The sequence below is a fragment of the Pseudophryne corroboree genome, chromosome 1 (assembly GCF_028390025.1).
Source record: "Pseudophryne corroboree isolate aPseCor3 chromosome 1, aPseCor3.hap2, whole genome shotgun sequence".
In the NCBI taxonomy this organism is placed as follows: domain Eukaryota; kingdom Metazoa; phylum Chordata; class Amphibia; order Anura; family Myobatrachidae; genus Pseudophryne; species Pseudophryne corroboree.
Window position 1 is genome coordinate 1,121,390,516 of NC_086444.1, and position 72,089 is coordinate 1,121,462,604.

At 48.1% G+C, this 72,089-nt stretch overlaps 1 long non-coding RNA gene across 1 annotated transcript; it reads left to right on the plus strand.

Annotated features, from left to right (window-relative positions):
- Positions 1-3,735: 3,735 nt before the first annotated feature.
- On the plus strand, positions 3,736-45,371 carry LOC134997352 (uncharacterized). Its single transcript, XR_010199926.1, has 4 exons — positions 3,736-3,842; positions 4,692-4,833; positions 21,273-21,414; positions 44,942-45,371. It is a non-coding gene; the product is annotated as an uncharacterized LOC134997352 (long non-coding RNA).
- Positions 45,372-72,089: the final 26,718 nt, after the last annotated feature.

Consider the following 72,089-nt stretch of genomic DNA (forward strand, 5'->3'; position numbering starts at 1 on the left):
TGGACAGAGACGGGGTCTGTTTGTTTTGGTCTTCCAAACATTTCAATTTAGCTTCCAAGTCGCTTTGCAATTGAGCTGATTGACGCTTTAGTAATGCACCTGCTTGGACAGCCGTTCCCCTAACTACAGCTTTTAAGGCACACCAGTGATTACATGTGGACGTGTCAGAGGGGGCATTAGACAATAGATAACCTGATATACTATCCTCAATCATCTTTTTAGATACCTGATTGGAGAGCAGGTGAGGGGATAGTCGCCAAGGGTGGGGGGGCAGGTACTGTCTATCAAGATCCCACCGGCAAAGTATCGGGGCATGATCTGACCATGTTATGGGAAGGATGTCCACTGAGCGAATGTGCTGTAGAGTCCATTTGTCACAGAAAGTGATATCAATGCGTGAGTATGTGTTATGTACCGGTGAATAAAAGGTGTAATCCCTTGCTGAAGGATTCTGGACTCTCCAAATGTCGTACAGATCAAATTCGTTCACCAATGTCCTAAACCCGGTGGAAGCTGGAGAGGGGGGGGGGGGGGGGGGGGGGGCGAGCGCAACGGAACACCTCTCGGGGATCTATCTAACGTTGGGTCCAATACCAGGTTAAAATCTCCCAGAACCATCAAGGAACCTTTACGAAGTGCTTGAATTTTAGCGAATAATTTACGCAAAAAGGGAAGCTGGTTGGCATTAGGAGCATACACCGATACTATAGTCACCAGTTTGTCAGCTAAGAGGCCTTGCACAATCAGGTATCTGCCATTCTTATCAGACGCTTGTGCTTGTAACACAAAGGGTGTCTTCGCACCAATTAGAATCGCCACCCCATTACGCTTAAACGGACCATTTGCAAAAAAACGCTGGGGATATCTCTGGTCTCCAAAGACCGGAGGTTTCAAGGATGAGAAGTGGGTTTCTTGTACCGCAGCAATATCCACCTTCTGTTTAAAAAAGTATGTAAGGGCCAATCTCCTCTTATTAGGGGAGTTTAACCCCTTAACATTTAGCGACAGAATCCGGACCATGTCTTATGTAAATGAAATGCATGTCAGCAGAGTCCACCAGCCGCACAGTGAACCACCAGCTTAACGCAGTACCAAATATTAGATGTTTCCCAGAAAAAAATAACTGACAAAACAGAAAAAGGGGGAGAAAGTTACATGGGTATAAACTAAATTTGGGCATAGAAAAAAGGGGGATAAACCAAGAAGGCCCTGTACATCGGGCCTGCATAGCTACTGCAAGGGGGAGAACAGGTGCAGTAGAGTAACAGGAGGAAGGGGGTGATGTGGCCTAACGCCACCACTCATGCTGCTCATCTATAAACTATCCGACCAGTTCCGATTTAGCACACTCGGGACAATTAATCAACCTAGGCACCTAAGATTAATAAGTAACATAACCTAAACAGCAATGTAACAAAACATTTAGGCAGAGAGAGAACATAAAAACTCAACACATAAATCACAGTGGCATCCAAAAAATTACTGTGTGCACGTTTGGGTCTTCATATAACTCACAGAGTCCCAGGAGATAGTCCCAATCGGAAGGTAGAGACCTAAACAGGAAACAACTAATAACCCAGTGTAATCAAGATATTGTAGCCATCAGAAGGGACCTAGAGATTCAATGAGCAGACCACTCAGCTCGTATTCCAGGTCGACTGCCAAGGCCCTGGGACTGTTTAACGGAGATGTCCCAGTCCGACAGCAGCTTGATCCCGGCTTCCAGAGAGGTAACGGCATATGAGGATCCATCGCAAGTGATGATCAGCTTCACCGGAAAACCCCATCTGTAGGGTATGTCGTTAGCACGGAGGGCCGTTGTTATCGGAGCTAGGTTCCTTCTTTTCGCCATTGTCACAGCTGAGAAGTCTTGGAAGATTTGGAGCCCTCCCAGGACATCAGGATCTCCTACATTCCTTGCCGCTTTGAGAATCTTTTCCTTAGTAGAGAAAAAATGGACGCGTAGAAGAGTGTCCCTGGGAAGGTCATTAGAGACCGTACGCGGACGGGGCAAACGGTGTATACGGTCAATAAGTAAATCACGGGTGTCAGCGTCCGGCAACAGCTTGCGAAAGACGGTCATGGTGTAGCCTTCCAATTCCGAGTTAGCCACCGAGTCCGGAATTCCTCTTATCTTAACGTTATTCCATCGTGAACGGTCCTCCATATCCGCCATTTTATCTCGTAGCGTGTCCAGATCGTCCCTCTGCTGATCATGTGCAGTGATGAGATCGTTGTGGGACGACACAAGTTCCTCCATCTTCTGCTCCAAATGATCCGTACGGTTTCCAACCTCAGTCAGGTCTGTCTTAACTTCTCTAATAGCTGCTGTGAGATCGGCAGCTAAATCAGATTTAAACGCCACCAGAATCTGACATAGGGATTTCACCGTCAGGGGCGCCTCAGAGTCCACATCTATGCCAGCAATCGACATGGTGCCCAGTGAGTTACTTGATTTCAGAGGGGTCGAGGCAGTAGCCGGGCGTTCCCCCCGAGGGGATGATGAGGTCAGAGGTGATTTCTGTTTAGGAAAAGACACTTTAGGTGGCAGTGCTCCTTTTACCTTTTTAGGGGCCATGATAAAGGAGCTCGGAGGTAGTTGTAAAGGACCAGGACAGGCGTAGCGGTAGGTAAATTTATTCACAGAGATGCGGAACACGGAGGACCGTCAGGTGTCGGACACATTAAACATGAGTGGTGGAGGGAGGTGAGAGAGGGTCACATCAGATGTTCACTGCAGCATCCCACTAGGCTGCCTGTAACAGAACCAGGGTGTATCAATTGGTGACAAAATATGCACTCACCCTGCACCTGAACCCAGGGATGTTGGAGATGCAGGAGATACTAGCTCCAGAAGCAGCACAGGTTTTCCAAGATGGCCGCCAATGCCTCTAAGTGCCAGATCTGCTGCTGATGTTGGAGCTCCTTGTGTGGGTCGCTCAGGGCAGGCTTCCACCCCCAGCTCCGTGCCCTGGGGTCCGGAGGTGTTTGCAGGCACTGCAGGAGGCTGGGGAGGCGTTCGCGGCCGCTTACTTCCGGTGCGCGACTCGCGCGACCTCTGGAGCTCAATTCCCGGGTGCGGCGCGCACTCGAGCCCCCGGCTTCCGGACCCGACTAGGCCGCAACCTGCAGGGACTTGCAGGGACGTCCCCCGGCTCCTCGGATCAGGTACAGGGGGGCCCCAGGGGGGATAGTAGGGAGCTGTGAAGGTTGAATAAGGGGCTAGGGCAGGTATATATTTGGTAATTAACCCTCTGAAGTGGGAGCCCAGTGCAAGGACGTCTGGTCACCACGCAGGCCACGCCCCGTTCCCCAGATCTAGGATTTTTGAGCAGTGTATTATATATTAATTTGGCTTATGTTTATGGGCCTAATTCAAAGTTGATTGCAAAACAACATTTTCCTCTAATGGGCAAAACCATGTGCACTGCAGGTGGGCAGATGTAACATGTGCAGAACGAGTTAGATTTGGGAGGGGTGTGTTCAAACTGAAATCTAAATTGCTGTTTAAAAATAAAGCAGCCAGTATTTACCCTGCACAGAAACAAAATAACCCACCCAAATCTAACTCTCTCTGCACATGTTATATCTACCCCACCTGCAGTGCACATGGTTTTGCCCATTAGAGAACAATTTTGTTTTGTAATCGACCATAATTAGGACCTCTGTTCTCTGTAAAAAAAGAAAATAATAATTGCTAAACTGAAAGTTACCCTATATCATTCAGGTGCAGAGAAACAATGCTTCACTCCATTGTCAACAATGTGTTAACCAATATAAGTCCTGAAAAGTGTGTTTAACAAAAGGCTTCTTGTCATGCAAACCACATTCTGAAGTAGAAGGTAATTTCCCGTACAGAATGTATGAAGAAGAATGTAAGGTGAATTACGTGTCTATCTTTCCTGATTCTTTTCTCTGGGCTTGTTAGGGATTTCCCTGGGTAAACAAAATAACATTTTCAAGTTTAAGATAAGGATTAGGTTAGAGAAACCTTTATTGGGAAACTCTGTCAAAGATAAATCCTAATCGTACACTGACAATAATTGTACATTGCAAATCTACATGAGTATAGCAAAATGAAAGTACAGTATAGTAAAAGGCCGTAACTAGGGTGCCACGGGATAGGGGGCACTGTTGGGCCGTAACAAATAGTACCACAGGGTAGGGGGCGCTGTTGGTGGCACTTGTAAATTATCTGTTTTAATTACTTTCACTCATAGCTACCACCCCTCGTTGAAGCCCGACATCTCCTGCCTGCCCGCGTCTCCTTCCCCCACCCCATCTTTAACCAATACCTACACAACATTCATGAACTTAACTTGAGATTTCATTGTATTTCAATCACACTGTCCTTTATTACATTTCAAGCATTTCAAGATACTGACATACCCGGTATTCAAACCCATCGCAGACACTCTATTCACTGAGCTATCTGCCCTTGCATAGAAAGCTAGAGAATGCTAACTATTCGAAGTTCACCTTGTACTTTGTGAAAAAATTATCAGCATTGCGGCTGAGCAGATCTGTGTAGTTGTGGCTGCAAGGAATTGGATGTGTAGCTGCACACTACATAGATCTGCTCGTTTGACAAATGTGTGTGTGTGTGCGTGTGTGAGTTTGTGTGTATATATATCGCCAGATGTGCAAATAGCTTGTAACATTGATTCCTGATCCTTTCATATGTTTTGTAGATGTTTCTATGGTGATGGTGTACACAGTAACCGGGTAGCGTCATCAGCTGGGCAGGCTTGTCAGTGTGAGATGACGTAACCGGATATCCGTCCCCGGGGCTCCGGGGAGCTTGCACGTGTGGTGATTTTTTTGTGTATAAAGGTATGTTCACTTGTAAGATGTTTATTGCTTCTGATGACGGTTGAAATAAACCGAAACGTTAAGCGCTAGAAAACTCGTGTGATCCTTTAGCTTTTGAAAAGTCCGTGAGTGCCGCCAATCTGTGTCTGTTTATGCTGCGGATTCCCGCTGTGGAGAGCACCCGGCAAGTTGCTTCCTTAAGATAGTGAGTGCCGAATATCCTATGCATGTATTTAGCTTGATCCGGCTGGACAAGCTTATTTATTAAGGCACCTGTACATCACACTGCATCCATATTGCAGTCATTTAAGCATCAGTGCCATCATTGTCTTTTAAGTGTCTTGTCACTATTGTGGTAACATGGACACATTACACGAGGAGGTGACGGGATTTCGACATACAGTCTTGTTACAAGGTGAACAACTCATACTATCTGATGTGGATGCTGAGAGGATTTTATTCAAAGAAAAGATGAAATCCACCACTGCTGCTGACACGGTTGAGCAATTATATCTACAATTATTAAAGTTAAAGAACCGTTAAATGGACTTCTTTCTACACGGGGTATCCTTGTCCGATTATTACAGAGAGAGGATGTTGCCAAGGGGATTTCGGATTCGGAACAACCCCACCATCGGTAGGCACAACCCCGAGTTTTGCAGAAAATGGGCTGCAGTTCTAAACAAGGCTTCGTTTGACCTTATCTTGCTTGTGGTTGAAGAGGCAACCAGAGAACTTGAATCAGTGCGTCATAAAATCAAAATGTTTGAGGATGAATACTTACCTACTATTTCTGCCGACACTGCGGGTGATTGGTTGGTGAAACTTGCTCAGCAAGTAGATAAGTATAAAACTGACCTCATTAAGTTTAAAACCAAGAAACATGACACAGTAATAAAAGACTGTGGGGTAAATTTACTAACATTCGTATTTTCCCGTTTCAGGTCAAAGTTCAATCACGAATGACATTGAAAGTGTAAAACTGCAACTTTTTGAATTTATTACGACTAATTTACTAAGCTGCCGTATTTTGCCTTTTCGGGTTTTCCGATGTCGATGTCATTCGTTTTTTTTTTCCAGTTTTTTACGGCAGTGATTAGCAAAACACTGCCGACTTTTTAAAAATGAATCTCGGCCGGATCTGTGTGATCCGTGCTGGGGTTCATTTTTTTTTTTTTTTTAAATTAAACAGTGTAAAATAAAATAAAAAATTGCGTGGGGTCCCCCCTCCTAAGCATAACCAGCCTCGGGCTCTTTGAGCCGATCCTGGTTGCAGAAATATGGGGAAAAAAATGACAGGGGTTCCCCCATATTTAAGCAACCAGCATCGGGCTCTGCGCCTGGTCCTGGTTCCAAAAATACGGGGGACAAAAAGAGTAGGGGTCCCCCGTATTTTTAAAACCAGCACCGGGCTCCACTAGCTGGACAGATAATGCCACAGCCGGGGGTCACTTTTATATAGTGCCCTGCGGCCGTGGCATCAAAAATCCAACTAGTCACCCCTGGCCGGGGTACCCTGGGGGAGTGGGGACCCCTTCAATCAAGGGGTCCCCCTCCCCCAGCCACCCAAGGGCCAGGGGTGAAGCCCGAGGCTGTCCCCCCCCATCCAATGGGCTGCGGATGGGGGGGCTGATAGCCTTTTGTGATAATGAAAAGATATTGTTTTTAGTAGCAGTACTACAAGGCCCAGCAAGCCTCCCCCGCATGCTGGTACTTGGAGAACCACAAGTACCAGCATGCGGCGGAAAAACGGGCCCGCTGGTACCTGTAGTACTATTACTAAAAAAATACCCAAAAAAAGACAAGACACACACACCGTGAAAGTAAAGATTTATTACATACATGCACACAAACATACATACATACTTACCTTATGTTCACACGAGGGTCTGTCCTCTTCTCCAGTAGAATCCAAGGGGTACCTGTTGAATAAATTCTACTCACCAGATCCCGGGTCCCAGGGTCCTCGGGGCAACCATTTGTAATCCAGGTACTTGAATAAAATAACAAAACGGAGAGCCGAGCCACGAACTGAAAGGGGCCCCATGTTTTCACATGGGACTCCTTTCCCCGAATGCCAGAAACCCACTCTGACTGATGTCTAAGTGGGTTTCTTCAGCCAATCAGGGAGCGCTACGTTGTAGCACCCTCCTGATCGGCTGTGTGCTCCTGTACTGTCTGACAGGCGGCACACGGCAGTGTTACAATGTAGCGCCTATGCGCTACATTGTAACCAATGGTGGGAACTTTCTGCCCTGCGGTTGACCTAAAGTGACGTCACCGCTGAGCAGAAAGTTCTTCAGGCAATTGCAGGGCTGCGCAATGGGTTCTTGCGCAGCTCCGGCATACGCAAATGCCTTCATGTTTAGTGTTGAGCAAAATATGTTCTTCGCTGACAATCGATTTAGCCCCCACATTGCGATGTACACACGCTACATCGATGACGTGTTTATGCTATGGACTGGTTCTAAAGATGAGTTTATCTTAATGATGCTAATACTGTTGATGATTCTATAAAATTTACCTTTGACATACAACTTGAAAGTATACATTTTTTAGATGTGAACATCGCTAAAAATAAAGGTAAATTTGTCACCTCGATCTTTACCAAACCTACCGATGTTAACTGTTTGTTACTATCGTCTAGTCATCACCCGAGTCCGTTAAAGAACGGTCTTCCGTACTCACAATATCTCCGCATCCACCGCATTTGCAGTGATGGGAAAAAGGTGTGTACCTGCGCTGGCTGAATATATTAAATTAATAAATTAAATAAAAACAATAATAATAATAAATAATAAGAATAACAATAATAATAATGAAAATGGATGGTTTGTTCTATATAAAAAAGTAACAATTTAATAATAACATACCACATCAAGCAATTGTTAAAAATAATAAGAATTTACTTACCGATAATTCTATTTCTCGGAGTCCGTAGTGGATGCTGGGGTTCCTGAAAGGACCATGGGGAATAGCGGCTCCGCAGGAGACAGGGCACAAAAAGTAAAGCTTTAGGATCAGGTGGTGTGCACTGGCTCCTCCCCCTATGACCCTCCTCCAAGCCTCAGTTAGGTACTGTGCCCGGACGAGCGTACACAATAAGGAAGGATTTATGAATCCCGGGTAAGACTCATACCAGCCACACCAATCACACTGTACAACCTGTGATCTGAACCCAGTTAACAGTATGATAACAGCGGAGCCTCTGAAAAGATGGCTCACAACAATAATAACCCGATTTTTGTAACTATGTACAAGTAATGCAGATAATCCGCACTTGGGATGGGCGCCCAGCATCCACTACGGACTCCGAGAAATAGAATTATCGGTAAGTAAATTCTTATTTTCTCTATCGTCCTAGTGGATGCTGGGGTTCCTGAAAGGACCATGGGGATTATACCAAAGCTCCCAAACGGGCGGGAGAGTGCGGATGACTCTGCAGCACCGAATGAGAGAACTCCAGGTCCTCCTTAGCCAGGGTATCAAATTTGTAGGATTTTACAAACGTGTTTGCCCCTGACTAAATATCCGCTCGGCAAAGTTGTAAAGCCGAGACCCCTCGGGCAGCCGCCCAAGATGAGCCCACCTTCCTTGTGGAATGGGCATTTACATATTTTGGCTGTGGCAGGCCTGCCACAGAATGTGCAAGCTGAATTGTATTACACATCCAACTAGCAAAAGTCTGCTTAAAAGCAAGAGCACCCAGTTTGTTGGGTGCATACAGGATAACAGCAAGTCAGTTTTCCTGACTCCAGCCGTCCTGGAACCTATATTTTCAGGGCCCTGACCACATCTAGCAACTTGGAGTCCTCCAAGTCCCTAGTAGGCGCAAGACACCACAATAAGCTGGTTCAGGTGAAACACTGACACCACCTTAGGGAGAGAACTGGGGACGAGTCCGCAGCTCTGCCCTGTCCGAATGGACAAACAGATATGGGCTTTTTTGAGAAAAAAACCCACCAATTTGACACTCGCCTGGTCCAGGCCAGGTCCAAGAGCATGTTCACTTTTCATGTGAGATGCTTCAAATCCACAGATTTGACTGGTTTTAAACCAATGTGTTTTGAGGAATCCCAGAACTACGTTGAGATCCCACAGTGCCACTGGAGGCACAAAAGGGGGTTGTATATGCAATACTCCCTTGACAAACTTCTGGACTTCAGGAACTGAAGCCAATTCTTTCTGGAAGAAAAATCGACAGGGCCGAAATTTGAACCTTAATGGACCCCAATTTGAGGCCCATAGACACTCCTGTTTGCAAGAAATGCAGGAATCGACCGAGTTGAAATTTCTTCGTGGGGCCTTCCTGGCCTCACACCACGCAACATATTTTCGCCACATGTGGTGATAATGTTGTGCGGTCACCTCCTTTCTGGCTTTGACCAGGGTAGGAATGACCTCTTCCTGAATGCCTTTTCCCTTAGGATCCGGCGTTCCACCGCCATGCCGTCAAACGCAGCTGCGGTAAGTCTTGGAACAGACATGGTACTTGCTGAAACAAGTCCCTTCTTAGCGGCAGAGGCCATAAGTCCTCTGTGAGCATCTCTTGAAGTTCCGGGTACCAAGTCCTTCTTGGCCAATCCGGAGCCATGAGTATAGTTCTTACTCCTCTACGTCTTATAATTCTCAGTACCTTAGGTATGAAAAGCAGAGGATGGAACACATACACCGACTGGTACACCCACGGTGTTACCAGAATGTCCACAGCTATTGCCTGAGGGTCTCTTAACCTGGCGCAATACCTGTCCCGTTTTTTTGTTCAGACGGGACGCCATCATGTCCACCTTTGGTAATTCCCAACGGTTTACAATTATGTGGAAAACTTCCCCATGAAGTTCCCACTCTGCCGGGTGGAGGTCGTGCCTACTGAGGAAGTCTGCTTCCCAGTTTCCATTCCCGGAATGAAACACTGCTGACAGTGCTATCACATGATTTTCCGCCCAGCGAAAAGTCCTTGCAGTTTTTGCCACTGCCCTCCTGCTTCTTGTGCCGCCCTGTCTATTTACGTGGGCGACTGCCGTGATGTTTTATCCCACTGGATCAATACCGGCTGACCTTGAAGCAGAGGTCTTGCTAAGCTTAGAGCATTATAAATTTACCCTTAGCTATATTTATGTGGAGAAAAATCTCCAGACTTGATCACACTCCCTGGAAATTTTTTCCTTGTGTGACTGCTCCCCAGCCTCTCGGGCTGGCCTCCGTGGTCACCAACATCCAAAACTGAATGCCGAATCTGCGGCCCTCTAGAAGATGAGCACTCTGTAACCACCACAGGAGAGACACCCTTGTCCTTGGATATAGGGTTATCCGCTGATGCATCTGAAGATGCGATCCGGACCATTTGTCCAGCAGATCCCACTGAAAAGTTCTTGCATGAAATCTGCCGACTGGAATTGCTTCGAAGGAAGTCACCATTTTTTTACCATGGCCCTTGTGCAATGATGCACTGATTTTAGGAGGTTCCTGACTAGCTCGGATAACTCCCTGGCTTTCTCTTCCGGGAGAAACACCTTTTTCTGGACTGTGTCCAGAATCATCCCTAAGCACAGGAGACATGTTGTCGGGATCAGCTGCGATTTTGGAATATTTAGAATCCACCCCTGCTGTTGTAACAGTATCCGAGATAGTGCTACTCCGACCTCCAACTGTTCCCTGGACTTTGCCCTTATCAGGAGATCGTCCAAGTAAGGGATAATTAAGACGCCTTTTCTTCGAAGAAGAACCATCATTTCGGCCATTACCTTGGTAAAGACCCGGGGTGCCGTAGACAATCCAAACGGCAGCGTCTGAAACTGATAGTGACAGTTCTGTACCACGAACCTGAGGTACCCTTAGTGATAAGGGCAAATTTGGGACATGGAGGTAAGCATCCCTGATGTCTCGGGACACCAGATAGTCCCCTTCTTCCCGGTTCGTTATCACTGCTCTGAGTGACTCCATCTTGATTTGAACCTTTGTAAGTGTTCAAATTTTTTTAGATTTATAATAGGTCTCACCTAGCCTTCTGGCTTCAGTACCACAATATAGTGTGGAATAATACCCCCTTTTCTTGTTGTAGGAGGGGTAATTTAATTATCACCTGCTGGGAATACAGCTCGTGAATTTTTTCCCATACTGCCTCCTTGTCGGATGGAGACCTTGGTAAAGCAGACTTCAGGAGCCTGCGCAGGGGAAACGTCTCGACATTCCAAACTGTACCCCTGGGATACTACTTGTAGGATCCAGGGGTCCTGTACGGTCTCAGCGTCATGCTGAGAGCTTGTCAGAAGCGGTGGAACGCTTCTGTTCCTGGGAATGGGCTGCCTGCTGCAGTCTTCTTCCCTTTCCTCTATCCCTGGGCAGATATGACTCTTCTAGGGACGAAAGGACTGAAGCTGAAAAGACGGTGTCTTTTTCTGCAGAGATGTGACTTAGGGTAAAAACGGTGGATTTTCCAGCAGTTGCCGTGGCCACCAGGTCCGATGGACCGACCCCAAATAACTCCTCTTCCTTTATACGGCAATACACCTTTGTGCCATTTGGAATCTGCATCACCTGACCACTGTCGTGTCCATAAACATCTTCTGGCAGATATGGACATCGCACTTACTCTTGATGCCAGAGTGCAAATATCCCTCTGTGCATCTCGCATATATAGAAATACATCCTTTAAATGCTCTATAGTCAATAAAATACTGTCCCTGTCAAGGGTATCAATATTTTTAGTCAGGGAATCCGACCAAGCCACCCCAGCTCTGCACATCCAGGCTGAGGCGATCGCTGGTCGCAGTATAACACCAGTATGTGTGTATATACTTTTTATGATATTTTTCCAGCCTCCTGTCAGCTGGCTCCTTGAGGACGGCCCTATCTATAGACGGTACCGCCACTTGTTCTGATAAGCGTGTGAGCGCCTTATCCACACTAAGGGGTGTTTCCCAACGCGCCCTAACTTCTGGCGGGAAAGGGTATACCGCCCATATTTTCTATCGGGGGGAACCCACGCATCATCACACACTTCATTTTATTTATCTGATTCAGGAAAAACTACGGTAGTTTTTTCACATCCCACATAATACCCTCTTTTGTGGTACTTGTAGTATCAGAAATATGTAACACCTCCTTCATTGCCCTTAACGTGTGGCCCTAATAAGGAATACGTTTGTTTATTCACCGTCGACACTGGATTCAGTGTCCCTGTCTGTGTCTGTGTCGACCGACTAAAGTAAACGGGCGTTTTAAAACCCCTGACGGTGTTTTTGAGACGTCTGGACCGGTACTAATTGTTTGTCGGCCGTCTCATGTCGTCAACCGACCTTGGCGCGTGTTGACATTATCACGTAATTCCCTAAATAAGCCATCCATTCCGGTGTCGACTCCCTAGAGAGTGACATCACCATTACAGGCAATTGCTCCGCCTCCTCACCAACATCGTCCTCATACATGTCGACACACACGTACCGACACACAGCACACACACAGGGAATGCTCTGATAGAGGACAGGACCTACTAGCCCTTTGGAGAGACAGAGGGAGAGTTTGCCAGCACACACCAAAAACGCTATAATTATATAGGGACAACCTTATATAAGTGTTTTCCCTTATAGCATCTTTTTTATATATTTCTAACGCCAAATTAGTGCCCCCCCTCTCTGTTTTAACCCTGTTTCTGTAGTGCAGTGCAGGGGAGAGCCTGGGAGCCTTCCCTCCAGCCTTTCTGTGAGGGAAAATGGCGCTGTGTGCTGAGGAGATAGGCCCCGCCCCTTTTTCGGCGGCCTCGTCTCCCGCTCTTAACGGATTCTGGCAGGGGTTAAATATCTCCATATAGCCCCCGGAGGCTATATGTGAGGTATTTTTAGCCAAAAAAGGTTTTCATTTGCCTCCCAGGGCGCCCCCCTCCCAGCGCCCTGCACCCTCAGTGACTGCCGTGTGAAGTGTGCTGAGAGGAAAATGGCGCACAGCTGCAGTGCTGTGCGCTACCTTAAGAAGACTGAGGAGTCTTCTGCCGCCGATTCTGGACCTCTTCTCGTTTCAGCATCTGCAAGGGGGCCGGCGGCGAGGCTCCGGTGACCATCCAGGCTGTACCTGTGATCGTCCCTCTGGAGCTAATGTCCAGTAGCCAAGAAGCCAATCCATCCTGCACGCAGGTGAGTTCACTTCTTCTCCCCTAAGTCCCTCGTTGCAGTGATCCTGTTGCCAGCAGGACTCACTGTAAAATAAAAAACCTAAGCTAAACTTTTCTAAGCAGCTCTTTAGGAGAGCCACCTAGATTGCACCCTTCTCGGCCGGGCACAAAAATCTAACTGAGGCTTGGAGGAGGGTCATAGGGGGAGGAGCCAGTGCACACCACCTGATCCTAAAGCTTTACTTTTTGTGCCCTGTCTCCTGCGGAGCCGCTATTCCCCATGGTCCTTTCAGGAACCCCAGCATCCACTAGGACGATAGAGAAAAGGGAATTCCTCTTGCCACTAGGTGGCAGTAAAAACTTGGATTAGCTTATCTGGACAATAATGAGTAAATTTTATGGTCTCCAATGTTAGAATTGTCCATTCCTATAGGCTAGGACATCCTAGCTCCTGAGGAAGCTGGATCTTACCAGTGAAACGCGTTGAGCTTTCTTTCATTGGACTTGAGTACATTTGCTTTTTCTGGACTCCGTTCTCCACAGCGGCCTGCAAAAGCCGTGTCCTCCTTGGCACAATTTGGACGCATCTCCCACCACTGGATCTTATCTCTACCTGGCTTCACCCCTACAGCTATACAAAGGACTTGTTCCAAGGCTGATGCTTACCAACGAGGGGATCTGGTAAATACATATTGAGTACAGTGAATGCGCAGAGGGAGGCTGCTGCTGTTGGCCGCGCACCTGTATATTCCTTATTGCATTTGCAGTGATGCTGATGATAAGAAAATACAAATGTAGAAGTTAACTCAACATTTTTTGCAGAGAGGGTACTCTAACAAACTATTACAGCAGGCAATGCTACGTGCTTTGAAAGAACCTATTGTTCCAGTTTCTAAAAAATTGGATAAAAAAACGGATCAAGCTATGATTTGTGTTTCACTGCTAGCAATAAAATAATGGGCACAGCTAAACGCATTTGGCCCATTAATCAATCAGATCCTGACCTGTCTACCTTATCCACACGTAGATTGTTACCATGCTATAAACGCAGCCGCAATATCCGTGACATGGTAGTTCATACAGATATTTCACAGTTTCCCTCTAACACCAAGCCCACATTTCTAATGAAAAAAACAGGCAATTATAGATGTACAGGTTGTACAACTTGCCTGTATTTAGAAACCGGGGATTACATATTACATCCACAGTCAGGTCAACGCATTAAGATTTCACATGTTTTGACTTGCACAAGCAGATATGTGGTCTATTGTTTACGATGCCCTTGTGGGCTATATTATATTGGCAAAACTGCCTGCCAATTTAAAGAAAGAATGTCCCAACACAGGAGCGCCATTAAACAAATTTTGGAGGGTAAGCAGATAGATCAACCTGTAGCCAAGCATTTTAAGGAATACAGACATAATCTGTCATCCTTAAGATATAGTGTACAGAGGAAAAAGGTAGCAGGTGCACTAGCTCACACTAGCTCAACCTGTAGCAACCAGAGGCACTTAGCATATTCCTGGCCAGGGCTATGAGCTAACCCACCGCATCAAGGTAGCCTCTCATTGGGTAAGTCCCTAACACTAACTATAGGGGTTCAGGTCCGTGGGGCAGGACACCCCAGAGCCACCCAGCCAGACAACCCCAGGGCATCGCAGGAGTGATAAAAATACAGGGTTAAAGAGGTAGGAGCAGCTGCTGCTGCATGTGTGAATAATGTGAGGAGTAAAAGAAAATTATGTGAAGGTGTTACATATATATAAAACAAACTATAAGTGCCATGGAGTGATGAAATAGTGTTAAATTGTGATGCCCCAGGGACACCCAGCCACAGGGAGCCCCGCACCCCAAGGAATTCCCCCCATTGTGGACTGCCATATTAAACAAAATGTAGAAGTCTTACCTCAGTGTGCTCATTCCAAATGTAAAGGCTAGAGTGTTGGACTATTTAAAATCAGAGGGGTGGGTGGGGCAGGGTGCTAAATTAGGGTGAAGGTGTCTCCTACCTTCAAAAATGTATGAATACATCAGTTACAGAGGGAAAAGGGCCCTAATTTGCACACCTTAATTAGGTAGTGAGGTGCTACTCTGCTTGAGACTTAGTAAAGTGTACAGAGGGAAAAGGTAGCAAGTGCACTATCTCAAGTGCACCTGCTACCTTTTCCCTCTGTACACTTTACTAAGTCCCAAGCAGAGTAGCACCTCACTACCTAATTAAGGTGTGCAAATTAGGGCCCTTTTCCATCCTTAAGATATAAAATGTTGGATCATGTGCCATTGTCTAAACGGGGTGGTGATAGAGCCAGGCAGCTATTACAAAGGGAAGCTCGATGGATACACCGATTAAACACAGTGTCCCCTTTTGGCCTCAATGAAAATTTATCTTTTACCTGTTTTCTTTAATGTATATTTTGATTACAGATTCCATCAAATTATGCTCTTTTCAGCATATTGTATTATCTCACGTGAATTCATGTTTTCTCCTTCATCCACTAGGGGCCACTGGAGCGTAGTTACAATGGGGAAATAGTAGGCAGTAATTGGGAGCTGGCACTTTAAAATTCTTCACTCTGTGGCTAGCTCCTCCCCTACTATCTCCCCTCCAAGCCAGTCTTAGTTTAGTGCCCGAGGTAGCTGGTTCACTTGGGTTTAGCTGAAGAATTTTTCTTTTTTCTTTATTATTTTATTTTTTCTTACTTACACACACAGACTGGCAGCTCTGCCACTGCCAGTCTGCACCGCGGGAGCTGCCGGCGGGGTCCCATCGCAGCTGCGTGCGGCTCGGGATGGGCCCCGGCTGAGGGAGACACTGAGCTCTCCTGAGTTGGCGGACACCGCTGCGTGCGGCGCGTGTCGGGACCACTCCATCCAGCAGAAGATTCCGGCAGCATGGCAGCGGTAAGTAACAGTGGCCGGACACCGCTGCGTGCGGCGCGTGTTGGGGCCACTCCGTCAACAGAGGCCGGATACCGCTGCGTGCGGCGCGTGTTGGGGCCACTCCGTCAACAGAGGCCGGACACCGCTGCGTGCGGCGCGTGTCGGGGCCACTCCATCAGCTGCAAAGCAGTGGTGAGTATACACCCCCCCTTCACATGATGTATGATTTCTCTATGACATTACACATTTACTGGTGCAATGTGCTCTAAGTAATATGTTTATTCGTTCAGTGTGCCCACTGTATGGTCTCATGTGTCTGGAGTGGGTCAGATTATAACACAGAGGCGCCTTTTCTGATTCAAATTTGGTGCCTTTAAGGGGTGGGCGGAGCTTCAGTGCGCTATGCACAGCGTCCGCTCCGTACTGCGGCTCAGCGCTCCCTGCTCCCCGCCCGCGACACACATTGCCGGGGATGCAGGGCACTCACCGACGGGTTCGTTTAAATTTTGCGCCAGAGCAGGGGGCGGAGCTAACTCCTGCTCGTTACAGCGAGCGCTCCCCGCGACCCGGCCGCTGCACGCTCACCGCTCAGGGTAAGCTACAGGCTTCCGCGTTGTACAGCGGGACCAGCGCCCCGCTCCCCAGCCACTGCATTTCCCGCTCTGTACAGCGGGCTTCCTGCTTTCCGCACGCATTGCCGGAGGGGGATACAGGGCGCTCACCGCTTCGTGGAACTGAAGCGGGTTAGTAAAATTTTGGCCCTGCTTCATTTCACACATTGCTGGAGGGAGAGTCAGGGAGTTTACCGCTTCATTTAATGTTTGAGAGGAGCTTAATTCCGCTTTGCTCAGCGGGCTCCCCGCTCCCCAGCACACACACACATGGATTAGAGCCTGCTCTATATCAGGGGCTCATGAATGCATTGGTGGCCATAACAGTGGAGCAGATTATGCATAGGAACCCAGGTTCACATATCACCCTCTACCCAATTGGCTTAATTATATATATATATATATATGTAAATATGTGGGTATATATATAGGTATGGGGTTATGTATGGGTGTGTGTGTGTGTATATATATGTACATATATGTGTATACTGTTACACTACCATATATAGGCAATATTTTTATTATAAGACAGACCTGGTTTCACATTAGCTCCGCCTTGCCACATAACTCTTCCCCCCTGCTTTTCTCGCAGACTGCACGCCATTTTGGGAAACCAGCGGAGCCTCCGAGAAACATGTATTTCGTCTTCCTAATTTAGCAGTAATCTACATACAGGGCGGGTGTTACCTTCCCTTTATTATTCCTTTGTTTCACTTAATAATAATAATACTGGTAGTAATTTGGGGAATGTGTGTGGCATCAAACAGTCGCTGTAGCGGGTATCTGAAGAGACCAGGGTTTGAATCCAAAAAAAAAAAAAAAAAATACTTTAATGGAGCTCCTATAGTCTAGTGGCTAAGACTCCTGTCCCACAGCGCAGACCTACTGGTTCAGGTCTCCGCTGCTCCAGAAAGTTTATTTGAATCGTGTCGGTCACTACACATTATAGTGCAGACCTTACATAGGGCTGTGTTTATTTAACCCACCTTTTCTCCTTTCGTTTGTCTCACCTGGGATAGTCAAGAAATTCCCTCTTAGGTGTGAAGTATGCGGTGGAGCCATCTGCTTAGCCCTCCACGCACCTGCAGGACACTCCTGTTTGACAAGCTCAGATTATGCAGGTAATGTCGCTGTTAACCAGAGACCTTGTATGTCATTTCACCTCTCCAGGTTTCTAAAAGACCCTTGATAACCTTCCATGTTACACAACTCGGCAGTGGAAAGCCCTCTCCGGGAGGTGGAGAAAGATGTCCAGGATACTGATGAGGTCCGTTTTCTGTGGAGTCTGAACCAGTGTCTCAGAATATCCAGGTGCATTATACAGCAGTTCGTCTGAGACTGCAGGTAAAGGAGGCGGGCATGTCAAGTCCATCAGGGTTCGACGCCGATGACGAAATGACAGCGACTGGTCCAGTTTCGGATGAGCTGGGTAGGCTCCGGTGGGCGGCCGGCAGACACCCGAATACACAATTTCAGGTATCAAACAATGTCTGTTTTCCTATCCTTTCCCCGCAGACGGCAGGAATTGGTATCAGGACCTCTCCAGGGTATACCCCTCGATGTATCGCCGGTCCAACAAGCTGCCGTTTTCCTGAGGCAACCTTGCTCAGGGTTTCTTCGAAGACACATATGTGGCATCTGGGTTCTACCTTGTCCGGAGCAGGTAGGTTGTGGAACAATTGTCCTCTAGGTTACAGGATGTTTCGCATCAGGATCATTTGATACTGTGGTATAGGTCAGAATCACGATTCTGCTTTATGTTCTTTGGAGGTCTCCACGTCTGCAGACTCGGAACCTGCATTTTTGTTTGGGCTGTCTTAACCCGACGACCTCTGGGGCTGCGACAGTCCGACGACCTCTGGGGCTGCGACAGTGACAGGTGAACATGAAATCCTACGTGGCAGATGTTTCAGAGGAAGGAACTTTCTGCAGGATTTCTTGAGCCATTGGAGGTAAGTCCACTTTGCTTTATCCTACTACTGCCCCAGCTCCAAGACAGACCTTTACCGGTCTTTCCTTTAGATTTTTCCGTGCCCTTTCAAGCTTTCGACTCCACACGGGCGATATCTCCGTCGCCAGGGGATCTCAGGGTAAAAGGCTGAAGCAGAGGTTCAACAGCCTCGGTCCAGTCTGATTTTAGGTCATCCTATACACCCACTACAGGTCAGACCTTCCTACCACCTGGAGGGTCCCAGGATAGGCGCATGTCCGTGGGAGAAGGCTTGGGCGGTTACAGACTAGATTTTGGAGTACAACAGTCTCAGGAGTCCCTCGGCATGGGTCGGACGATTTACGATGACAGGAGTCATACTGCAGGAGGCGCTCCATATGCTCCTAACCGCAAAGGGTGTTGATCCCTGTTTTTCACATATCATTTGAATCGGGACAGTTCTCAGGTCTTTGTTTTCTTTTCACGTTCCGAAGCCAGTGGGCTTGGCCAGGCATATTCTGGACTTGGAATCCTTTCAGTCTGTGATTGCTAGTTTGAACAAGAAAGGGAGTTTTACGTGTCCCTTGTCTTCAGAGATGCCTGTTTACTGATTTCGGTTGGGTTTCCTCATTGGGCTTTTCTCAGATTCGCATTACAGGATTCTCAATTTCACGGTCAGTCCTTTCCTTTCGGTCTCTCTTCCGATCCCACAGGGTTCAGGAAGTTTGCAGAATAACTTTTTCAAAGGCAGGCGGTGACGTTGGTTCCCTAATGGGACAATCTACTGCTACTATCCCACTCTGTACATTACGTGGCTTCTGAAGATCCGGAGGATCCAGGAGCTTCTGGTTCGACACAGATCCAATTTATGCTCCTCGTAGACGTTTTCTCAACACGGTCCGTCAGAGGATTTTTCCTTCCTCGGCACGAGGTACTCTATTTCTTCAGTCAAGTTGTGACGAAATGAGTGGTCGCCTACATTCCCCTCTGAGCGGGGGACAACAATCTTCTTTCCAGGTCAGGCCACCAGGTCAGACTCCTGGGTGAGGGAACATTCCCCGGAGTTTTGTCAGCTGGTCTGCTGTGGGCGGAGATTCCGAATCGACCTCAGGACGTTCTGACTGACTCTTTAACCCTTTACTACTCAGGGACGTGAGCTCTGGTGGCAGTAGCCGAGGATGCCCTCAGGGCTCCTGGGAGTTTTCTGGTTATTCTATCTTGCCTCCTTTTCTATTTCTACCTCACTTTCGGTAACACAGGAGGAGAATATGCGTGCTAGTCCTCTCGGTGGCTTTGGTTGGGCCACCCATGACTTGAAGATCCAGCCTGCACCTGTTGTCAGTAGAGGAGCCTTGGCTCCTACCTAGACTGGACTGTCTACTTCAACAGGGTCCTTTTCCTTGTTCAATCTTACACTGGTTTCATTTAACCGTGTTACTGTTCACGAGACCTCAGAAGGGAGTAGTTCCCTAGTTCGGTTAGGCCTACTGGGCCCCGATTTCAGAAGTCTGTTACCTCTTCTCGCTTTTGCCACTTTTGGAAAACTTTAAGGGACATAATAAGGATAAAAAGGGGTTTTCCCCTTCTTTCAGTTACCATTCAGCCTTCATCTTGGGTTTCTCTGGGAGGTTTTGCATGGCTGCGCTTCAAACCACATTGACCTGAAATTTTGGGTCTCTTCCTTTTTCGGTTTTCTTCCAAAAGAGATTAGCCTGGCGGCCGTAAGTTCGGGCTCTCTTTCAGGGAGTACTCTATTGGCAACTCACCCGGCTGAGCTTCGGCCTCAGAGGTCGTTTCTTCCAAAGGGGATGTCCGTTTTTCATATAAATCTGACACTAGTGTTTTTCAGTTACTAGTTGACTGATTGTCAAGGCTCGCCGACTCTCTCTACAGAGGTCTTAGGCTATTCGACAAAGGGTTTTTCTTCTTTGTTCTGTACGATGCTCCCGTACTAAATAGCCGGGGGCCCAGCATAGGCTGGGCTGTTGGATACATCTGACCATCAGACAGGTTTCTTGGCGGTGGCTCGGGAGCCTCCGTTTTCCATTTCAGCGCAATTTACGCGCGTTATGGGACCTTAGTGGGCAGCTGCCAGTGGGATCTCCATGAATACTTTGTCGGGTGGCTACTTGGTTGGACCGACATTCGATTTGTCAAATTCTACAAGTTTGACACTTTTGCGGCCTCTGCATCACAGTTTGGCCGAGCGGTTTTACAGGACTCTCAGCGCTCTCCCACCCATTTTGGGAGCTCTGGGACGTCCCCATTGTAACTACGCTCCAGTGGCCCCTAGTGGATGAAGGAGAAATCAGGATTTTGGTACTTACCGATAAATCCCTTTCTCCGATTCCACAGGGGCCACTGGACGCCCGCCCAGCGCTGTTCCTCCTTGTTTTTTGCTTAACGGTTTGCAGATCACCATATGACTGCTTGTTGAGTTCGGGCTAGCCGGTTGTTTGTTAGGTTCTGTTCCAGGTTTGGTTTGTGTTATCCTGGTTTACAGGGCTTCATTAACCTCCTCTACCTTACGGTTTGGTTTTTTCCAGCTCTCCTCGGGCACAGTTTTTTACGTAGACTGGCTTGGAGGGGAGATAGTAGGGGAGGAGCTAGCCACAGAGTGAAGAATTTTAAAGTGCCAGCTTCCAATTACTGCCTACTATTTCCCCATTGTAACTACGCTCCAGTGGCCCCTGTGGAATCGGAGAAAGGGATTTATCGGTAAGTACCAAAATCCTGATTTCATTATTATATGGTGGACATAATGACATTATAAATGTTATACATTAATCAGAGGCATCTTGTCAATATAGCATCTAACAATATCTCATTTGTTGATATAACGGTTATTAAGCAGTTACTGTCATTATACAATATCGCTAGATGTGCAAATAGCTTGTAACATTGATTCCTGATCCTTTCATATGTTTTGTAGATGTTTCTATGGTGATGGTGTACACAGTAACCGGGTAGCGTCATCGGCTGGGCAGGCTTGTCAGTGTGAGATGACGTAACCGGATATCCGTCCCCGGGGCTCCGGGGAGCTTGCACATGTGGTGATTTGTTTGTGTATAAAGGTATGTTCACTTGTAAGATGTTTATTGCTTCTGATGACGGTTGAAATAAACCGAAACGTTAAGCGCTAGAAGACTCGTGTGGTCCTTTAGCTTTTAAAAAGTCCGTGAGTGCCGCCAATCTGTGTCTGTTTATGCTGTGGAATCCCGCTGTGGAGGGCACCCGGCAAGTTGCTTCCTTAAGATAGTGAGTGCCGAAAATCCTATGCATATATATATATATATATATATATATATATATATAAAAGCGACAATGTGTCCGGTGCCCTCGCAAATTAAAGGATGCAGGCAAGCGACGACGCGGCACTCAGGGCTTGGAGAAAGAAAACAACCAGCGACAACCAAGTCTGCAACAACGTTTCAATCAATACATTTTCTATTGATTGAAACGTTGTTGCAGACTTGGTTGTCGCTGGTTGTTTTCTTTCTTTCTCCAAGCCCTGAGTACCGCGCCGTCGCCTGCCTGTGTATATATATATATATATATATATATGAGAGAGAGAGCATTAAATGGGGCACTCACCAATATATTGAAAATACTTCTTTTATTCACATGATAATAGTCATACTTGTCTACGTTTCGGTCCTATCATGGACCTTTGTCAAGACTAGAAAAATCCAAGACCTGGGTGTAGCAGAACACCCACTGCTGCCCAAGGTGTCTTCTAAATAGCCGAAAGATCAGCCACATTGCATGTACAGTACATCCGGACGCGACAGGAAGTTCCATGCATTCTACTAACAGGAAGTGTGCATTCCACCGGCAGGAAGTGTGCGTCACAGTTGCACAGCCACATCGTACCGGTGGGGAGCTAACTACAATTAGGAGGTACTCAGACCCTCAAAGGACACTCCCCTCAGAAATTAAATATCCATATAGCATAGCTAAAAGCCTACAATCTAAAATAGGCACAAAGTAGTAGATACAGCACCAGGCCAACAAACGAAGCAGGCCAATTACATTATTACTTGAAATGGATTGACTAATAATGTACATACATTTTTCTTTAAGAATTCTAAACAGACCTAATCATCCTAATATAGAGTCTGTGATAGTACTACTACACCACCATAGACAACAGGGGAGAAAACCACAATCCATTATCCTTGTTTACATACAAATCCAAGAATAGGCAAAAGATAAAATCACCAAAATACACATTTAAAGAATTATGTTTGTTCAGTCCCCTTGGAGCCACTGTGTGCAAAGGATAGACCCAACGTGCACCCAGACGCTTGAGCATCAAACCATGGTTACCCCCTGTAGGAGGAAAAGGAACCCAATCAATTATTCGACATTTGAGTGTTGAAATTGTATGTCCAAGTCGTGCAAAATGTACAGCCACTGGTTTGACGCCAGGGTTCCCAAGACCTGTATGTTTTTTAACGCCAGCGTTCCTGCTGCAGATTCCAGCATCGGTATTTCGAGCGCCGGGATCCCATCCGTCAGTATCCTCCTATATATATATATATATATATATATATATATATATATATATATATATATATATACACTGCTCAAAAAAATAAAGGGAACACTAAAATAACACATCCTAGATCTGAATGAATGAATGAATTATTCTTATTAAATACTTTGTTCTTTACATAGTTGAATGTGCTGACAACAAAATCACACAAAAATTATCAATGGAAATCAAATTTATTAACCCATGGAGGTCTGGATTTGGAGTCACCCTCAAAATTAAAGTGGAAAAACACACTACAGGCTGATCCAACTTTGATGTAATGTCCTTAAAACAAGTCAAAATGAGGCTCAGTAGTGTGCGTGGACTCCATGTGCCTGTATGACCTCCCTACAACGCCTGGGCATGCTCCTGATGAGGTGGCGGATGGTTTCCTGAGGGATCTCCTCCCAGACCTGGACTAAAGCATCCACCAACTCCTGGACAGTCTGTGGTGCAACGTGGCATTGGTGGATAGAGCGAGACATGATGTCCCAGATGTGCTCAATTGGATTCAGGTCTGGGGAATGGACGGGCCAGTCCATAGCATCAATGCCTTCGTCTTGCAGGAACTGCTGACATACTCCAGCCACATGAGGTCTAGCATTGTCTTGCATTAGGAGGAACCCAGGGCCACCCGCACCAGCATATGGTCTCACAAGGGGTCAGAGGATCTCATCTCGGTACCTAATGGCAGTCAGGCTACCTCTGGTGAGCACATGGAGGGCTGTGCAGTCCCCCAAAGAAATGCCACCCCACACCATTACTGACCCACTGCCAAACCGGTCATGCTGGAGGATGTTGCAGGCAGCAGAATGTTCTCCTTGGCGTCTCCAGACTCTGTCACGTCTGTCACATGTGCTCAGTGAGAACCTGCTTTCATCTGTGAAGAGCACAGGGTGCTAGTGACGAATTTGCCAATCTTGGTGTTCTCTGGCAAATGCTAAACATCCTGCACGGTGTTGGGCTGTAAGCACAACCCCCACCTGTGGGCGTCGGGCCCTCATACCACCCTCATGGAGTCTGTTTCTGATGGTTTGAGTAGACACATGCACATTTGTGGCTTGCTGGAGGTCATTTTGCAGGGCTCTGGCAGTGCTCCTCCTGTTCCTCCTTGCACAAAGGCGGAGGTAGCGGTCCTGCTGCTAGGTAGTTGCCCTCCTATGACCTCCTCCACGTCTCCTGATGTACTGGCCTGTCTCCTGGTAGCGCCTCCATGCTCTGGACACTAAGCTGACAGACACAGCAAACCTTCTTGCCACAGCTCGCATTGATGTGCCATCCTGGATGAGCTGCACTACCTGAGCCACTTGTGTGGGTTGTAGGGAGATCATACAGGCACGTGGAGGCCACACACACTACTGAGCCTCATTTTGACTTGTTTTAAGGACATTACATCAAAGTTGGATCAGCCTGTAGTGTGTTTTTCCACTTTAATTTTGAGGGCGACTCCAAATCCAGACCTCCATGGGTTAATAAATTTGATTTCCATCGATAATTTTTGTGTGATTTTGTTGTCCGCACATTCAACTATGTAAAGAACAAAGTATTTAATAAGAATATTTCATTCATTCAGATCTAGGATGTGTTATTTTAGTGTTCCCTTTATTTTTTTGAGCAGTGTATATATATATATATATATATATATATATATATATAACCAGAAAATGGAGCACTCACCAGTCTTAGTCCTTAAATATGCACCAAATTTATTTCATTGACAGCATAATTCAGCTTATGCTGCAAGCTGCAGCTGAATTATGCTGTCAATGAAATAAATTTGGGGCATATTTAAGGACCTTGGGGTATATGCAATTGCGGTCGAATTCCCGAAAATGTCGAAAAACGGGACATTTTCGCAAAAAAAAATAAAAAAATCGACAATGCAATTCAGTACTTTTCGTCAAAAAAACGGCCATTCCAAATTCGACTTTTTGAAATTCGACATTTGTCAAATTCGACATTTCTGCAATGGTACAAATGCGGCATTTCGACAAAAGTATATTCAATTGAAGATTGTAAATTCGACAACAGTGCTTTTAGACAGTAAATTCGTCATTTTCAATCCGCCACACTTTGCTGGCGGAATCTAATAAAAAATTTTAAAAACATGTTTTTTTTATTGGTAATAGCATATCTATTTATATTAGAAGGGATTAGGTACTTGGTTTGTCTATTTAGGAGGCACAAGTATTATTTATATATTTTTAAAAAAATATATATATATATTTTTTAATGGAATGGGGTAAAAATCAGAAAAAAAAATGCGTGGGGTCCCCCCTCCTAAGCATAACCAGCCTCGGGTTCTTTGAGCCGGTCCTGGTTGCCAAAATACGGGGAAAAAAATTACAGGGGATCCCCCGTATTTTAACAACCAGCACCGGGCTCTGCGCCTGGTCCTGGTGCAAAAAATACGGGGGACAAAAAGAGTAGGGGTCCCCCGTATTTTTTGTACCAGCACCGGGCTCCACTAGCTGGACAGATAATGCCACAGCCAGGGGTCACTTTTAAAAAGCGCCCTGCGGCCGTGGCATTAAATACCCAACTAGTCACCCCTGGCCGGGGTACCATGGAGGAGTGGGGTCCCCTTCAATCAAGGGGTCCCCCCCCAGCCACCCAAGGGTGAAGCCAGAGGCTGTCCCCCCCATCCATGGGCTGCGGATGGGGGGCTGATAGCCTTGTTGAAAATGTAAGAATATTGTTTTTTTGCAGAAGAACTACAAGTCCCAGCAAGCCGGTACTTGGAGAACCACAAGTACCAGCATGCAGGGGGGGAAACGGGCCCGCTAATACCTGTAGTTCTACTGCAAAAAAAATACCCAAATAAAAACAGGACACAGACACCGTGAAAGTATAACTTTAATACATACATGCCAACACACATACTTACCTATGTTGACACGCCGACTCTGGCCACGTCTCCAATGTCGACGTCCGGGGTACCTGAAAATAAAATTATACTCACCTGATCCAGTGTCCAGTTCTTTTATTGTAATCCACGTACTTGGCAAAACAAAAAAAATGCATTTACCCGAACCAGACGGACTGAAAGGGGTCCCATGTTTACACATGGGACCCCTTTCCCCGAATGCAGAGACCCCCCGTGACTCCTGTCACAGAAGGTCCCTTCAGCCAATCAGGAAGCGACACTTTGTGGCACTTTCCTGATTGGCTTTGCGCGTCTGAGCTGGCAGACAGCGCATCGCACAGCTCCCTCCATTAGTTTCAATGGTGGGAACTTTGCGGTCAGCGGTGGGGTTACCCGCGGTCAGCATTTTTTCCACACCTCCGAAAACTTTTGTACAATACTGTACATCTTCACGAATTAGGTCTAGACACTTGCAGGTTACTATTTTTGCTGTTGCTGGTTTTGGAAAACTTTTTCTTGTCACTTTACCTTTGAACCAACTTACACATTTCATCATTTAGGAGCAGGGATAAATCTTTCTACATTTGTACGCAGTCCTTGGGCTTCTTATGGCTTCTGGATGTCTGTGCTTTAGACCAGTGGTTCTCAGCCGCGGTCCTCAAGTACCCCCAACAGCTCATGTTTTCCAGGTCTCACAGGATTGCAAGTGAAATAATTTGCTCCACCTGTGGGTCTTCTAAAATGTGCACCAGCTAGGTGACCTAGAAAACATGAACTGTTGGGGGTACTTGAGGACCGAGGTTGAGAACCACTGCTTTAGATGATGGTGCGATACATGAATACTGTAGATAATATCAGTGATGTGCTGTGAAGTGGGGCAGAGCCTTTCTTACACCGGTATAAGCCAGAGTTTTGACTATATAAGGTATATGAAAAATACAAAGAACATAATATAAATATCTTATTATTTTTGTCATTTTTATAGTAAAAACTCTAGCGGAAAAAGACTGACATGTGAGACACTCCCACACCTGCCTACCATTTCCACACATCTCTGATCAAAAGTACTCGCCAAATTTTCAGCAGTATATACTGCTGCACCTTTTTATAAAGCCCACATGAACCCTTGGGCTTATATACTGTGTGTAAATCTGGCTCTGGTACTAGCCAGTGCCTCCTCAGCCATTTAAATTTAACTTTCTCCTATGCCTCCTGAGATCAGCTCTGCCAGGCCCTGGTACTGAAAGAGAGCATGGCCAATCGGGAAGGTATGGCGTGCCCCTGCTGCTTGCAAAATATAAAAAAAATACAGTGTCTGTGCAGACACAAAGCAGCTACATGTTACATGGGGTGGGCACCGTTGTCAGAACCTGTGGGTGGTGGTGGGCCTGATCATTCTTCCTGATCATGCAGGGAGAGAGCACTGACTGCTGCTGCAGCCACCTCTCTCCCAGCACACAGAAGCATGTGCCCCGTGTGCTGGGCTGGGGACAGAGGCTGCTGCAGTAGCTGTCAATCCTTTCTTCCTGCCAGATGTGCGACTGTGAATCATGGGAAGAGGAGAGTAATGGGATAGGATACCACCCCTCTGGGCACCACTGATAATGACCACTATCTGTGGCTATTATTTCTGATTTACTTTGGTCTGAGTAAAAAAATTCTTAGAATTTGTCAAATGACTTGTAGCTCCTGAGTCAGTATCTGGATGAATGGTTGACAGTAAACATGTTGACATTCATAATGTCAACATCAGAATGTTGACATGGTTCAAACTGTCATCAGGTTCACAATGTCGACATTTGAAACTATGTCAAATGATGCCATTCTGAGGATGCCAATGGTTAGGGTAAGGCACTACCAGGAGGGTTATGGTTAAACTGCGGGTGGGGCGGAGATTAGGGTTAGACACCAGGGATAAGGTTGGGTATTAGTGATAGGGGAGAAAGAATCACCGGAATGCTGCATTATCACAGGTCTACACTGAAGTGACTCTCAAAGTAATGCTGGGCCCTGGAAGAGGACTCTGTACTGTTTCTGCTGTCAGGAGTAGAAAAGACCACTAGACCACCAAGGATGGTTTTCAAGTTTTTTATATTGACATAATGAGCATGCCAACATGCTGCAAGTTGACAGTACAACCCTTTTGAAAATCTCATGTTGACTTGATGATGGTCCACAAGTTATATCACACCCTCTGAGTCAATACACCAAACATTATCACTGTGCTTGTTTTTGTATTGAAAGCACATTCAGCATTTTACGTATTTCTAGCTCCTTTAGAGTACTCTGCTTTTTGCTTTGCATCTTGTTTCTTTAGCTGATTTATTCTGGCTTTCTAGACACTGCAATCTGTCTTTATAAGTGACCAGATTTCTTGCACACCAAGACCATGTTTCTAATCTCTGAGTAGTGCTTTATTAATACAGCATATCTCACAACTGTCCCGATTTTGGCAGGACAGTCCTGTTTTTCTGGGACTGTTCTACTGTCCCACCCACGGGTTGTAGTGTCCTGTGGTCGAGGAAGGCAGTTGGGAGACTCTCTCTCACTTGCTGCTCTGTTTAACAGAGAAGCAGTAAATAGACTGTGCGAATGGGCACAGCATCTGTTCACTGGGAGAGATGGCCAGGGGGCATACCAGCTGCCCACAGTGGCAAAAACTGGGGCAAGGCACTCAATCGCGGCACACTCCACGAGGCCATACTCCCTGATTTTGGGCACGCACCTCCATCTGAGGAGTCCCTCTTCCCAACTTTCTAAAGTTGGGAGTTATGATACAGTCCTGAATGCTAAATGCTGTCTCATGCGTATTTGTACTCTCTGTATTGTGATTGAATTCATCCTCAAGTTTCCAATGTCAGTTCATCATCTGGTCTTGCATCAAGTGCTGTATCATAGCTGGGGGACCACTGAGTAAAAGGGCTTTTATATGAAAGGCTTTATTTTGCCTCCTACATCGCTTAGATATTCTGCCATTTCTAGGGTACATTTTATATATTCATGCATGTGCTGGCCTTTAAGCAGTTTAGTCTGGTACAACTTTCTTATTAAATACAGCTTATTGCTTAAATTAGCTCTCTCATGCACAGCCTATATTTCTAATGCAGTGACACTGTTACATATATGTACTATCTGATCATCATCTACACGGAGAGATATTGTACTCTTGGCTTTCTGGTCTTTCGCAGTCCACTCCTCTGTGACTGGGTTAGGCTTAGCATCTTGTATACTTATCTACATCCATTCTCTTATTAGCAGCATCTTTGAATTTCCATGTCTGATAGCTCTGGTTAGTCAAAGTAATCACTTTGAATTTGGGTGAAGCATTGGCAGCAGCAGTGATTTCCTCTAGGCGCTGTGTTTTTATCTCATTGGGTTTCTGACTTTTATAACATTTCTTTCTGCAGTTCTGTGTCCATAAACTGTTAGCGGAAATTAAACAGTATAATTATGTATAAACTAGAGATGAGCGGGTTCGGTTCGTCGAGATCCGAACCCCCCCGAACTTCACGTGTTTTACACGGGTCCGAGGCAGCCTCGGATCTTCCCGCCTTTGCTCGGTTAACCCGAACGAGGCCGAACGTCATCATCCCGCTGTCGGATTCTCGCGAGATTCGTATTCCATATAAAGAACCGCGCGTTGCCGCCATTTTTACTCGTGCATTGTAGATTGAGCGGAGAGGACGTGGCTACGTTCTCTGCCTGAAAAGCTCAATATCTGTGCTCAGTGTGCTGCATTGTGGTGACCACCAGTATATTATAGTAGTACAGTACAGTAGGCCATTGCTGTATCTTGCAGCTCCGTGTCAGGCTCAGTTCTAGTATCCTGATCAGTGCTCAATATCTGCTGCATTGTTGTGTGACCAGTATATACTATACTATATAGTAGTACAGTGCAGCATTTTGGTGACCACTAGTATATATAGTAGTACAGTACAGTAGGCCATTGCTGTATCTTGCAGCTCTGTGTCACTTCTAGTATCCATATCTGTGCTGCATTGTTGTGAGCAGTATATAGTAGTACAGTGCAGCATTTTTGTGACCACCAGTATATATAGTAGTACAGTACAGTAGGCCATTGCTGTATCTTGCAGCTCTGTGTCACTTCTAGTATCCATATCTGTGCTGCATTGTTGTGAGCAGTATATAGTAGTACAGTGCAGCATTTTGGTGACCACCAGTATATATAGTAGTACAGTACAGTAGGCCATTGCTGTATCTTGCAGCTGTGTCACTTCTAGTATCCATATCTGTGCTGCATTGTTGTGAGCAGCATATAGTAGTACAGTGCAGCATTTTTGTGACCACCAGTATATATAGTAGTACAGTACAGTAGGCCATTGCTGTATCTTGCAGCTCTGTGTCACTTCTAGTATCCATATCTGTGCTGCATTGTTGTGAGCAGTATATAGTAGTACAGTGCAGCATTTTGGTGACCACCAGTATATATAGTAGTACAGTACAGTAGGCCATTGCTGTATCTTGCAGCTCTGTGTCACTTCTAGTATCCATATCTGTGCTGCATTTTTGTGAGCAGTATATAGTAGTACAGTGCAGCATTTTGGTGACCACCAGTATATATAGTAGTACAGTACAGTAGGCGATTGCTATTGATAAAATAATATTACTGGCATATAATTCCACACTTTAAAAAATGGAGAACAAAATGTGGAGGGTAAAATAGGGAAAGATCAAGATCCAATTCCACCTCGTGCTGAAGCTGCTGCCACTAGTTATAGCAGAGACGATTCAATGCCATCAACGCCGTCTGCCAAGGCCGATGCTCAATGTCATAGTAGAGAGCATGTAAAATCCAAAAAACAAAAGTTCAGTAAAATGACCCAAAAATCTAAATTAAAAGCGTCTGAGAAGCGTAAACTTGCCAATATGCCATTTACGATACGGAGTGGCAAGGAACGGCTGAGGCCCTGGCCTATGTTTATGGCTAGTGGTTCAGCTTCACATGAGGATGGAAGCACTCATCCTCCCACTAGAAAAAATGAAAAGAGTTAAGCTGGCAAAAGCACAACAAAGAACTGTGCGTTCTTCTAAATCACAAATCCCTAAGCAGAGTCCAATTGTGTCGGTTGCGATGCCTGACCTTCCCAACACTGGACGGGAAGAGGTGGCTCCTTCCACCATTTGCACGCCCCCTGCAAGTGCTGGAAGGAGCACCCACTGTCCAGTTCCTGATAGTCAAATTGAAGATGTCACTGTTGAAGTACACCAGGATGAGGATATGGGTGTTGCTGGCGCTGAGGAGGAAATTGACAAGGAGGATTCTGATGGTGAGGTGGTTTGTTTAAGTCAGGCACCCGGGGAGACACCTGTTGTCCGTGGGATGAATATGGCCATTGACATGCCTGGTCAAAATACAAAGAAAATCACCTCTTCGGTGTGGAATTATTTTAACAGAAATGCGGACAACAGGTGTCAAGCCGTGTGTTGCCTTTGTCAAGCTGTAATAAGTAGGGGTAAGGATGCTAACTACCTAGGAACATCCTCCCTTATACGTCACCTGGAGCGCATTCATCAGAAGTCATTGACAAGTTCAAAAACTTTGGGTGACAGCGGAAGCAGTCCACTAACAACTAAATCCCTTCTGCCTCTTGTACCCAAGCTCCTGCAAACCACACCACCAACTCCCTCAGTGTCAATTTCCTCCTTAGACAGGAGCGCCAATAGTCCTGCAGGCCATGTCATTGGCAAGTCTGACGAGTCCTCTCCTGACTGGGATTCCTCCGATGGATCCTTGAGTGTAACACCTACTGCTGCTGGCGCTGCTGTTGTTGCTGCTGGGAGTCGATTGTCATACCAGAGGGGAAGTCGGAAGACCACTTGTACTACTTCCAGTAAGCAATTGAGTGTCCAACAGTCCTTTGCGAGGAAGATGAAATATCACAGCAGTCATCCTGTTGCAAAGCGGATAACTCAGGCCTTGGCAGCTGTGTTGGTGTTAGGCGTGCGTCCGGTATCCACCGTTAGTTCACAGGGACTTTGAGAATTTCTTGAGATAGTGTGTCCACGGTACCAAATGCCATCTAGGTTTCACTTCTCAAGGCAGGCGATACCAAGAATGTACACAGACGTCAGAAAAAGAGTCACCAGTGTCCTAAAAAATGCAGTTGTACCCAATGTCCAGTTAACCACGGACATGTGGACAAGTGAAGCAGGGCACACTCAGGACTATATGACTGTGACAGCCCACTGGGTAGATGTATTGCCTCCCAGAGCAACAACAGCAGCGGCGGCAACCGTAGCAGCATCTCGCAAATGCCAACTCGTTCCTAGGCAGGCTACGCTTTGTATCACCGCTTTCCAGAAGAGGCACACAGCTGACAACCTTTTACAAAAACTGAGGAACATCATCCCAGATTGGCTTACCCCAATTGGACTCTCCTGGGGATTTGTGATATCGGACAATGCCACCAATATTGTGCGTGCATTACATGTGGGCAAATTCCAGCATGTCCCATGTTTTGCACATACAATGAATTTGGTGGTGCAGAATTTTTAAAAAAATTACAGGGGCGTGCAAGAGATGCTGTCGGTGGCCCGAAGAATTGCGGGTCACTTTCGGCATTCAGCCACCGCGTGCCGAAGACTGGAGCATCAACAGACACTCCTGAACCTGCCCCGCCATCAGCTGAAGCAAGAAGTGGTAATGAGGTGGAATTCAACCCTCTATATGCTTCAGAGGATGGAGGAGCAGCAAAAGGCCATTCAAGTCTACACATCTGCCTACGATATAGGCAAAGGAGGGGGAATGCACCTGACTCAAGCGCAGTGGAGAATGATTTCAACGTTGTGCAAGGTTCTGCAACCCTTTGAACTTGCCACACGTGAAGTCAGTTCAGACACTGCCAGCCTGAGCCAGGTCATTCCCCTCATCAGGCTTTTGCAGAAGCAGCTGGAGAGATTGAAGGAGGAGCTAAAACGGAGCGATTCCGCTAGGCATGTGGGACTTGTGGATGGAGCCCTTCATTCGCTTAACCAGGATTCATGGGTGGTCAATCTGTTGAAATCAGAGCACTACATTTTGGCCACCGTGCTCGATCCTAGGTTTAAAGCCTACGTTGTATCTCTCTTTCCGGCAGACACAAGTCTGCAGATGTTCAAAGACCTGCTGGTGAGACACTTGTTAAGTCAAGAGGAACGTGACCTGCCAACAGCTCCTCCTACATTTACTACCGCCACTGGAGCTGCCAGGAAAAGGATCAGATTTCCAAAACCACCCGCTGGCGGTGATGCAGGGCAGTCAGGGGCGAAAACTGACATCTGGGCCAGTATTTACTAAAAATCCGAGTTTGTCCGATTTGTGTTTTTTTTTCTAAGTCCCAACACGGGAATTCACTAAGCACAAATCTCGGCAGTGTTTGGGACATTCGTAATGGTTTGAACGGCAAAGTACACAAATACGAATGAATAGACCATCGGTCAAATGTGGCTGTTATTTCCTACAACACGGGTATTCACTATTTATTCGTATTTGGGTGTTAGTCTCTGAGTGCTCAAGTGCGGGTGTATTTTTTTGCGAATCTTTAAAAAAAGCAGCAAAAAAATAGACCTGCCTTTTCCAGTCGAGTTTGGATAACCATGCACGGATCAGTGAGATCTGTGCATGGTTATCTATGGCAAAGGGTCTGTTTATTGTAAAAACTGGGAAAAAAATTTGTGTGGGGTCCCCCCTTCTAAGCATAACCAGCCTCGGGCTCTTTGAGCCGGTCCTGGTTGCAAAAATATGGGGAAAAAATTGACAGGGGTTCCCCCATATTTTAACAACCAGCACCGGGCTCTGCGACTGGTCCTGGTGACAAAAAGCGTAGGGGTCCCCCGTATTTTTGGAACCAGCACCGGGCTCCACTAGTCAGAGAGATTAAGCCACAGCCGGGGGGACACTTTTATATAGGTCCCTGCGGCCCTGGCATTAAATCACTAACTAGTCACCCCTGGCCGGGGTACCCTGGAGGAGTAGGAACCCCTTAAATAAAGCCCCCCCCCTCCAGCCACCCAAGGGCCAGGGGTGAAGCCCGAGGCTGTCCCCCCCATCCAAGGGATGCGGATGGGGGGCTGATAGCCTTGTGAAAAAAATAGAATATTGTTTTTTTGTAGCAGTACTACAAGTCCCAGCATGCCTCCCCCGCAAGCTGGTACTTGGAGAACCACAAGTACCAGCATGCGGTGGAGAAACGGGCCCGCTGGTACCTGTATTACTACTACAAAAAAATACCCAAATAAAAACAGAACTCACACACCTTGAATGTACAAATTTATTACATACATGCACACCTACATTCACACATACTTACCTATGTTCACACGAGGGTCGGTCCACTTCTCCAAGTAGAATCCATGGGTTACCTGAAATTAAAATTATGCTCACAAAAATCCAGTGTAGATCTGTCCTCTTTTGAGCTTGTAATCCACGTACTTGGCAAAAAAAACAAACCGAAAAACCCGAACCACGCACTGAAAGGGGTCCCATGTTTACACATGGGACCTCTTTCCCCGACTGCCGGGACCCCCCGTGACTCCTTCAGCCAATCAAAGAGCGCCACGTCGTGGCACTCTCCTGATTAGCTGTGTGCTCCTGAGCTGTCAGTCAGGCTGAGCACGGCAGAGATACAATGTTGCGCCTATGCGCTCTATTGTATCCAATGGTGGGAACTTTGCGGTCAGCGGTTGACCGAAAGTAACCTCACCGCTGACCGCAAAGTTCCCACCATTGGATACAATGGAGCGCATAGGCGCAACATTGTATCTCTGCCGTGCGCAGCCTGACTGACACTACAGGAGCACACATCCAATCAGGAGAGTGCGACGACGTGGCGCTCACTGATTGGCTGAAGGGACCCTCTTTGACAGGAGTAAGGGGGGGTCCTGGCAGTCGGGGAAAGGGGTTCCATGTGTAAACATGGGACCCCTTTCAGTGCGTGGTTGGGTTTCCGGTTTGTTTTTTTGCCAAGTACGTGGATTACAAGCTCAGAAGAGGACAGATCTACACTGGATTTTTGTGAGTATAATTTTAATTTCAGGTAACCCATGGATTCTACTTGGAGAAGTGGACCGACCCTCGTGTGAACATAGGTAAGTATGTGTGAATGTAGGTGTGCATGTATGTAATAAAGTTGTACTTTCAAGGTGTGTGAGTTCTGTTTTTATTTGGGTATTTTTTTGTAGTAGTACTACAGGTACCAGCGGGCCCGTTTTTCCACCGCATGCTGGTACTTGTGGTTCTCCAAGTACCAGCTTGCAGGGGAGGCTTGCTGGGACTTGTAGTACTGCTTTATAAAACAATATTCTATTTTTTTCACAAGGCTATCAGCCCCTCATCCGCAGCCCTTGGATGGGGGGGACAGCCTCGGGCTTCACCCCTGGCCCTTGGGTGGCTGGAGGGGGGGACCCCTTGATTTAAGGGGTTCCCACTCCGCCAGGGTACCCCGGCCAGGGGTGACTAGTTAGTGATTTAATGCCAGGGCCGCAGGGACCTATATAAAAGTGTCCCCCGGCTGTAGCATTATCTCTCTGACTAGTGGAGCCCGGTGCTGGTTCCAAAAATACGAGGGACCCCTACGCTTTTTGTCCCCCGTATTTTTGGCACCAGGACCAGGCGCAGAGCCCGGTGCTGGTTGTTAAAATATGGGGGAACCCCTGTCAAGTTTTCCCCCATATTTTTGCAACCAGGACCGGCTGAAAGAGCCCGAGGCTGGTTGTGCTTAGGAGGGGGGACCCCACGCAATTTTTTTCTTGATTTTTAACACTTTAATTTTTTAAAAAAAGGTGCACAATGAAGCCCTGCACGGATCTCACAGATCCGGCCGGGATTCCTTGTGTTTTGTCAGGCAGTGTTTTACTCATCACTCCCGTAAAACACTGCCTGACATTACGAATCACATCGACATCGGAAAAAACGAATGTGGAAACTGGACAGCTTAGTAACTGACCGTATCAGGATTCAAAAAGTTGCAGTAAAATGCACCCGATACTATTCGAGTTCAAATACCCTTAAAAACGGCTAAAACACGAATATTAGTACATTTTGGCCCTGGTCCGGACTGAAGGACCTGCCAACGATTACTGACATGTCGTCTTCTGTCACTGCATATGATTCTGTCACCATTGAAAGAATTCCAACCGGAATCGGCCAATCTGCGTGTTCCCATTTATCACACCTACCATATTCCAAAATGGCAATAATGGGATTCGCGCAATAATTCTAGCCAGAAAAAGCCTAGATAAGTATAGGAAAAAGTGGGGAAATCGGCCTTTACCCCCCAAAATAGAAAATATAATATAAAAATTCTAATATAGAAAAACATTATAGAAGTCTATCAGTGGCCATAATAAAACTATTTGGTGTAATTAAATTAGTGTAATTAAATTAGGTCAAATGGCTGTTACATACATTTTTTTAAAAATGTTAGAAAGCTACTTTTTCATGCAAAAAAAATGCACTCATTGAATTTGGTGTACATAAAAATGGGTAAAAGTATATATTTGGGGGATTTTAGGGGACTTTTTAAAATAATGGTGGAAACGGACCGTTTACTCTCACCTGCAAGCCTAAAAACACTTGTACCACTCATAAAACACCCCAATATACCTGTTCCATACCTTATACCCCAATTTCCATCACTTATAATTTTTTGATCCCAAAAATGACATGTCATTATTGGCCAATTTAAAATAAATAAAAACTTCTATGAGAAGGCTTTCGATAGGATTAATTGGCAGATCATGGAGGGCCTTCTCCATCGTCTAGGGTTGAGTCCCTACTGTCTCCAAAGAATTCTAGCTCTATATAGCCTCCCCTCAGCATGAGTATAAGTCAATGGAGCTTTATCTGATCCCTTTATGATTAAAAATGGCACACGACAAGGATACCCTCTGTCCCCACTTATCTTTGTTTTGTGTATTGAGGAATTAGCGAGGGCAATTCAGTAAAACAACAATATTAAAGGCTTACAGTTGGGTGATCATGAGTATAAGCTAGCTTTATTTGCGGACTATCTTCTCTCTACTATAACTGCACCAGTGACCTCTTTCCCTGACCTCATGCACAAATTTAATAGATTTAGAGGTCTATTTACTAAGCCTTGGATGCAGATAAAGTCACTGGAGATAAAGTACCAGCCAATCAGCTCCTAACTGCCATGTCACAGGCTGTGTTTGAAAAATGACAGTTAGGAGCTGATTGGCTGGTACTTTATCTCCAGCAACTTTATCTCCATCCAAGGCTTAGTAAATCTTGGATGGATGTAAAGTCGCTGGAGATAAAGTACCAGCCAATTGGCTCCTAACCGCTATGCCACAGGCTGTGTTTGAAAAATGACAGTTAGTAGCCGATTGGCTGGAACTTTATCTCCAGCGACTTTATCTCCATCCAAGGCTTAGTAAATAGACCCCGAAGTCAAGTATCTGATTTCAAAATAAATTATTCAAAATCGTTAGCAATGAATATTTCGGCTTCTAACTCCATGGTGACTGGTCTTAAAAACTCATTCCCGTTCCTATGGAATCCTACCCAACTAAAATATTTAGGAATCCTCCTTTCCCCTAATAACACTGTCACAACTCGACGGCTAATTCTCGAGATATGTCAATCTGAGAATTGCCGCATTTCACACCCTTTAACAAGAAAGAAGGAAGTGCTCTCAAATAACACCACTTATTTTGGAGTTTTGGATTTCTGAAACAAAGAAAAAAAAACAATAGTGAAGTATCTTTAATAATACACAGTGTTAAGGACTGCATAGAACATAAATTGTTGTAGTGCTAAGGCACTGATATTGCCATGTGTTGGTCAATAGATGCAGAGAAGTGGAAATTATTGTAGGACCTATAGGTGTCAATATAGGTGTCAGTGGTGTGTGATGGATGTCAGTCCACACAATGAACAGCTTAACCAGGGATTGGTTTATTAATCGGGTAGAATATAGGATGCAAGTCAACAGAGGATTAATGCAGCAGGTACACAATGCAGGAATATAAGTGTAACATTCTATATCCAGCCAGGAATGGGTTAATGCAGGTAGTGTGAGGTAGCTGGAGCACATACCTGCAGTGAACATACTATACACTCAGTGGTGACAGTGGAATGTATGCAGTGCCTTGCAGTGGTGACACAATGGTAATAGCAGGCTCTATTACATGTTTGCACATTCTCCCTCAAAGAGACACCAAGGACACTTCCTTGTCTCATGGAGAATGGAGGCGAAAGATGGGCAGACATGCCATGCTTTGGGTCAGAGCCCTCTGTGACATCAGCACATCTCCGTCGCTATGGGACAGAGCCCTAGGAACCCTGTACTGGAAGAGAGAGCTCAGAGCACTCTCATAAACTCCCTCCCCCCTTGCTCAAGGGGTGTAGGCGATGACCTGCCTGGTTTGCAATCTCTCACCTTCAGGCCATATGGGTGAAGGATGGTCTTGGTATGCAGGCTGGAGTGGGCTCGGACATAAAGAAGGAGATCTAGATGGAAGAAAAAGATGTGGGCACTGTTCTTCAAAGTTGAACGTCATGCTTGAGATCTGAAAACTTGCCCCAAAAAAAATAAGATTTTACTTACCGATAAATCTATTTCTCGTAGTCCGTAGTGGATGCTGGGACTCCGTAAGGACCATGGGGATATAGCGGCTCCGCAGGAGACAGGGCACAATAATAAAAGCTTTAGGATCAGGTGGTGTGCACTGGCTCCTCCCCCTATGACCCTCCTCCAAGCCTCAGTTAGGATACTGTGCCCGGACGAGCGTGCATAATAAGGAAGGATATTGAATCCCGGGTAAGACTCATACCAGCCACACCAATCACACCGTACAACCTGTGATCTGAACCCAGTTAACAGTATGATGACAACGAAGGAGCCTCTGAAAAGACGGCTCACAACAAGAATAACCCGATTTTTGTAACAATAACTATGTACAAGTATTGCAGACAATCCGCACAAGGGATGGGCGCCCAGCATCCACTACGGACTACGAGAAATAGATTTATCGGTAAGTAAAATCTTATTTTCTCTGACGTCCTAGTGGATGCTGGGACTCCGTAAGGACCATGGGGATTATACCAAAGCTCCCAAACGGGCGGGAGAGTGCGGATGACCCTGCAGCACCGAATGAGAGAACTCCATGTCCTCCTCAGCCAGGGTATCAATTTTGTAGAATTTAGCAAACGTGTTTGCCCCTGACCAAGTAACTGCTCGGCAAAGTTGTAAAGCCGAGACCCCTCGGGCAGTCGCCCAAGATGAGCCCCCTTCCTTTTGGAATGGGCTTTTACAGATTTTGGCTGTGGAAGGCCTGCCACAGAATGTGTAAACTGAATTGTATTACAAATCCAGCGAGCAATCGTCTGCTTAGAAGCAGGAGCACCCATCTTGTTGGGTGTATACAGGCTAAACAGCGAGTCAGATTTTCTGACTCCAGCCGTCCTGGAAACATATTTTTCAGGGCCCTGACAACGTCAAGTAACTTGGAGTCCTCCAAGTCCCTAGTACCCGCAGGTACCACAATAGGTTGGTTCAGGTGAAAAACAGAAAACACCCTAAGGAGAAATTGAGGACGAGTCCTCAATTCTGCCCTGTCAGAATGAAAAATTAAGTAAGGGCTTTATATATGATAAAGCCGCCAATTCTGACACACGCCTGGCTGAAGCCAGGGCTAATAGCATCGTCACCTTCCATGTGAGATATTTTAAGTCCACAGTGGTGAGTGGTTCAAACCAATGTGACTTTAGGAAACTCAAAACAACATTGAGATCCCAAGGTGCCACTGGGGCACAAAAGGAGGCTGTATATGCAGTACCCCTTTTACAAACATCTGAACGTCAGGCACTAAAGCCAGTTCTTTCTGGAAGAAATTCGACAGGGCCGAAATTTGAACCTTAATGGACCCTAATTTTAGGCCCATAGACAGTCCTGTTTTCAGGAAATGTAGGAAACGACCCAGTTGGAATTCCTCTGTAGGGGCCTTCTTGGCCTCACACCACGCAACATATCTTCGCCAAATGCGGTGAAAATGTTTTGCGGTTACATCCTTCCTGTCTTCGACCAGGGTAGGGATGACTTCATCTGGAATGCCCTTTCAGGATCCGGCGTTCAACCGCCATGCCGTCAAACGCGGCCGCGGTAAGTCTTGGAACAGACAAGGCCCCTGCTGGAGCAGGTCCTTTCTTAAAGGTAGAGGCTACGGGTCTTCCGTGAACATCTCTTGAAGTTTCGGGTACCAAGTCCTTCTTGGCCAATCCGGAACCACCAGTATCGTTCTTACTCATCTCCCTCTTATGATTCTCAGTACTTTTGGTATGAGAGGCATAGGAGGGAACACATACTCTGACTGGTACACCCACAGTGTTACCAGAGCGTCCACCGCTATTGCCTGAGGGTCCCTTGACCTGGCGCAATATCTGTCTAGTTTTTTGTTCAGGCGGGACGCCATCATGTCCACCTTTGGTTTTTCCCAACGGTTTACAATCATGTGGAAGACTTCCCGATGAAGTCCCCACTCTCCCGGGTGGAGGTCATGCCTGCTGAGGAAGTCTGCTTCCCAGTTTTCCACTCCCGGAATGAACACTGCTGAGAGTGTTATCACATGATTTTTCGCCCAGCGAAGAATCCTTGCAGTTTCTGCCATTTCCCTCCTGCTTCTTGTGCCGCCCTGTCTGTTTACGTGGGCGACTGCCGTGATGTTGTCCCACTGGATCAATACCGGCTGACCTTGAAGCAGAGGTCTTGCTAAGCTTAGAGCATTGTAAATTGCCCTTAGCTCCAGTATATTTATGTGGAGAGAAGTCTCCAGACTTGATCACACTCTCTGGAAATTTTTTCCTTGTGTGACTGCTCCCCAGCCACTCAGGCTGGCATCCGTGGTCACCAGGACCCAGTCCTGAATGCCGAATCTGCGGCCCTTTCATAGATGAACACTCTGCAGCCACCGCAGAAGAAACACCCTTGTCCTTGGAGACAGGGTTATCCGCTGATGCATCTGAAGATGCGATCCGGACCATTTTTCCAGCAGATCCCACGGAAAGGTTCTTGCGTGAAATCTACCGAATGGGATCGCTTTGTAAGAAACCACCATTTTTCACAGGATCCTTGTGCAATGATGCACTGATACTTTTCCTGGTTTTAGGAGGTTCCTGACTAGCTCGGATAACTCCCTGGCTTTCTTCTCCGGGAGAAAACATCCTTTTCTGGACTGTGTCCAGAATCATCCCTAGGAACAGTAGACGTGTCGTCGGAAAAAACTGCGATTTTGGAATATTTAGAATCCACTCGTGCTGTCGTAGAACTACTTAAGATAGTGCTACTCCGACCTCCAACTGTTCTCTGGACCTTGCCCTTATCAGGAAAGCGTCCATATTTCTTTTAAGAAGAATCATCATTTCGGCCATTACCTTGGTAAAGACCCGGGGTGCCGTGGACAATCCAAACGGCAGCGTCTGAACTGATAGTGACAGTTCTGTACCACGAACCTGAGGTACCCTTGGTGAGAAGGGCAAATTTGGACATGTAGGTAAGCGTCCCTGATATCCAGTGACACCATATCGTCCCCTTCTTCCTGGTTCGCTATCACTGCTCTGAGTGACTCCATCTTGATTTGAACGCTTGTATGTAAGTGTTCAAAATATTTCAGATCTCACCGAGCCGTCTGGCTTCAGTACCACAATATAGTGTGGAATAATACCCCTTCCCTTGTTGTAGAAGGGGTACTTTGATTATCACCTGCTGGGAATACAGCCTGTGAATTGTTCCCCAATACTGCCTCCCTGTCGGAGGGAGACGTTGGTAAAGCAGACTTCAGGAACTTGTGAGGGGGAGACGTCTCGAATTTCCAATGTACACCAGGGATACTACGTGTAGGATCCAGGAGTCCACTTGTGAGTGAGCCCACTGCGTGCTGAAACTCTTGAGATGACCCCCTACCGCACCTGAGTCCGCTTGTACGGCCCCAGCGTCATGCTGCGGACTTGGCAGAAGCTGTGGAGGGCTTCTGTTCCTGGGAATGGGCTGCCTGCTGCAGTCTTCTTCCCTTTCCTCTACCCCTGGGCAGATATGACTGGCCCTTTTGCCCGCCTGCCCTTATGGGGACGAAAGGACTGAGACTGAAAAGACTGTGTCCTTTTCTGCTGAGATGTGACTTGGGGTAACAAAAGGTGGATTTTTCAGCTGTTGCCATGGCCACAAGGTCCGATGAACCGCCCCTTTATACGGCAATACTTCCATGTGCCGTCTGGAATCTGCATCACCTGACCACTGTCGTGTCTTCGTCTGGCAGATATGGACATCACATTTACTCTTGATGCCAGAATGCAAATATCCCTCTGCGCATCTCGCATATATAGAAATGCATCCTTAAAATGCTCTATAGTCAATAAAATCTTGTCCCTGTCAAGGGTATCAATATTTTCAGTCAGGAAATCCGACCAAGCCCCCTCAGCGCTGCACATCCAGGCTGAGGCGATTGCTGGTCGTAGTATAACACCAGTATGTGTGTATATACTTTCAGGATATTTTTCAGCTCCCTATCAGCTGGCTCCTTGAGGGCTGCCGTATCTGGAGACGGTAACGCCACTTGTTTTTATAAGCGTGTGAGCGCCTTATCCACCCTAAGGTGTGTTTCCCAACTCGCCCTAACTTCTGGCGGGAAAGGGTATACCGCCAATAATTTTCTATCGGAGGAAACCCACGTATCATCACACACTTCATTTAATTTATCTGATTCAGGAAAAACTACAAGTAGTTTATTCACACCCTACATAATACCCTTATTTGTGGTACTTGTAGTATCAGAAATATGTAACACCTCCTTCATTGCCCTTAACATGAAACGTGTGGCCCTAAAGGAAAATACGTTTGTTTCTTCACCGTCGACACTGGAGTCAGTGTCCGTGTCTGTGTCGACCGACTGAGGTAAATGGGCGTTTTTACAAGCCCCTGACGGTGTCTGAGACGCCTGGACAGGTACTAATTTGTTTGCCGGCCGTCTCATGTCGTCAACCGACCTTGCAGCGTGTTGACATTATCACGTAATTCCTAAATAAGCCATCCATTCCAGTGTCGACTCCCTAGAGAGTGACATCACCAATACAGGCAATTTGCTCCGCCTCCTCACCAACATCGTCCTCCTACATGTCGACACACACGTACCGACACACAGCACACACACAGGGAATGCTCTGATAGAGGACAGGACCCCACTAGCCCTTTGGGGAGACAGAGGGAGAGTTTGCCAGCACACACCAAAAACGCTATAATTATACAGGGACAACCCCTTATACAAGTGTTTTCCCTTATAGCATTTTTATATATGTAATCATATCGCCAAATAAGTGCCCCCCCTCTCTGTTTTAACCCTGTTTCTGTAGTGCAGTGCAGGGGAGAGCCTGGGAGCCTTCCTCACAGCAGAGCTGAGCAGGAAAATGGCGCCGTGTGCTGAGGAGAATAGGCCCCGCCCCCTTTTCGGCGGGCTCTTCTCCCGGAGTTTGTGAAATCTGGCAGGGGTTAAATACATCCATATAGCCTCAAGGGCTATATGTGATGTATTTTAGCCATAAAAAGGTATTATACATTGCTGCCCAGGGCGCCCCCCCCAGCGCCCTGCACCCTCAGTGACAGTTGGTGACTGTTGGTGAAGTGTGCTGACAACAATGGCGCACAGCTGCAGTGCTGTGCGCTACCTTATGAAGACTGAAAGTCTTCTGCCGCCTGTTTCTGGACCTCTTCAACTTCGGCATCTGCAAGGGGGGTCGGCGGCACGGCTCCGGGACCGGACTCCATGGCTGGGCCTGTGTTCGATCCCTCTGGAGCTAATGGTGTCCAGTAGCCTAAGAAGCAAATCCATCCTGCACGCAGGTGAGTTTACTTCTCTCCCCTAAGTCCCTCGTAGCAGTGAGCCTGTTGCCAGCAGGACTCACTGAAAATAAAAAACCTAACTTAAACTTTTATTCTAAGCAGCTCAGGAGAGCCACCTAGATTGCACCCTTCTCGTCGGGCACAAAAATCTAACTGAGGCTTGGAGGAGGGTCATAGGGGGAGGAGCCAGTGCACACCACCTGATCCTAAAGCTTTTATTATTGTGCCCTGTCTCCTGCGGAGCCGCTATATCCCCATGGTCCTTACGGAGTCCCAGCATCCACTAGGACGTCAGAGAAATAGTGATTTCAGGCTTAAATGAAGAACACCACTGGCGCTTTTGGGCTCAGACCCCTTATATGGGTGCTCACACCAGGTGAAGATTCAATCTTACACTAGAGCAGAGGTTCTCAAACCCAGTCCTCACGGCACCCCAATGGTCCAGATTTTAAGTAAATCCATGGCTCAGCACAGATGGTTAAATCAAATTGACTGAGGTACTAATTAAGTCACCTGTGGCCAAGCATGGATATACTTAAAACCTGGACCGTTGGGGTGAGTTGAGGACCACGTTTGAAAACCTATGCACTAGAGTGCAAGGTCCACTGTCCGATTAGTAAGAAGATAGACAGGAAGAGACAAACAGTCACAGATGGTTCTCACCATCATTATTCTTGTCCTTCATCCACTCACTCCCCTGTAGAAGGATGTAGTCAGGATCCCAGCAATCGGAATCCCAATGCTCACAATGCCGATGGATGCCCAAAGTGAGTATTAGCGTTAAGTTTGGTTTTAGGGTTAGGCACTAGGAGGAGGGTTAGGGTTAGGCTGCGGGAGGGGACGGTTAAAGGTTTGGCTGCGGGAGGGGACGGTTAAAGGTTTGGCTGCGGGAGAGGACGGTTAAAGGTTTGGCTGCGGGAGAGGACGGTTAAAGGTTTGGCTGCGGTAGGGATTGGTTACAGTTAAAATACTCACCGCAATTCACTGGCATTCCGAGTGTTGGGATTCCGCTCTCGGGATTCTGGTATTTTGATACCAACCCAAAGTAGATTCCTGTAAGGAGACAACAAATACCACAGTCATGCAGTATCACAAATAAGGCTCTAAACTTAAAGACCTAACATTGCCTAAATGTGAGTGTAGTGCATACAACCTATATTATACAAGTTATTCTAATAAAAGCTCCCTGCACGGACATAACAACCATAATGACAAAGTAATGTTCGACCTGGAGAAGGTTCCGCTTCATCCAGCTTTACGCAAGGTATGTAGTACCATGTAAGTGCTTTTTTAACCAATATACACAACTAATTATTGTATTAATTCAACATATTTCCACTTTATTGCAGACATTGTGGCAAAGGGAGTGCAACGTGCCGAGTCCTGGATGCAGCTCCCTTATATGGAATTCAAAACCTGCAAGATCCGACTGGAAATGAGTGGAAATGTTATTGAGGGTAATAATACTGCAGGAACAAAAACACCCCCAAATTCTGTGATTTTAGCTGTTTTTATGATTTTAAAACAAAAAATACAGATCCAAAAAGATCCAAAACATGAAGGAGATACAGATCCAAAACCAAAACACAAAGCCTGAGATTTGGGCTGGTGCACACCTCTAATAGCAGCACACATTTCTGTGGTGTTGTAGTACCCGTCTTGTCTTTAGTTGAAGCGGTTTCATAAAACACTACTTCTCTTGACCTTTGACTGTCAGTGTTGAATACTTGTGCCATCCTTGTACCATCTTCTATGAAAAATCCTAGTGAATAAATTAGCTGTAACCAAAAGGTGTGGTTAATTAGTTTGCTGGCTGGATTTAATTTACGGAGTACAGTTGTCAAATCGTTAGGGAGAAATCCCAATACAATTGCAACTGATTCACCAAGATACAGATTATTGTGGTTCACATAATATGTAACATCCAATGTATTCACGGTTCTATAGGCCACAGGTTCTCAGAATTGAATATCCACTCTAAAGCCAAATGCAGGTTCTGTGTAGCAGTGACAGTGATGCCCCAAGGATCCTGTGACCTGGGTGACAGTGCTGTTTGCACACCCTCAGTTACGGCCCTGGTAGAACTCCTATCGGAAAATGTGTTCCTCCTTCTGACTGAGTTACTGTATCTTGGTGCTTTATATGTATAATACCCAGTCTTCTCAAACATGTGTGCTCTGCCAACAGGTGGACTGGTAGTAGATGCATCATCGCTTGTAAAGTGATAAAATGGAGAGTGAAAAAGTACCAGCCAATCAGCTCCTAACTACCATTTTTCAAACAGCCTGTGACATGGCACTTAGGAGCTGATTGGCTGGTACTTTTTCACTCTCCATTTTATTACTTTACAAGCGATGATGCATCTAGCTCCTATATATGCTTTAACAGATGAATAGAAATGATTTGTTAAAAGATCTGTGCAGGTCTGTATCATCGCAGCCCACCATTTCCCCAGTGGCACTTGTTCCTGGTGCCTGGGTCTCTGCTCCACACAACAGTAAATACTCCCGCTTCAGTAAAACTTCCTTCAGATGTCATATGACTGCTGAGTAGTAACCAGGTGCCCCTAGGGCATTTATGGGGTTACATAGGGAAGACTTGTCCTTTAATGGAGATTGTCTAGCTCTTCACATTTTATTACACAGGACTGCAATTCTTTTTTAACTGAAGACCAGGAAGCTTATATGAAATCAATCTTTCTCAGTTTCTCGAAAACTTTTCTGCTGTCTCAGGGTGAAAAGTTAATGATGGTAGTAGGTGCTTCCCCACTAGCCCTCCCCATCTATGTACATCAGGACTGTGCATTCTAATGCTAGCCATACATCAGACCAACTTTTCTCCAACACTCCAAACTTCCAACTTGTCTGTTCAACTAAAACAGTGCCCCACACATCTAACCAACTTTTTACCAGTGCTCCACACATCTAACCAACTTTTCATCAGACCAACCAACCTACCAACTTCTGTCCAACTTGTGAAGTCACCGAAGTAGGCGGACAGTGCCTTCCTACAGTTCTTCAGTTTTGTTTTGTTTTTTTTCATTTCAAAACATGCAGAATTGTCTTTTTTTTCAGTGAAACTGGGCTTTTCTTTCACCACCATACATTTATTAGATTTACTTATTTTTATACTGAACTATGGATACCAGCATGATTGGGCTGCCAAGGCAAATTATATATATATATATATATATATATATATATATATATATATATATATATATATATATATACCAGATGTAGATATTCGGCACTCCCAATGTAGTAAAATGTACAGCTTGCCTGGTGCCCTCCTGAGCTTCAAAAAGCAAACATATCACAAACGATAGGCGGCACTCTAGGACTTTTCAAAAATCAAGAACATACGTGACCCTGTTCTGACAGCTTAACGTTTCGGTTTCGGTCATTTTCAATCCGCCACACTTTGCTGGCGGAATCTAATAAAAATTTTTAAAAACATGTTTTTTTTTGGTGTTTTTTTGGGTGGGTAATAGCATATCTATTTATATTAGAAGGGATTAGGTACTTGGTTTGTCTTTTTTGGAGGCACAAGTATTATTTATATATTTTTTAAAAAGATTATTATTATTATTTTTTTTAAATGGAATGGGAAAAACCTGAAAAAAAAATTGCGTGGGGTCCCCCCTCCAAAGCATAACCAGCCTCGGGCTCTTCGAGCCGGTCCTGGTTCTAAAAATGCGGGGGGAAAACGGACAGGGGATCCCCCGTATTTTTAAAACCAGCACCGGGCTCTGCGCCTGTTGCTGGTGCAAAAAATACGGGGGACAAAAAGAGTAGGGGTCCCCCGTATTTTTTACACCAGCATCGGGCTCCACTAGCTGGACAGATAATGCCACAGCCGGGGGTCACTTTTATACAGTGCCCTGCGGCCGTGGCATTAAATATCCAACTAGTCACCCCTGGCCGGGGTACCCTGGGGGAGTGGGGACCCCTTCAATCAAGGGGTCCCCCTCCTCGGCCACCCAAGGGCCAGGGGGTGAAGCCCGAGGCTGTCCCCCCCATCCAAAGGCTGCGGATGGGGGGCTGATAGCCTTGAGAAAATTAAAAGAATATTGTTTTTTCCAGTAGTACTACAAGTCCCAGCAAGCCTCCCCCGCAAGCTGGTACTTGGAGAACCACAAGTACCAGCATGCGGGAGAAAAACGGGCCCGCTGGTACCTGTAGTTCTAATGGGGAAAAAATACCCAAATAAAAACAGGAGACACACATCGTGACAGTAAAACTTTATTTCACACATGTCGACACACACATACTTACTTATGTTGACACGAAGCAGTCGGTCCTCTTCTCCAAGTAGAATCCACGGGTACCTGAAAATAAAAGATAATTATACTCACCTGATCCAGGGTCCAGATTATAATCCACGTACTTGGCAAAACAACAAACCGAACACCCGGACCAAACGGACTAAAAGGGGTCCCATGTTTACACATGGGAACCCTTTCCACGAATGCAGAGACACCCCGGTCACAGCTGTCACAGAAGTGTCTCTTCAGCCAATCAGGAAGCGCCACTCCGTGGCACTCACCTGATGTCTCCGTGCGCGTCTGAAGTGACAGAAGGCTGGCGGAGGGGGGCCGCGGGGGGGGGGGGGGGGGGTGAATTAGCGGTGCGGGAGCCGATGCGGGCTGGAGCTGGCCCTTGTGGTGGTGAGGGAGAAGGGGTGCCGCGATCTTGGGGGGCAGTGACTGCAGGAGGGGAGCAGAGGTCCCCCGATCGCTGGTGATATGCGGGGGGTGCCGCGATCATGGATGATATGCGGGGGGTGCCGAGATCGCGGGTGATATGCGGGGGTGCCGCGATCGTGGGTGATATGCGGGGGGTGACGCGATCGCGGGGGGGTGCCGCGATTGCGGGTAAGTTGCGGGGGGTGCCGCGATTGTGGGTAAACTGCAGGGGGTGCCATGATTGCGGGTAAGTTGCGGGGGGTGCCGCGATTGCGGGTAAGCTGCGGGGGGTGCCGCGATCGCGGGTGGGGTGCGGGGGTGCCGCAACCGCAGGTGGGGTGTCAGTGATCGGGGGTGGCGTGCGTGGGTGCAGCAATCATGGGTGGGGTGCGGGGGGTGCCGCGATCGTGGGGTATCGCGGGAGGGGTGCCACTGCTGGGTGTCCTGTGACAGCGGCAGCCCGGCAGCAGTGATGTGCTACCGTAGCGGGGGGGGGTGCAGCGAATTAGCGGTGCGGGGGGGGGGGGGGGCGGCAAATTAGCGGTGCGGGGGGGGGGGTGCGGCGTATTAGCGGTACGGGTGCGCGGGGGGGGGGGGGGGGAGTGCGGCTGATTAGCGGTGTGGGTGCGGGGGGGGGGGTGCGGCTGATTAGCGGTGCGGGTGCGGCGAATTGGCGGTGTTTGCGGCGAATTAGCGGTGCGGGTGCGGGGGGGGGGGGTTGCGGCTGATTAGCGGTGCGGGTGCGGGGGGGGGGGTGCGGCGAATTAGCGGTGCGGGTGGGGGGGTGCGGCGAATTAGCGGTGCGGGGGTGCGGCTGATTAGCGGTGCGGGGGTGGGAGGGTGGCTGGCGGGCGGTGAGTTACCAATGCGGGGGAGGGAGGCTGGCTGGCGGCCGGGCTGGCGGCCGGGCGGTGAATTACAGGTGTGGCAGCCGGTGCAGGCGGAGGGAGGCTGGCGGGCGGGGTGTAAATTTGCGGTGCGGGAGCCGGTGCGAAGGGAGGCTGGCGGCCGGGGGGGGGGGGGAATTACTGCTGGGCGGGCTGAGCAGGGCTGAGGGAGGCTGGCGGGATGGATGGGGCGGCCGGCGGAGGAAAGGGACTGGCGGGCGGAGGGGGGTTAATTTGCGGTGGGACTGGCGGCTGGGCAGTGGCGGGTCACTGCGGCTGGGGCGGTGAGGTGGCCGGAGGGGTATGGAGCACAGAGGGTCACCTGCAGCACGAGACAACAGTAGGCGGACACTAGCAGCCAGTGTCCGCCTACTTATCGTTCAGTTGGGGGGAAGTTTTCCCCTACACCTGAACGACTGGTTGGGAAAATCAAACAGGTTTGATTTTCCCAACTAGTTGGTCAGATCGTTTCTGACCGTTTTTTAGCGTGTGGGAGCAAACGGCTGATAATCGTTTGCTCCCACACACTGCCAGATTATCTTTCCAACCAGCCAACTAGTTGGCTGGTTGGAAATATATCGTCCTGGTGTATGGCTAGCTTAAGAAAACATAGAAAATATTCCCAGTGTCAAATTACGCAGACAGAAAAATTTAGCACAGTTCAGCTGCAGCTTGGGGGACTGATCGTCAGTCCTCCCTGACACGAGCTCCTTCACACTCTGCATGAGGAAAGGGGGGGAGGTGTATATGGCCACGGTCGTGGGGGTAGAAGGGGAGATCTATCCCTAGTGGGGGTGGGCGAGAGGCACAAAATAAAGTTAAATGGTGCTGGGGGGGGGGGGGGGTAAAATAATAATAATAATAATAATAATAATAATTATTATTATTATTAAAAAGTACATTGGTTACAGGGTGGGGGGATACAAAAAAGTGTCTTTTTACAGGGGGGGGGTTATTAAATATTGATTTTATTTTTACTTCTAAGTTGTTTAGTTAACAATTAGCATAAATATGTATTTTTTTACTGGAAAACTACAGATCCCAGCATGCCCTGTCATGTGAAATATGAATGGCTGCTAGGGCATGTTGGCACTTGGAGAACAACAAATACCAGTACGCTCTGGTATCCAGGGCCTGCTGACATTTGCCATTCACTATACAAATAAATACTTAAGACACCCACACAGTAGAAATAGTATTTTATTAAAGTAGATCATAGGTTCTCAAACTCGGTCCTCAGGACCCCACACGGTGCATGTTTTGCAGGTCTCCTCACAGAATCATAAGTGAAATAATTAGCTACACCTGTGGACCTTTTGAAATTTGTCAGTGAGTAATTAATACACCTGTGCACCGGGTGGTCTTCTGTTTGCCGGCGGTCGGGCTCCCGGCGCTCAGTATACCGGCGCCGGGAGCCCGACAGTCGGCATACCGACAATTATTTTCCCTCGTGGGGGTCCACGACCCCCATAGAGGGAGAATAAAATAGTGTGGCGCGCGTAGCGCGCCACCGTGCCCGTAGCGTGGCGAGCGCAGCGAGCCCGCAAGGGGCTCATTTGCGCTCGCCAAGCTGTCGGTAAGCCGGCGGTCGGGCTCCCGGCGCCGGGATGCTGGTCGCCGGGAGCCCGACCGCCGGCCAGCCGTAGTGAACCCCTGTGCACCAGCTGGCTTACCGGCAAAATATGCACTGTGTGGTGTCTTGAGGACCGAGTTTGAGAACCTGTGAAGTAGATACACCCTGACACATCCTCATTTACAGTTTGTTTACTACTCACCTATATTACCATGGTCCATGAAGAATACGCAATCCTGAAGCTTGGCAAAACATAAAACACTTGGCAAAACAAAAAACACGAGATTGCCTCGTGACTAGCACCATGAACTACCCGGGCCCAAACTACCCGGGCAACAAACTACCCGGGCCCAGGTCTGATGGAGGGGCCCAGTGAGGGTCTAGTGGGGGCCCAGGGTCCCCTCCTCCTTAACAGGCAGCAGCAGCTCTTCTCCTCGGCACGGCACATGCTGGTGTGTGCTGGGCTGCAGTGTTGCCAGGGAGGTACTTAAAGAAAAATGTTTTCACTATTTTCTTCAAAGGGTGCATGGCCACTCCTCCTGTGATTAGGCCACGCCCTGTGAAAAGTACCTGTCCTGGGCCCAGCAAGGCTCTCTTCTGCCCTGCTGTGAGGAGCACTTGTCACAAATGACTAGGTTAAGCCTGGTTAAGTCTAGTCATTGTATGCAGATACACTGGCTACTCTCTTATTGGTTAGAAGCATTGTATTATAACCAATCATAGTGAAGTCAGTGTATTTGTGGCTAGGGATGGCCATCGGTCTGTTTGCCATCGATGGCAAACTGTGAGTGGCTATCGATGATCACCAACTATGCTATGGGAGACCATCAATTATTTCACCAACCGATGGTTATCCCTGCTATTTCAGTGAATGACCCGCAGGCCATTCACAGCCCAGGGGTAGGGCTGCACGGATGATGGGGGTGGAGCTATGCTCCTTGTCCCAGCACTTTTCCAAAAAATATATATATATATATATATATCACCACATCATGAGGCTCCAGTTGGGGCTATGTTGTAGAGGAGCTCCCCTGACGACGGCGACAGCCGAAACAGCTGTTGGGAGACTTGGCTGGGTAGGATACGTATCCCCAGCATACACAGGATATGTGAGATACTCGATTACATCTAAATCATGTTTACAAACTGCTGAATTTGCACAGATAAACCCGCTTGTGATGGTATAAATTGCTGAATTTGCACAATAAATGGCATAAACTGTTTGACTGTTCCGGAGTGCTGGTCTCTTCTACAACATAGCCCCAACTGGAGCCTCATGATGTGGTGATATTTATATTGAAAAGTCTTTGACCGAGCACCCTCTTGGAGATTTCTTAGTGTTGTGCGGCCCATGCTGTCTACTATATATATATATATATATATATATATATATATATATATATTCACTTATGCTGTGCTGTGACGGTTGTCTCCCATCGATGGCAAAAGCATTCAACATCGGTCATAAATCATCGATGATTTGTGGCTTTCCACATCGTCAGCAACTTGGCTTCTCAGCCTCCAAATCATCATCTATTACATTCAAGGATATGGAGGCCAAAATCACTGGAAACTCGCTGAACCTGTAAATTTACAGCCTAAAAGTGGCCATATATTGTACAATTACTGCCCCGTTATCACTGACCTGGTTTGGGAGTGTTGTGGACTCGGGGTTTCTTCCGGTGACCGGGAAGAGGAACCGCAACTGGGCCGCAGCAGAGATGGACGAATGTAAGTTTTCCTCATGCAGGATCAGGTCGGCAAACAGGAGGCACACGTGGACGCTGAAGGTCTCCTGAAAGACAGAACTTGAAAGGTGCTGGTGAATCAGAGAAGAATACCAGGTGCTGGAGGCACAACTGCGCTTACGTGCGCTGGGGCTTGGAGACACTGAAATGTTTGTAGGCGCTGAAGTGCTTGGAGGCACTGAGGTGCAGGGAGGCGCTGAAGCGCTTGGAGACACCGAGGTGCTTGGAGGCGCTGAGGCGCGTGGAGACACTGAGGTGCTTGGAGGCGCTAAGGCGCTTGGAGGCACTGAGGTGCTTGGAGGCGCTAAGGCGCTTGGAGGCACTGAGGTGCTTGGAGGCACTGAGGCGCTTGGAGGCACTGAGGTGCTTGGAGGCGCTAAGGCGCTTGGAGGCACTGAGGTGCTTGGAGGCACGGAGGTGCTTGGAGGCTGAGGCACGGAGGTGCTTGAGGCACGGAGGTGCTTGGAGGCACAGAGATGCTCGGAGGCACGGAGGTGATTGGAGGCACGGAGATGCTCGGAGGCACGGGGGTGCTTGGAGGAACGGAGATGCTCGGAGGCACGGAGATGCTCGGAGACACGGAGATGCTCGGAGGCACGGAGGTGCTTGGAGGCACGGAGATGCTCGGAGGCACGGAGGTGCTGGGAGACACGGAAGTCTGGCGATCACCACTCCTGGGGAACTGATGATACTCAGGCACTGATGCAGTGCCTGGTGCCTGAATTTATACTTCCCGCCACCAGCTGGTTGGTGGGAAGTGCCTGATGACGTCACCCGCCCAGACGCCGGGCCGAGCGATGGGAGCCGGGAGCCGCCAGCGAGGACGGCCGCAGAGAGGACCAGCGCGCCCGGAGAAGTAAGTAAGGGGCCCGGGGCGGCGGCGTGACAGTACCCCCTCCTCTAGGGGTGGCCCCTGGACACTTCCCAGGTTACGTAGGGTGCTTGGCAGGGAAGATCCGGATTAGTCGAGGAGCTGAGACCTCAGAAGCTCCTATCCAACTTCTCTCCTCAGGACCATAACCTATCCATTCTACCAGATATTGCAGGTTCTTATGAAGATAACGAGAGTCCAGAATAGTTTTGATCTCGAAGTCTGTCCCAGTTTCAGTTTCTACCGTAGTGGGGCTTGAGGGCTTAGAATGAAAACGATTAAGGAAGAGAGGACGAAGGAGAGAAACATGAAAGGCATTTGGTATGCGTAGATGGGAAGGTAAACCCAACTTGCAGACCACAGGATTCAGGATTTGTAGCACAGGGTATGGACCGATGAACCTTGGGGCGAACTTCATGGTGGGTACCTTTAGCCGGAGGTTACGTGTGGAGAGCCATACCCTGTCTCCAACCTTGTATTGGAGGAGCGGCTCGCCGTTTCTTGTCCGCGAAGAACTTGTATCGGACAGAAACCTTTTTAAGACTAGCATGAACCTTACTCCAAATTTGTCTGAAGTGTAGTAGAGTGGAAGTCACAGCTGGAACCTCTCCTGTTGGAAGAATTGGTAATTCCGGAATTTGTGGGTGGAAGCCATAGTTGATGAAGAACGGAGATTCGCCAGTGGAGGAATGAAATGAATGGTTATGTGCAAACTTTGCCCAAGGCAATAACTCTACCCAGTTGTCCTGTGAAGGGGATAGATACAGGCGGAGGAAAGTCTCCAAGTCTTGATTGACTCGTTCCGTTTGCCCATTAGTTTGGGGGTGATGAGCGGATGAAAACTTAAGTTTAATTTGTAAGGCCAAGCAGAGAGCTTTCCAAAACCTTGCGGTGAACTGTACCCCTCGATCAGAGACTATTTCTTGAGGCAACCCATGCAACCGAAAATGTTCTCGGACAAATATTAGAGCTAATTTAGGAGCTGTCGGCAGACCAGTCAAAGGAACGAAATGCGCCATCTTCGAAAAACCGTCGACGATCACCCAAACAGTGTTGAAACCTTTGGAATAGGGCAAGTCGGTGACGAAGTCCATGGAAATGTGAGTCCACGGTTTCATAGGAATGGGCAGAGGACGAAGTAACCCAGCAGGAGGTAGATGGGGAGATTTATGCTGTGTACACTGTGGACAAAAATTAACGTAATCCTGTACATCCTTCCTCATGGAGTCCCACCAGTAAGATCTTTGCAGAAACTTGTACATCTTCTGGGCGCCGGGATGACTGGAAAACTTGGAGATATGGGCCCACTGTAGTATCCTCGACCGGAATTTAGCTGGTATGGACATTCTTCCAGGAGGAGGACCTGGAGTAGTTGAGGCAGTGGAGACAGAAATTGGATTCAGAATTAAACTCCGCTCAAAAGAATCCTCTTCGTCTGTGGGAGTTTGTGAACGGGACAGTGCATCCGCTTTAGTATTTAAAGTCCCGGCTCGGTACTTGATAACAAAAGAAAATCGAGTGAAGAAGAGTGCCCATCTAGCTTGGCGAGGATTCAAGCACTGTGCGGTTTTGATATACAACAAATTTTTGTGATCAGTGTAAATGGTAATCACATGTTTGGCCCCTTCTAAGAGATATCTCCACTCTTCCAAGGCAGATTTAATTGCCAAGAGTTCCTGGTCTCCAATAGTGTAATTTCGTTCAGCCGGAGAGAATTTACGAGAGTGAAAGCCACACGGATGTAATTTCTTATCTGAGGCGTACTGAGAGAGAACGGCCCCAACTCCGACCGAGGATGCGTCAACTTCTAGGAAGAAAGGTTCCTCGAAATTTGGTTGTTGGAGTACTGGAGCAGACATAAAAGCCGATTTCAAGTGGGAAAAGGCCTCTATGGCTTCGGGGGGCCACAAACCCGGGTTGGAACCCTTCCTCGTCAAGGCGGTAATGGGTGCAACAATGGTGGAGAAACTTCTAATGAACTTTCTATAATAGCTCGCAAAACCCAGGAATCTCTGTATTGCTTTCAAAGGAGAGTGGCTGTGCCCAGTCCCGAATGGCGGAAAGTTTCTCCGGGTCCATGCGAAGCTCCATCCCCGAGATGATATAACCGAGGAACGGTATTGATGTTACTTCGAAGGTACACTTGGATAACTTGGCATAGAGATGATTCTCACGTAGACGGCGGAGTACCTCTTTGACCTGTATCCTGTGTTCAGCAAGGTCTTTGGAAAAAATCAGTATGTCATCCAAATACACCACGACACTTAGGTATAACATGTCTCGGAAGATTTCGTTGACGAATCCCTGGAAGACAGCGGGAGCATTGCTAAGACCGAACGGCATAACCAGATACTCATAATGCCCATCCCGGGTATTGAAGGCGGTCTTCCATTCATCTCCCTCTCTGATGCGTATAAGGTTATAGGCCCCCCTCAAATCGAGCTTGGAAAAAACGTGGGCACCACGAACTCTATCAAATAGCTCTGTGATTAGAGGCAAGGGGTATTTATTTTTGATGGTAATATCATTTAGGCCGCGGTAGTCGATACATGGTCTTAACCCTCCGTCATTCTTTTTCACGAAGAAGCCCGCTCCAGCCGGGGAGATAGAGGGGCAAATGAATCCCTTGTGAAGATTGGACTTGATATAGTCTGACATAGCTTGTGTCTCCGGAAGGGACAGAGGATAAATGCGACCCCGGGGCGGCATTTTCCCTGGGATGAGGCCAATGGGGCAGTCCCAAGACCTATGGGGTGGTAACTGGTCAGCCGCCTGTTCCGAGAACACATCCTTGAACTCTTGGTACGCCTCCGGGATAAGTTCTTCCTCCGCCTTAGTAGAAACACGAAGCGGACAGACAGGGGTGAGACAGTTAGCGTGACAAAAAGGAACTCCAAGACCGAATATGTGCGGTCTTCCAATCGATATGGGGATTGTGAATTCTGAGCCAAGGCATTCCGAGAACCAGATCGTGATGCATCTCCGGAATCACCAGGAACTCCAAATATTCTTGATGTAGAGCCCCGACCTGTAATTTAACTGGAACCGTGTGTTCTGTTATGATACCCTTGGATATCCTAGTACCATTGATAGCTGTCAAGGAAATAGGCCGTTCGATGGACCGTACTTCCAAATTCAGGCTTTGGACACAGAGGGAAGAAACGAAATTCCCCGCAGCCCCGGAGTCTAACAGGGCTTCAAAAGACTTGGAAGTAACCTTGGTGGTTAACGTTACAGGAAGCAAACAGTCCGAAGTCGGAGAAGATTTGGTCGTAACCCCCAACTTGACTCCTCCGGAACAAGCTAGGCCTGCCCGTTTCCCGGATGGGATTTGCAAGACTTGATGAAGTGACCCGCAGCTCCGCAGTACAGACAGAGTTTACCCTCATGACGACGCTGTCGCTCCTCCGGGGACAATCGGGATCGGTTAATCTGCATGGGTTCGTCTGGACTTGGGACCACCGCTTGCCTTGCAGGGGGAAGCCGTAACCTAGAACGATCCGATCGACTACGTTCACCTCCACGTTCCTGCATCTGGAGATCTACCTTGACACAGAGAGAGATCAATTCCTCTAAAGAATCCGGAAGCTCCAGAGTGACCAACTCATCCTTCAGGCGATCAGAGAGACCGTTCCAGAAAGCAGCTCTCAGAGCCTCATTATTCCAGCGAAGTTCAGAGGCAATGGTTTGAAAATGAACCACATACTGACCCACGGATCGGGAGCCTTGACGGATGCGGAGCAAATCAGAAGAGGCCGAGGTCATCCTGCCGGGCTCATCAAAAATTAGTCGAAAAGACGTGATGAATTCGGAGTAATTGGAAACCAGTGAATCCGAACGTTCCCATAATGGAGACACCCAATCCAAGGCAGATCCTTCCAGCAGAGAAATAATATATGCCACCTTGGACCGGGCTGTAGGAAAGTTATGTGCAAGTAGCTCGAAATGTACCTCGCATTGGTTTAAAAAACCACGACAATTTTTAGGATTCCCATTATAACGGGACGGAGTAGGCAACTGAAGGCGCGGAGTGGCACCGGCCGATGGTTGAACATTGCTGGAAGCGGCAACTGGTGCGGCTACTGGAACTGGTGCCGGAATTACCGAGGCTAGAGACGCCTGGATCTGATCGAGACGCCCGGACAGCTCCTGAAGGTACTGTATCACCTGACCTTGTGCCGCTTCCTGACTTTGTGCCAGATTCTGGATGGCACTTGAGTCCGTGTTCCGATCCCCCGGGTCCATGTGTCCTGAGTATACTATCACTGACCTGGTTTGGGAGTGTTGTAGACTCGGAGTTTCTTCCGGTGACCGGGAAGAGGAACCGCAACTGGGCCGCAGCAGAGATGGCCGAATGTAAGTTTTCCTCATGCAGGATCAGGTCGGCAAACAGGAGGCACACGTGGACGCTGAAGGTCTCCTGAAAGACAGAACTTGAAAGGTGCTGGTGAATCAGAGAAGAATACCAGGTGCGGGAGGCACAACTGCGCTTACGTGCGCTGGGGCATGGAGACACTGAAGTGTTTGTAGGCGCTGAAGTGCTTGGAGGCACTGAGGTGCAGGGAGGCGCTGAAGCGCTTGGAGGCGCTTGGAGACACTGAGGTGCTTGGAGGCGCTGAGGCACTTGGAGGCGCTGAGGTGCTTGGAGGCGCTGAGGCGCGTGGAGACACTGAGGTGCTTGAAGGCACTGAGGTGCTTGGAGGCGCTAAGGCGCTTGGAGGCACTGAGGCGCTTGGAGGCACTGAGGTGCTTGGAGGCACTGAGGTGCTTGGAGACACGGAGGTGCTTGAGGCACGGAGGTGCTTGGAGGCACAGAGATGCTCGGAGGCACGGAGGTGCTTGGAGGCACGGAGATGCTCGGAGGCTGAGGCACGGAGGTGCTTGAGGCACGGAGATGCTCGGAGGCACGGAGGTGCTTGGAGGCACGGAGATGCTCGGAAGCACGGGGGTGCTTGGAGGCACGGAGATGCTCGGAGGCACGGAGGTGCTTGGAGGCACGGAGATGCTGGGAGGCACGGAGGTGCTGGGAGGCACGGAAGTCTGGCGATCACCACTCCTGGGGAACTGATGATACTCAGGCACTGATGCAGTGCCTGGTGCCTGAATTTATACTTCCCGCCACCAGCTGGTTGGTGGGAAGTGCCTGATGACGTCACCCGCCCAGACGCCGGGCCGAGCGATGGGAGCCGCCAGCGAGGACGGCCGCAGAGAGGACCAGCGCGCCCGGAGAGGTAAGTAAGGGGCCCGGGGCGGCGGCGTGACACCCGTGCTCAGTGGTGTCAGAAGGGGGGTGCGGCCCGCACCCAGGTGTCACCCTCGGAGGGGGTGACACCAAAATGCCTTCTGCTCTCACAGGAGCCGGGTGCTGGTGTGACAGTCAGTGCTTAAAGTGGTCCTAGCGAGGTGGTGGAACTTACCCCTCTCCCCCCAGCGCCCATGTAATAAAGGTGTAGCGCGCGCCGTGGGTGCGCGTGTCACAAAAGGGGTGTGGTCTCAAAAAGAAAGGGGCGTGGTCACACAACAGTAATAATGGCCACAGTAGAAGCACCCCTAATGCACATAATGCCCACAGTAGAAGCACCCCTAATACACATAATGCCCACAGTAGTAGCACCCCGTAATACACATAATACCCACAGCAGTAGGGCCCCTTATACAATGCCCACAGTTGTAGTACTCATTATGCAATGTCCACTGTACTGGTAGTGCCCACAGTGGTAGTGCCCCTTATATAGAGCCCATAGTAGTGGTGCCCCTTATGCAATGCCCCCAGTAGTAGTGCCCCTTATGTTCCCAGGAGTGACGCCCCTTATGAAGTGCCCCCTTTACAATGCCCTCATTAGTAATACCCTTAATGGGAATGCCCCTGTGTAGTATTGCCCCCAGTAGTAATGTCGCCTGTAGTAATGCCCCCTGTAGTTTAGCCCCTGTAGTTATGCCCCCCAGTGGTAATGCCCCTGCAGTTATGACCCCAGTAGTTTACCCCCCCAGTGGTAATGCCCCCAGTAGTTTAGCCCTCATGTAGTTTGCCCCGTGTAGTTTATCCCCCCCCTGTAGTTTAGCCCCCAGTGGTAATGCCCCCTGTAGTTTAGCCCCTGCAGTTATGGCCCCAGTAGTTTAGCCCCCATGTAGTTTGCCCCCGTTAGTAATGCCCCCAGTAGTTTAGCCTCCCTGTAGTTATGCCCCCAGTAGTTTGCCCCCTTGTAGTTTAGCCCCCAGTAGTAATGCCCCTGTAGTTATACCCCCAGTAGATTAGCCCCCTTGTAGTTTGCCCCCTTGTAGTAATGCTCCCAGTAGTAATGCCCCCCTGTAGTAAAGCCCCCAGTAGTTTAGCCCCTTGTTGTTTGCCCCCAGTAGTTTGCCCCCTTGTAGTTAGCCCATCTGGTTTGCCCCCTTGTAGTTAGCCCCTGTCTAGTTTGCCCCCAGTAACTTGCCCCCAGTAGTTTGCCCCCTTGTAGTTAGCCCCTGTCTAGTTTGCCTCCAGTAATTTGCCCCCAGTAGTTAGCCCCTGTCTAGTTTGCCTCCAGTAATTTGCCCCTAGTAGTTAGGCCCTGTCTAGTTTGCCCCCTCATAGTTTGCCTCATTGTAGTGTGCTCCCAGTACCAGCGCCTCTTACACTGAATTATATAAAAAACAAAAAAACAAACACACCATACTTACCAAGCCTTGCTCCCACGTACGACCGCAGCAGTCCTCCCGGCTTCCGCTCCTCGGCACTATGAGAGACGTCTCTCTCATAGCACGCACTGACAGGGCCGGAAGCCGCTTCCGCTGTGGAGAGCGAAAGCTGGGCAATCTCAGCGGGCGCCCGGCATCTCCTTCTGCGCAAGGCACCCATCGGGTTAGGTGAGCCGGAGGAGGCGGAACTGCATTCCGTCTCCAAGGGGAATTGACGGAATGCAGTTCCCCCCGTTCACTTTAACCCCTGGTGACAGTTGCTTGCAGCAGCCGGCTCCTATGATCCAGGCGCTGACACTGCACACCTACTGTTCAAAGGGGGCAGCCCAGCTTCTTCGGATGATGCTAGGCTGCCCCCGGAGTGATGTTACCTGCTTCCCCCGTGAGGCCACGCCCACCCGACTTAGGCCACGCCCCCTTTAGTCCGCTTCCGCGCGCAAGAGGATGCAGAGTGCGCACCGGGTGTCACCAGACCCGGTGATGCCTCTGCCCCTGCTGCCAATTATTGGATGGCTGGCCATATAATTGCAGTGTATGGCTGCAACCGAGCACCAATTATCGCAGTTTTCGGCATTACAAATCTTCCAGCATCCCCGACATGCACTTGGTGCTCTGATCTGACAGTAGATATATTAATTAAAAAATAGACAGGCCAATTAATAGATAGTGTATGGCCACCTTAAAGGGTCTATTCACAGGCTTTCCATACCATCCCTTTAAATCATGATGACGATGTTCATGGATTACACAGGTTCTGTGGCTCATTAAAAGCAGGTGTAATTCATTAGTGTACCAGTTAAGGGATAGTATGGTAAGCCTATATATTCATCACCAGGGGACTGGATAGCCCCCTCTGATTCATTATTCAACTCGCCATAAGCTGTGGCAGTGGATACTTAATTACAGGAACAATTGAATATTGCTCTGGAGACAGGGGAGCTGCTCTGATAATAAGCAACTATCCCTGCGATCAGAACACAAAGGTGCCAGCTCACTGTGCATGCCAGAGGGCGCTCAGCGTGTCAGTGGTGGAGGGATTTACTCAGTTCCCCCTCTTCACAACCCCAGATTTCTTTTGCCTAGGAAGGCGTAGGGCTCCGGGAACCAACACTATCTGAATATGGTGTTGATTCCGCAAGCAAACTGCGAAAACTTTGTTTTCAAAATTTACTGAATACTAGGAGGTGCTCTAATAATAAATGGGTCTGTGGTATGCCGCTACTCGCGTTGAGCGCTTCCAAGTGTATGTGGTGAGCGTCGTACCTATTTTCTTCCCGCTGTTGTCAGCTTCAGCCTCTTCAATTCCGCCGTCTGGATGTTTCGGTAGAGGGATTATACTCAACGCTGCTGCAGAGGACCTGATGCAGACGTTAGAGGAGAGAACGCTTCGGAAGGTGAGTAATTATAGACTAATTAAGCTAACTGTAAACTTCCAATTGCCTAATTAGTCCTCAGGAGGGTGCCGCTGGGGTCCAAGAGCAAGTCCTGGTGATTTTTCCTAAAATCAGGTACCAGACTGTGCACTTGAATTATACTTATGTTACATTATACTGCACAGGACTATGGTGTATTTTCATTGCTATTATTAATCTGGTACATTATGCATGGGTGAGAGGGGTGCGCGGGGCGGTGCCTGCTGCCGTGCAGGTGTAGTTCACTTCTTACCTCGTGTCGCACCCTCTCACCTTCAAGTCGCGGAAACTTCAACGGACCTGGAACCTTCACTTGAACCCAGACAAGCTAGGAAGGAAGACGATGATATGAGTGCCACTCCCCCCTGACCGAAACACCCACCGAACCTAAATAGGTTTTCCAATGATAGGGATATCGGGCTTAAGTGGGTGGTCATCCTCGGCACTCTTGGCCTCAGAGCCTGAATTATCACCTATTAGGTACTTGCGCAGTAGGTGAAATTCAACCTTGCAATAGGATGCAAGGTCCACTGTCCGCCCAGAACAAAGGAGGATAGGTAGGGACAAACACACACCAATAGGGACACACGAACAGAGATATTTCTCATATTTCTCACCATCAATAATCTTGCACTTCGCCTGCTTCTCCACTTCCATGTTCCTGTAAGGAGATAAAACACCACAACAACTGTGCAGGGCCTAAATCTCACCTAGTATGCATCCGCTACACTAGCTTCATTAACAGAGCCCTAAAACTAACTGTGTGTGTGGGGTTCACTATGATATGCCGGCGGTCGGGCTCCCGGCGACCAGCATACCGGCGCCGGGAGCCCGACCGCCGGCTTACCGACAGTGTGGCGAGCGCAAATGAGCCCCTTGCGGGCTCGCTGCGCTCGCCATGCTACGGGCACGGTGGCGCGCTACGCACGCCACACTTTTATTCTCCCTCCAGGGGGGTCATGGACCCCCACGAGGGAGAATAAGTGTCGTTATGCCGGCTGTCGGGCTCCCGGCGCCGGTATGCTGGTCGCCGGGAGCCCGACCGCCGGCATACTGAAGACCACCCGTGTGTGTGTGGTGCAACAAACTAATAACTTGGCCCGGAACGAAAACCACAACATCACAATAACACAGTACAGTGCAAGAATATACGACAGCGCTGTCCATTTAAATTCCTATCCACTTACTGTTGTTACATCAGTCCCTACCTACCGCGAGCCAGCCAGCCCCTTTCCTATCCCTGGCTACTTTGACTGATACTGAGGAGTGGGCGTTGTACAGACTGCCCACCTACCCACTCATACTTACTTGGCCTACTGCCCAGGATGTTTTAGGGGGCCCAGGCTCAGTGGCGTTAGAAGGCGGGTGCAGGGGGTGCGGCCCGCACCCAGGTGTTCCCCTCGGAAGGGGTGACACCAAAGTGCCAGCTCTTCTGTAGTGACAGGAGCCAAGTGCTGCAGTGAGATAAACTCCTGCAGCACTCGGCTCCTGTCACAGATAAGAGCCGGCACTGCACACTGAGCATTCTCCGGGGCCATCCAGCATCTTCGGGGAAGCTGGACATGCCCCCGGAGCGAAGGAAAAAAATCCATGATGTCACGCCCCCTTTTTTATTAGGCCACGCCCCTTTTCGGATGCCCGCGGGGGTGTGTGTGTGTGTGTGTCTGTGTGTGTGATAATACAGAGTGCGCTCCGGGTGTCACCACACCCGGTGACGCCTCTGCTCAGGCTATTGCCTGTCTAAATGTGGGGCTCTCTAGTGGTCTGTGCCTAATACACAGAACACCTTTTTTACTTGTGGGCACGGGCTCGCTGCCCTCCTAACATGGGCAGCTGGAGTGACCTGGGCCTTGTGCCCAAGTTTGAAGCACCGCTGCCGCAACACTGCCCGTCACCGCAACTCCGGTGCCAGGAACCAACAGAAGATCCAAGCACCGGACACCCGACGCTGCTGTACTCTCAGCTATGGGGACAGACACACCGCCCCAGCGCTGTCTGCTACTGTGTCCTGCAGGGGACACAGCTCTCTCTCCGCTCGCTGACCTGATGTGCCCTGCAATACAGGGCACATCCCCACACATGTACTATCAGTATTCACTATATATATTTATAAAAAAATGGCCCAAATCATGCACTCTATAATGGTTAGCCACGTCTCTGTGGCAGCAAGCCGCATTCCCTAGAGGCTGGCCACACTCCTAAGCATGGACCCCTACCGCTGCATTGCCTCGGTGAACCCTTCACGCCCCAGTATGACACTGTGTGCCAGTGCTCAGTGGAAACCAGGGCTACTATCTGGCTTGCCATCCACCACTACAGGAGTTATGGAAATGTCAGTAGTGGTAAGATGGTTACATTGCTATCTACATGCAGTCATTCTCTCTCACACTGCTTGGCTATCTGTTGTGTGACTTGGAACACTACCCAGATGGTCCTATACACATACACCACAAGTGAGGGTTGATGAAATAAATGAACAATGTTAACAACACCTGTAACTGATAAAGTTTGAAATCTTTCTATTGCAAGGTGCATTTATTTTGATATGCTGAAGAAAAAGACAGGTATTGTTATAACTGCTACAGGCTCTGCAGCGCTCACAACACTTACAGTGCCAAGGTTGCTAAGCAGATAATGCCGACCTAACAAGGAAATATCTTGCTATGTGTTATGTTATGTATGTACTGTGTAGATGTGGATTTTATTTTGAATAACTTTTTTTTATTTACACTTCTACTCAGAGTAGGGTTATAAGTTCTTTTGTGAGCGTCTATTCATGGAGACTAGAGGGACTGGGGGCATTCCAGCAGCTCACAGAGCGCAGGGCATGTCCCCTTAGTGACGGAAATAGGGGGCGTGGCTTATGATCATGGCATTACCGTGATGTCATGCCCCTTTTATTGAGGCCACGCCCCCTTTTTACAGCAGGAGTCCCGCATCATACCTCCACAAAGTTGAGAGGTATGCCCCTAGTAGTGAGGTCTGAAAATCACTAGGTGGCAGCAGCATCTGCATTATTAACCTCTGCGTTGTGAGATTCTGCCTTTCCTACACAGAAGCCATACGTAAATACACAGCCTTTCTTTCATATCAATAATGGGTGCAGGTTGTCCAGTGCATCTCTATTGATCTCTCTATACTTGAAGAGCAGCAAAAATCACTGGGGAAATGGTGTGATGGCCATTTTCCTGGAGATTTGTGCATGCGCAGTACAGAAATTGGCGGGAACATGGCATGGTTACCATGTACCCGCTGACCTGAGCATATGCAGTGGACTCTGGAACAAAGCCAGAGTCTATTGTGCTGCCAGAAAACGTCCCCGTAAGCCGCCCCTGGTGTCTTTTTTTTTTTTAAATCACTAAAAAGGGAGATAAATTTGGTATGTTTGAGGAACAGCACAAACAGGAGATGCAGCTACATAAGCACAGAAAAGACACAAAGTAATCCTGTCATATCCTTTGATCTGGACTCTGCTTAGCATTGGACAATATTAGTGTATAACTCAGAAATTCTATTTGCTTCAATGTCTGTATTCAGCTGCAAAGTTCTCCAGTAGCACAGAATTGATGAGAGCTCCAGATTTTGGTTTTACTTACTGGAGATTGATGTAGCCGACTTTTCATAGTAAGCATATTTTAGGTGATTCAGCTGTGGAGAGATCTCCAAATAGTATGCAAAGTTCCCCTGTTTGGTGCTTTGTGAATGCGCAGGGCCTGTACTGTGCTTATGCAATACAGGTCCTGGGTCGTCTCGTTGGACGTAGGGGGTAATTCCGACCTGATCACTCCTCTGCAAATTTGCGACCAGATAGTCACCGCCCAGGCAGGGTAAAAACCCGCCCCATGCAAGTCTGCATATGCCTTGCGAAAATCTCTGTGAACGCCGTTATCTACAGATCCGTTCGCAACTCACTCACCATTGAATGATTTTCCCAGTCTGTGCATAGCCCAGGACTTACTCCTACAGTGCGATACAAACAGGCTGATCGGGGCTGGAGCTGACGTCACACACCCTCCCTGAAACCGCTTGGGCATGCCTGGGTTTTTCCTGACACTCCCAGAAAACGTCCAGTTACCATCCCCAAACGCCGGCTTCTTGTCTATCAACTTGCGTACACCTAGCGATCAAAAAAGTAGCCTGATTTTTTTCAGTTTGGCCTTGCGCATGTGCACTTCGATCCATACACAACATGCGCAGTCGAACGAAAATTGTCCTCCTTGCTAATTCGCACAACAGTGATCAGGTCTGAATCAGGCCCATAGTTAGGCTCCAGGCATCAGTTAATTGACAGTCTGCAGCCTTGTGAGGGTGGGGAGGGGGGACGATGAAAGCCTTTTCATAAAATGGAGGCATTTCACCTTGGTTTTGTGGGAGTGCTAAGGCCAGGGTCTTCCAACGGAGGTTTTCTGGCCCCAACGACAAAGCTACAGTGTCCTACTGCATTAGCATAGGTTAGCATGGGTGGTCTTCAGTATGCCGGCGGTCGGGCTCCCGGCGACCAGCATACCGGCGCCGGGAGCCCGACAGCCGGCATACCGACACTTATTCTCCCTCGTGGGGGTCCACGACCCCCCTGGAGGGAGAATAAAATAGTGTGGCGCGCTTAGCGCGCCACCGTGCCCGTAGCGTGGCGAGCGCAGCGAGCCCGCAAGGGGCTCATTTGCGCTCGCCACACTGTCGGTAAGCCGGCGGCCGGCCTCCCGGCGCCGGTATGCTAGTCGCCGGGAGGCCGGCAGATCGTAGTGAACCCGTTAGCATCACTGCTGCTTCCAAGTAAGCATTAGCAATGCAAGTTTTGTCCATATCTGAATGACTAGGCGTGTGCTAATCCTAACCCTAAAAAAACAATATAATGGTTCAGTTTATAATATGGTGGATGCTTTAAACAGTACTAGTAAGTAGTCAGACTCCTATTAACCAATTACAATCCTCAATTACATCTACCCCGAACTTGTGTTTTCTGTAACAATGGCCCTCATTCCGAGTTGATCGGTCGCAAGGCGAATTTAGCAGAGTTACACACGCTTAGTCTACGCCTACTGGGAGTGTATCTTAGCATCTTAAAAGTGCGAACGAAGTTTACGCAATATTGCGAACAAAAAAAACTTAGCAGTTTTAGAGTAGCTCCAGACTTACTCTGCCTGTGCGATCAGTTCAGTGCTTGTCGTTCCTGGTTTGACGTCACAAACACTCCCAGCGTTCGCCCAGACACTCCCCCGTTTCTCCGGCCACTCCTGCGTTTTTTCCGGAAACGGTAGCGTTTTCAGCCACACGCCCATAAAACGCCGTGTTTCCGCCCAGTAACACCCATTTCCTGTCAATCACACTACGTTCGCCGGTGCGAACAAAAAGCCGTGAGTAAAAATCCTTTCTTCATAGCAGAATTACTTAGCGCAGTCGCAGTGCGAACATTGCGCATGCGCTCTAAGCTGATTTTCACTGCGATGCGAAAAAAAAGAACGAGCGAACGACTCGGAATGAGGGCCAATGTATCTAAGTGTTTCCACCATAAAAAAAGAAGATATTTCCTTACCAGAGGTGTAACTAGTACGTGCCCTGGGTGCCGTTGCTCATTGCTCCCGCTGGCCGCAGCAGCTGCGAGAGACGTCACGCAGCCGCCGCGGCCCGCCACCCCCCCCCCCAACGGTCCGGCCACGTCTGCGTTGGCCAGGCCGCTCCCCCTAAACGGCGGCTTAATGCCGCCATTCAGCCCCCTCCCGCCTAGCGACCACCTCTGTCTTAGAGGCGATCGCTAAGTAATGAAAGCTGCCATGCGCAGGCGCCGCAGTTGCGACCCGATCGCTGCGCTGCAACAAACTGCAGAGAGCGATCGGGTCAGAATGACCCCCATAGTGTACCTTCTATTTGTGTGTGTGTGTGTGTGAGGCGCCATTCTTCATCTTGCCCTGGGAGCCGAAGACCCTATTTACGCCTCTTTTCTTTACACAGTAGTTTACTCTTCAAGAAGAAACGGTTAAGGCTGTAATGTTTCTCAGCCATCTCCAATGTTGGTTATCTAGAGCCTTTAAAGGTATATGATTGTTTCCTTCTGGGTCCACCTGTAAGAAGAGAGATGCCTTTTCTCTGATTGGTTTGCTGCTGAAATTGAACATAAATATGATTGGAGAGCGTAACTAGACTATTGTAACAATAAATAATTACCACTAGATGGCAGCAGCCACTTGTTTCTTTCTTGAAATCATAAAGGCCTCCTATTGACTTTACTGGTCTTTTTAACACTAGTAAAAACAGTAGTAAATGTGTTTGATATGCATTTTATCCACATTTTCATTAGCATTTTGGAGATTACTTTAGTAAACACATATTAAAGAAAACTAAAGATCAAGGGGGAAATTCAGATCTGATCGCTGCCCTGCGTTTTCGCACAGCGGGTGATCAGATCCGAACTGCGCATGCGTATGCACCACAATGCACCGGCGTGTTGCACGGCTACAACAGGCATCGGCGCACTGCAATGGGATGGTGCGAAAAATCCATTCGCACGAGCGATCGCAAGGAGATTGACAGGAAGAGGCCGTTTGTGAATGGCCACTGACTGTTTTCTGGGAGTGTCAGGGAAAGCGCAGACGGGATCAAGCATTTTCAGGGAGGGTGTCTGACATCAAATCCAGTCCTGATCAGCCATATGTGATCGCAGCGGCTCTAGGCTGCGCATAGACTGCACAAAATCAGTTTGTGCAGCTCTGCTACACATGCGAACGCACACCTGTACAGCGAAAACCCACTCCACCTGTAGGCGGCGACTATCTGTCCAGCGAGCAGATCTGAATTACCCCCCAAGTAGCTAGCAGAGAAATACTGTAGCATACCTCCCAACATGACCCTCTCCAGGAGGGACAAAAATGCTCTGCTTCTGGATTTTTCTCTTAATGCAATGGTTCTCTAACTTTTTGAAATCACAGTGCCCTACAGTATACACATTTTTTTCACAGCACCCATAGGCCAAAAGTTTCTTATTGAGAAATTTAGAAAGAAATATTAAATAAAGTAAATTGCATGTAGATGTCATCCTTAGGTTTACTTTTGTGGTGAGGGACAAGATTTGCTTTTGTTGGTCCACATATCTTATGATTGGCAGCCACCAGCACTGGTTTTGCCTATTACATTGACCATAAATAATTTTAATTGGTCCTGGGCCACCAACCCAGGGCACTCCTGCAGGTGTCCTGAGGCACCCCAGCGTGCCACGACACATAGTTTGAGAACCACTATCTTAATGTATGATTGCTGGCATCTGTTTTGAACAGGTTAATGCAGGCATGTCCAAACTGCGGCCCTCCAGCTGTTGTGAAACTACATATCCCAGCATGCCGTGACACAGTTTCGCTGTCAGAGAATGCTAGAGCTGTGTCAAGGCATGCTGGGATGTGTAGATTCTCAACAGCTGGAGGGCCGCAGTTTGGACATGCCTGGGTTAATGGATAAGAAAGGTGTTTCAGTACAGATGATGGCAATCATAAATTAAGAGGGAAGTCCATCAGCAGAGCATTCTGTCCCTTCTGGAGAGGGTCATGTTGGGAGGTATGCAGCAGTACTGCAAAGTAAATTGACAATTGGTATTAGACATACAGTAGGCTTACCATACTACTGTATGCCTTTAAACCGGGACACTCGTGAATTACACAGGTTCTGTGCCTGTTACTTCAAGCCTGCATTTCACCTGGTTTTAATCAGCTAGAGAACCTGTGTATCCATAAGCATACCTCCCAACTGTCCCGATTTTCGCTGGGACTGTTCCTCTGTCCCACCCACGTGCCGCAGTGTCCCGGAGTGGGGGGCAGTTGGGCAGCTTCTGTCATTGCGGAGAATAGACGCTGAGTACAGCATCTAATCAGTGGAGACAGAGGGACTGGGGGCATGCCAGCAGCTCACAGAGCACTGGGCATGCCCCCTTACTGACGAAAAGAGGGGCATGGCTCGCGATCGCATCCCTGCCATGAAGCTGCACCCCCTTTTAAAGGTCATATCCCCTTTTCGGGTGGGTACTGCGTGTGCACGTGCGCAGATGTCCCGCTCCATATATTTTAAATGTTGGGAGTTATGCCATTGTCGTTTCTATCATGGGTGCCATGCCCCTGGCTCCTTGGTCCAGGGGGGTCCACACCACACACACTGCACCCATGTTGATTATACTTACCTCTTCGGAGTCCCATAACTAGCATTACAGCCGCTGCGTTTGCGGCAAAAATCCATCCAAATCATACTTGCCTACTCTCCCGGAATGGCCGGGAGGCTCCCGAAAATCGTGTGACCCTCCCGGCCCCCCGGAAGAGCAGGCAAGTCTCCCGGAATCAGGGGTCCCCCTGCCCATCCGCCCACTTAGTGTGTAAAGTGGGCGGTCCGGGCAGTTGATGACGCGATTCTTGCTGAATCGCGTCATCTTAGCCACGCCCCCTGCAGTGTAATGCCGGGGATCGCGGCATTACAGAGCGGGGGTGTGGCTTAAAGGATGTGCCGCCTAAACTCCGCCCCCATCCCGCCCCTGCTCCACCCCCGTCCCGCCTCCGGTCCACCTCCTCTCCACGTCACAGTCCTCCCCTGCCCCCTTGCTGAGCCGACCTGGCTGCTCTCTCCCGCAGAGAGCAGCCAGAATGTCGGCAAGTATGATCCAAATATGTCCGCCATGCATGTGCAGTTCAAAATTTGTCTCCGGACCATGGCGGGCGCCATGTTTCCAGAGACCTGCGCATGCGCAGTATACTCTGGCTCGATGCAGGAGCCTGTGGCACTGTGGAGAGGAGGGGGCCCACCCGTAGTCTGCACACGGGACACCTCCTCTCTTAAAATGCCCCTGAGGTATGCATAAGTGTCCCGATGTAAAGGGATAGTATGGTAACCCTAATTAGAAAGCATATAAAACACACTTAAAATCTTGTGTGTACACCAAGGTTAATTTACAAGCCACAAGGAGTGCAGACCTACCGAGCTTATTCCTGTGCACAAGTATATTTTTGTGTCCACTAAACATATTTCAAATGACCCACCCATTTCCTAACCCATGCACATCCCATTAAAAGTATAGAATTACAGGCAAATGTGAGGGGTGTTTCTATTTGCCCAGAAACCACCCTTGCCAGTGGCTCAAACCATGACCATAATAGCAGTTGTATAAAATATAATCTTACTAGAGCTGAGACTGTTGCATATGTAGTACCCAGGAATTTGTGGAACTACAAGTTACAGCATGTCTGCTTGAGAATTGCTGGGGCGGTCTGTACATAACCCAGCACAGCCTTTTCCCTAAAACAGGGACAGCATGGGCTAATGCAGCTGAGAGTGTTATACTGCTGAACATGAACAGCTCTCCTTGCTTGCACCTGATTGGCTCCTCCAAGAGCGGGAAACCTGGATGTGGAATGTTGACCCGGACAGAGGGAGGTGATCTATGCCCCTGCTCATGCTTGCAAACTCTGAGAGGACCCACATGGAATGCTGAACGGATCACAGCAGCCAGTACTGGTGATGCACGTGGAGCCAGAACGGAAACAGCACCTCAAACAGGCTGTGATTACAGCACCTCAGACAGAGTGTCATTACAGCACATCTGACAGAGTGAGATTACAGAGCAAGGTCCCGCGTCCTAAGTATACAGCAGCGTGACTCAGGTAGAGGTGATAGAGCACGGCGTGTCAGCGGTAACCGGTGGCGGAACAGAGCGGACAGCGTGCCATGAGAAGGGTGATGGCATCCGGAGTGCTCCATGCCCCGCGGTCCTTGCTGGCAGCAGTGTCAATGCAACCAAAGGAGAGCAGCCCCAGAGGTATGGAGAGGAAAACGGGAAACCTCTGTATCAGCGTGCAGCTGGTGCAGAGTGGGAGGCCCTGTACACAGAGAGAGATCTCACAGCTAGATGCAGCAGTGTGTGGGAGACTTGAGTAACCAGTACGTACGCTGAGACTGAGTGAGTACCTGCCTACACCATATAATATAAGCCTGGGGCCCTGATCAAACCCTTCACGGGGAGTGTTTGGGACAGTTATGGTACAATCAGTCTGTTTCCAGATTAAAATGAGACACACTAATTTATGAAGAAGCACTTATCAATTTGGGAAGTAAAGTATATTATTATTGCCCAGGATCACGCCTGTCGCTGTGTTCATTTTCATAATTAACTTTATACTGTGGGGCTTTATATATGCATATATATATCCCTATTTCAGCCATGTCGATATATATATTGGGAAACTGTTATTCTACCCTGAGCTCAGGTATAGTGGAAGGAACTCTGCCCCAGGGGTGTATCTAGGGGTCTGAGCGCCCCTGGCAAAGTAAAGGACTGGCGCCCCACACCTGCCCATATTTTAAATATCGAAGACGCATGTGCCAAAAAAGGGGTGTAGCCACTCAATAGTACCTAAATACAAATTACAAAACATAAATTAATAAAAGCACCCTCTTGGTACATTTCACTATTTTCTAGTCTCTGAGTACCGCATATATATATATATATATATATATATAGAAGCCGTAGACATCCGCACAAAGCTGTATTTAGTAGAAGCCAACACGGTGGTGCTCAACTCCAAGGAATAGTGAGTTCCTGATAATAGTCTTTGGTAAAAGAGGGCACTCACCAAATTTTCATAAAAGAAAGTCAGAAGATCATTTATTGGTACATCC